This window comes from Patella vulgata, chromosome 8 (assembly GCF_932274485.2).
Source record: "Patella vulgata chromosome 8, xgPatVulg1.2, whole genome shotgun sequence".
Taxonomy (NCBI): Eukaryota; Metazoa; Mollusca; class Gastropoda; family Patellidae; genus Patella; species Patella vulgata.
Window position 1 is genome coordinate 17,240,690 of NC_065886.2, and position 65,942 is coordinate 17,306,631.

At 35.7% G+C, this 65,942-nt stretch overlaps 2 protein-coding genes and 2 long non-coding RNA genes across 4 annotated transcripts; all 4 read left to right on the forward strand.

Annotated features, from left to right (window-relative positions):
• The first annotated feature begins 4,694 nt into the window (after window positions 1-4,694).
• Window positions 4,695-7,244, forward strand: LOC130013978 (uncharacterized). The gene is made up of 4 exons (XR_008788949.1): window positions 4,695-4,929; window positions 5,171-5,303; window positions 6,236-6,440; window positions 7,131-7,244. It is a non-coding gene; the product is annotated as an uncharacterized LOC130013978 (long non-coding RNA).
• A 1,434-nt stretch (window positions 7,245-8,678) lies between these two features.
• On the forward strand, window positions 8,679-10,417 carry LOC130013976 (uncharacterized). Its single transcript, XR_008788947.1, has 4 exons — window positions 8,679-8,821; window positions 9,093-9,396; window positions 9,828-9,948; window positions 10,195-10,417. It is a non-coding gene; the product is annotated as an uncharacterized LOC130013976 (long non-coding RNA).
• Window positions 10,418-14,515: 4,098 nt separating this feature from the next.
• Window positions 14,516-19,451, forward strand: LOC130014037 (uncharacterized). The gene is made up of 10 exons (XM_056102841.1): window positions 14,516-14,616; window positions 14,748-14,898; window positions 15,117-15,400; window positions 15,840-16,040; window positions 16,220-16,358; window positions 17,271-17,308; window positions 17,550-17,691; window positions 17,925-18,145; window positions 18,480-18,644; window positions 19,431-19,451. Exons 3-10 carry the CDS (start codon window positions 15,215-15,217, stop codon window positions 19,449-19,451), a joined length of 1,113 nt encoding a protein of 370 aa, XP_055958816.1. The 5' UTR covers window positions 14,516-14,616; window positions 14,748-14,898; window positions 15,117-15,214.
• Window positions 19,093-38,421, forward strand: LOC130013975 (uncharacterized). The gene is made up of 27 exons (XM_056102642.1): window positions 19,093-19,195; window positions 19,431-19,679; window positions 21,217-21,431; window positions 21,720-21,828; window positions 21,962-22,078; window positions 22,358-22,493; window positions 22,937-23,111; window positions 23,379-23,649; window positions 23,906-24,092; window positions 24,639-24,856; window positions 25,377-25,609; window positions 25,931-26,084; window positions 26,359-26,537; window positions 26,716-26,853; window positions 27,052-27,217; window positions 27,448-27,589; window positions 27,913-28,034; window positions 28,253-28,392; window positions 28,609-28,756; window positions 31,456-31,659; window positions 32,066-32,269; window positions 32,637-33,383; window positions 33,601-33,813; window positions 34,130-34,225; window positions 34,866-35,200; window positions 36,765-36,969; window positions 37,250-38,421. Exons 2-27 carry the CDS (start codon window positions 19,625-19,627, stop codon window positions 37,525-37,527), a joined length of 5,187 nt encoding a protein of 1,728 aa, XP_055958617.1. The 5' UTR covers window positions 19,093-19,195; window positions 19,431-19,624; the 3' UTR covers window positions 37,528-38,421.
• Window positions 38,422-65,942: the final 27,521 nt, after the last annotated feature.

A 65,942-nucleotide genomic window follows, 5' to 3' on the forward strand; every position in this document is an offset into this window, starting at 1 on the left:
TAATGATAGTATTATAATGATACATTATTACAATTATCATGGTGTAAGACAGAAATATCCAATATATATTTTGTTTACAAATGATATACGTTATTGTGTTTTATCATGGTTGTTTATTCACAATATCTATGACATAATACGTGTATAATTGACATGTTATAAAGCCTGAGAAGAACTTTATAACTTTATTAGAAAAAAGGGCGGGTTCTTGATCATTTTCAGATTTGTTACTACATTTCATCCATATATTTTTCTACATTTGATTTGTAGTAGCCATATTTGTACAGAGCAAGTAGCCTACGAGGAGAGATACACTACAAAATGTGATTTTTTTAAATGGGGTTGGAGTCGATGCACAAGACATAGGTAAGCTACTGAGATGGTGATTTTATTTTAGCTTAATTAACTGTACTAAACAAATTGTTCTAGAAATAGTAATCCTTCAAGACCTAGAACTAGTTCTGCCATGGAAATGATTCGAGGGACTTCATATATGCGTGTTATCAAAATCATAATAGCTAATAGAAAAGCAGTATTGGTTGCCCATGATTGTGTAACGATAGCCAGATGTACGCGTCACCTAAATACAATCATACCCCACACTTTGAAATAAGAAACAAATTTAGGATCATGTACGGCATTACTTTATCCGAAGTTTGACTGAAGTCTGACTTGGTGTATGCACCGCTCTAACTTTAATTCATTGTATGTGTGTAATTCAATCATTGTCAAACATTAAAGTTGGTACGGTAATGTCTGTTCCGGGAGTTCCACCTATAAAGTTTAAACTCCTGGAATAAAAACACCATACCAACTTACTTGTTTGACAAAGATAGAAATACATACATACAATGAAATATGTATTTTTTAGAATACTATATAGTACTAGAAGTTTTTGCTGCACTGGTTGGAGATCTGTTGGTTCTGATCTGGCGTGTGATCATGGTAAATATATTTTATATCTGTATTATCTGTCAGTAGTAAGGGTGTGCTTTATCACACTAAGAATAGAGTTATTAGTAAAGATGAACGTAGTTATTTGCAATTGGGGGCGTTGCCATTCTTGTCTATGGTACGCATGAGCTAGATCTATTTATTAAGGACAACTCAAGTTTCGTTAGGGTTAGGGGAAGCGTTACGGCTAGAAAGGTTAGGGTTGGGATTAGCGCTAGCCCTGTTTACATCTCGTGAACTTTGACCAAACTTGAAGTTGGCCTTATCAAATAGATCTAACCGTTTGCATGGAAGGGGGGGGGGGGGCATTTAACTTCGCGATCACATGAACTCGTGACGTGTCAGCCGCTTTACATTTGATATAAGGGTGTTGATTACTGAATTACTGCAACCTTGCTGCACATGATCCAAAAACGTCCGTTCTGATTCCATTTTCTTTTCTAATTTGAAGAAATTATTTGTTGACATACATGTATGTTGGGATAATTGATAATGCTTTTGATTTGTTTCATTGGTGGTTTTTTGATTACTGAATTTCGGAAAATTTTATGTTTTAATTCGCAGATATTATTTTTCAATTTTAATTTTTTTAAGCTACTTAATTTCTAGTAATTATGTATAATTTGATTTGAAGAATAGTTTTTTTAATTCGATGGTATTGTTCTTTAGATTGTTGAAATTACGGAATTTGAAAACAATTTATATGTTAATTGGCAGATTTTTTTTAACAAGAAATTAATTGAAATCCGGCATGTTTTATTTTTTTTATTTCTTTTGATGTGGCGAAATTGTTGAAATTTAGGAGGATTTTTTTTAATTTCATGAACTATTTACAAATAATAAAAAAAACTTGTCAAACACTCGTTTACACGAAGGTCTTGGTTACAATATGTTGATGGGTGTAATGGATGATCATGCAATTGGTAGCCGGGGATTGGTGCCGAAGGTGTGTGTGCTTGGGGGGGGGGGGTATTACCTTTGACACGAAGGACATGGTTACAGTGGGGTGGGTTTATTGGCTAATCACGTAATTGTTAGGTGGTGATTGATGCGGACTTTTACGTATCGACAGATGTTATAAACGCTTCGTGCCATCTTGACACGTGAAACTGATTTTAATATCAACCTGTCCGCTATCGACACCCCTGGTTGTCCTGATGGCATTCATTAGCCATTATGTAACATCAACTTGTGGCTGGCCTGTTTTATTTAACTTCCTTTGTCTTATAAGCAAACTGTATTGAATGTTAAATCTGATATGATGCAGTAGCCAGATATGTAATGAGATCCTTGTCTGGAAGGGTTTATAAACCCAGAATACAAACGAATCAGCAGAGGAGGCTAGGCGGGGGCGTCTAGAAGTTAACTTGGGACCAGGCAGGTCTCGAGTTAAGACCGGATAGTGGCCATGTAAGTAAGTCGGGGGTTGGCACGCTGTGCCAAGCCAAGCTAGGACCATGGCTCCTTCAACACAAGCTAATTACGGAGTCTTAAGTTTTGTACATGATAAGCTGAAAGAAGAATAAAAGAAATAATTTGAAGTTAAACCAGTGTTGTCGTCAAGAACCTGATATAAAGACCCATTACTGTTACAGAAAAGGTGTTGGTGGGGGGGGGGGAATTTACACGAAGGACATGGTTACAGAGGGGGTGGGTGTATTGGCTTATCACGTAATTGGTAGGTAGGGATTGATTGGGGTATGAACGAACACGTGCGTCCAATTAATTTGACGACCTCCAATTTATTGCGCGTGATAGGCATGTATTCCGTTTATACTCCAAACATATTTTTTTCTGTTTGATAATCTGCCAATATCTTGTACACTACCCATAAACCCTAGTCTAGACACGTTAAAAATATCGAAATGTGGTCGAAATGTCACAGACGAAGAAATGAGATGTATAGGGATTAAGAGTATAACATTATCTGGAATTGCCATTGGTATTACATTATGGTCTTTCAGACATTAAACTATAATATATCACCCCGATTGGTATTACATTATGGTCTATTACACATTAAACATTGTGTATTTTATATTTTAGCTATATGTGATAACAAGATTAATCCATCAGCTTGTAATAACTATTTCCCCAGCTCCCATATAAAATATAGTGATGGGAGTATTCAAAGATATATATATGGTACATGTCCAAATCCTGAACAATGTAGCTGTCCAAAAGATGGTTTTTATTCAGCTGGCCCGACGTGTGAGAGTATGTATTCATAATTTTCCGTTTTCTTAATTGTCATTTATTGTTAATTTTTTTAGTTTTTTTTTTAATTCTTTAATATTCAATAATCACGTTGATATAAACGAGCGAGGAAAGCTTAGACATCACCTTCAATAAGCGTAATGAATTTCAACAGTGTTTGTTCCGATCAACGAACAAAATGCAATATATAATTAAATGGTCAAAATGTTGTTAATTAACTTTCAGATAGTAATTTACATATCTATAGTCTTCTCATATACGAATCCCAACAGTTACAACAGACTGCATGAAAAGTAAAATGTGATATAAACTAACAGATACTGTAAAATGTGATCCGAATTCAATAGTAATCAGGCATCTAATAATTTTGTCATTGATACAGTAGTATGATTTAGTATTTTCCTTCTATTTTTAAAGTTTGTTATTGATGGTATATTATGATTCAGTAACATATTTTCATTAAATTTTATAGTGTGCTCAGCTATTACGAACTGTGATCTGGAAACGTGTACATCATCATCAAACCAGAGGTGCTCTAGATGTGAAGGAGTTCGAGATGAAAAGCCTGGCTTTAGAGCTTATGTTGTTTCCAGTGATAAGACACGTTGTACAAGTTAGTATTTAATGTACAGGTATCAATATTGTATAATATATGACAAACAATATGTAGTGACGGGTTACGTGCTTGATAAGAGCATTCTTACCAGTTACAGAACATAATGGAATCATTTCTTCTTAATTGAGAATTTCACGTAGTTGAATAACTCTTCTTTGACGTTTGTATGTGTCGTTATATTTAGCAGAAGGCAGTGGCCTAGTCATTGAATAAATATAATTATATTCCTATTATTACAGAGGCGTGTTCTTGGCGATCTGATAGTACCCCATGTTATCCCGGAAGCTGTGCTAATGAACTTGCATCAAATTGCATATGTACGTCAGGATTTACAGGATCAAAATGCGATAAAAGTAAGTGTCGCTGCCGTTTCCATTTAAAATCAACAGAAAAACTAATGGCATAATCAAACAAACAGGTAGGTGATTTGTCGAAATCGATTTAAGAAAACAAAGTATCACAGTTCCACTAAGGTCTAGCTTGCTCCACAATTCTGTGTCTAATTTCCTGAATAAAAATATTATTCTGCTGAGTCAGCTAATGGTCCCAATAACGAATTATTCATTAGTAATTAATTCAGATGGCGTGTTACTAAGCAGTAAAACTGGTCTCTTCTCTTCACTACTAATTACGTTTGGTTCTTTTCTGCAGCATTGCATATTACGATTATACAGCAATGGTATTTACACTAGCAGCCGAAGTGGTCTCTGCACTAAGTAGATGGGACTGTTTTCAGCAGCATTGGTATTCACATTAGCAATGACGCATGTCAAATATATTCAAAGAACAGTTACTAAGTTACTTATAAATAAGACTAGTCATCAATTCCTATTGTATATGATTATTGAGTACCGTAAACGTCAATCAGTTACTAGACAATTTATCTATTTCAGTAACTGAAAAACCGTCAATTAAAGAGAATATACTAAGTCTGACAGCAGCTAATAATGGTGGTACAACTGATGCACCAGGAAATACAAATATAGGACCAGTTCAAGATACTGTGTGGACTAATATGGTTAATCCTGTTAATATTCACTTTAGATTTACTGCAGATTACCAACAAGCTGTGCCTTCTCGACAGGAGTATGTCAAGGATTTTAAAGTTGGCATTATTAGTGCGAGTTTACGTCTGGAAAGGGGTAAAGGTCGTTGTAATATTAACTCATAAATACATCTCTCGCCTCTGTTTTAATCCAACACAAAACTGTAATTTCTTATTGGTTTTGTTTCCATTAGCATTAATATTCTTATTCCTATGACTCAATGTCCTATGGACCATAATTTAGTAATGCATTTGTTAACAGCACACCTTTCGATTGAAACCAACTTTTATTTATTTAATGCCAGTCATTTGTTCTTGGAATAATTGTTCTATTTCAGATGTCAATAATATTATTTCTCATCGTTGTGGTGGAACACAGAGTCGAAGTAATCCTAACCGGGGTGTGTTTACCTGTGAACAGACATTAACAGATTTATCTCAGTTATCTCTACCATTTAATCACAAGGATGTGTAAGTTTTCGTAAATAACTAGCATGATATAACACAACACAGGAACGAACGAATTAAAATGTTTTTCGGTCTTTTTGACATAACAAGAACATAACAATGTGTATGCGCTTTACTTCCCGTGTAACTAATTATTATGCTCAAAGGGGTAGAATACAGTAAAAGTCTTAAGCGCTTGAAGTCGTGGGTAAAGTATCTATATGCAGTTCTATGTAACTGCATATAGCAGGGTAGATTGGAAATAATTCTGATAATAACTGCCAGACATATTTAAATGTGTTGAATCTTGTGAAGGCAATACAGGATAAACAGGGGTGGATCTAGGAATTTTGAAAGGGGGGGGGGCGCCGCAAAATGAGGGCACTGACCGCGGAGACGGGGCACGCCGCTGAGAGGGTTTTTCTTTTTTTTTTGGGGGGGGGGCAAGAAAATTATCCGCCATTTCCTTGCATCTGTAGCCATTCCAAGAGCTATTTGGCTGATATTTTCGTCTAAGTAAACGTTCGGAAATCGTTGAAAAAGAGCCTTAAAATCGAGCAGAAAAGCCAGTTGAACATGGGAAAAAAGACGAATCTATTCCCTAGCCACTTCACTATTCGTTTGAAAGTGGAAGCATTAATTAGACCGGACTGGTGTGTTTGAATCGATGGTTTGAGTCATTTGGGATCACTGAAACGGGTTGGGAATGGACATATTTGGGTCTGAGAAAAGGCACTTTCAGCAGTAAAAAAGGGCACTGATGAAAATTAGCCCCCCCCCCCCCCTTGAATCCACCTCTGATAAAGTTATTGTCTTCTCTATTTAAGATTACATGTATTTCCTTTTTAAAAATTCAAGGAAGGTTGGTGAATTTACACTGTTGACAGATGTTTTTATGCAGATATTAAACCCAGTACTTGATATTCTGCAGTTAAAATAAATGTTGTACATTTTAGACTCTCGTTTTCGATGTCAGTTGCCAATGGTGGATTTGTTAAGATCGAAAATAAAGAAACAAACTTGGTGGAAACTGTATACCTACAAGGATTGACTCAAACCAATACATTTTCTATAACATTTGACACTGTAGATCCATATCATTGTACACCCCAGTCAGGATGTTCTCTAGATATGCTCTCTGATGTAGACTTATCTAAACAGGTACATAATTATATACTCTAGACCAATATTATTGTAGACCTTGAATAGAATATTGTCCAGCTAAGACACATATTATTGTATATCACAATCCATTCCGTGTGAATCCATTTCATTGTAACCCCATGAAGATGTCCTTTAGACGTACTTTGTGATGTTGGGATCTCAAAGAACAATTTAAGAGAATTTGCAGCATTTGGGCATATGGCTGGGATGAGGATGGTCGGGGTGGCGGAGGCATAGAATGGATTTAGTGTATACCAGAGTCTCAATCAGGGAGTAGCGCGTGGAGAGTACTCAGAGTAGATGTTCAGTTGCCTCACTACTTACTATGTTAAGAAATACTTTCCGTTCAGGTCCATATCATTGTAAATTCCCAACGATGCATTATTTATTTCATCCACATATTATCTTACCTTATACAGCTTCAAATGCATCCTTTAGAGTAAGTGCGGAATAACCCGATTCTGAGCAATTTAGTGGAACATTTGCCACTTTATAATTTTTACTCCCAGGCTAATGCTTCATAAGTACTTCTCCGTCGATGACGTTGTTACTTCTGAAATCAATTTAGACTGTTGGGAGAAGACCATTTCTTTTATTTAAATACCATTCACGGCGATATAATATCAACTAGAATGGCATGAGAATAAAGTATTCTAATCATCTAATCATAAATCATTTATTGTCTAGCGTACTAAACGTTTTTCATGGGACGGCTGGGTGGATGTAGATGCTGGGATTAAAGAATACGAGTATGAACTTTTTGAACTTCATCGTGTTGGTAATGAACTTGGTGTCAAGGCGAGGAAGTCGGACTCGAGAACTACCTCAGTGAGTATCATTATTATACAATGTTTACAATGACAAATAATGCTTCCGGCATCAAAGTTTCAGTAAAGTAATCTTGTGACACTATCCTGGTCCCATATCCCTAGAAAACGGCCAGTAACACAATCCTTCTTCAAGACACCGAAAAGTGAACTGTGCGACTAACCTAGCAGCGGTCTCCCAAAACCCCAGTATGTGTCACTATGGTGAAACTTCTCTAATCAGGACTTTCACGTTTTGTATAAAACTTCAATGGTCAATTAACTCTGGAACACTGTGTGGTTAAAACTATGTTTATATATAAACTACAGGAAACTACAACATCTATGATAATACATTATGAGTTATTATAATATCTACAGTCTGAGTTTAACAAGCGTTGGAATCAGATCCAAAGGCTGAAACCCTACATATTGCCTCTATCCCGGCCTCGAGCCAGAGGCAGAGAATATATTCTTCTAAAAACTCTGCATGATGTCTGTATCCCGGCCTCCAAGCCGGGGAGGTTAAACGCCCCTCCAGGAACGTCGTATGTTCTCCCGAGGAACATGGAACGGTGTCTGAACCCTGGCCTCTAAACCGAGGAGGCTGTGAGTATGCCTTCTAAGAAGCCCCGATGATGTCTGAAGTACAGTTAACCGCGCTCTTTAATATATAGAAAACGTACAGATACGTTAGCTATTAGGGCCCGGCAAATACCATATTTAAGTAAGTGTTTCATTTGAGCACCCCTTTTCATGAACATTGTTCATCTAATTGGACTAATCTGTGCACGAGATGACTGGACACCAGTATCTTACGTCGGGGAATAAATTGTGGCAGAACTGTCAGTCTAAGAAAGTTGGAGAATAATGCAAAGTAGTCCCCGTTGTCACTTGTAGCTAGCGACTCCAATACATTAAACAGAGCATCATTTAGAGAACATTTTTCTTTTTTACCAACAGTGTGTATAAAAAGTAGTTGAAAGCCAGTTTGTGGGAGATAAGGAATAAAAGATGCAATAAAAGCAAAAAATGAAATTGTTGACAAAGTTAGATAAAACCTAATAACGACAACAACATAAAAACCGAAATAATTAAAATGATAGTAAATAGGACTACAAAATGAAGTGCAAATATGCAGTTCTGGAAGATAAAGATAAACGTGTATTTTTAGATTAATATGCTTGTCATCGCGAAACTTTAACATTTTATTCTTTCAGAAAAGTGTTGTTGTTACATTCCCCGATCCCGCCGTATATTCTATAATTTTATCAGCCTATGATAAAGCTGGAAATTATAAGAAGGCCAGACGATTGGTAATATTTGATGACACGTCTGCTGTAACAACGACGTCTTGGAGTGTGCTTAGAGTGACAACTGCTCTTTCCACTACCAATTACAAATGGCAGACTAATTTAAATTCTGTTACAATCAGTTGGACTAATAGATATATCAACACTGTACATCATAATGGTCGTTTTCTAGCAGCTGTTGAATCAGAACCTGGTGTAGAGTCTCAATATGATGATAATTATGGGTCTAGAACAACGCAGGCAATCAGCAATGTACAAGGTAACAGAGGTTTAATTATGGCTTGAAGGTATGACTGTAGGCAGTAAAACTTTTTTACCAGATATGATATTGATAAATCAGTCCCTCCCTTAAATGGCGAAATAAGGTGCAATCAGTTCAGTCCGAACAGTTTGGACCTTGATGACTACGTCCTATTATTATATCAAATGCATTTAAAGTTTATGAAAATGTTCAATTTTTATTGCCTATTATGTGATCTTATCCTTGACATTTGAATATTATATTAGATAATTTGGATTTAATATTTTAGGAATTGTTAGTATTAAAACCATATATAAAGTGGACCACACTGGAGGAAGTTCGATTAACCAGCCTTCTCTGAATGAATTCGTAGATCTACGACTTGATCAACAAGTGACAATAACACCGGATCTGAAAGATGGCGATACTTTACGATATTTTATCAGAGCTTATGATATTTTATCTCAATACAAGGAAGAATCGTTGACTGTCCATTTTGATAATTCTCCACCTGTTATTGAAAATCTATGGTTAACAAAAGGTGATGAGGTTAATCTAGCAGTTCATGGTTTTGAGGAACTTGATAAAATGGTGTAAGTAACAGACTAAGTACTTAAGACATATTTTACGTATGAGTCATATTGCCTTGGAATACAAACTCGTGATTTGAAATTAGGTATCACCTGGAATAGGCAGAATAGTTCCTTACATGTAGAATACCTCCATTACATTTTGTATTTTGTCATTCAGTTTATCCTGGGTCCTGTTTCTCGAAATCTTAACTAAAGATAAAATCCAATTTTAAGTAGATACTTCAATTTTGATTGGCTAAGCGCTAAAATCAACTTAATATTATCCAATCAAATTACTAAAATGTGGATTTTATCTTAGTTAAAATTTCGTGAAACAGGCCCCTGTTTCTTTTTGAAGTTGTCGGTATACATGTATTGATATTATATAATGCAGAACATTGTTACCTTATAGGATAGGTAATAGTGATAGTATAATGTCATATAATTTACAGCATAGAATGGATAGCCTATGATGATCATAGTGGAATAGAGACGGTACAATGGAAGATATTGGATCATTTAACTGAAGTAGAACATGGATCTCAGCGTATTCCACCGCAAGGCGAAACAACGGTAAGTATGCGATAATGAAGAAAAGGTTTTATATACCAATGGGGAAACTGCGTGAATATCTTCTCGCGAATTGCTTATTAAATTCTTTACTCTACATAAAAGATTAAACAATATTTTGTACTTCAAAATATTAGTTAAAAAGAGGGGAGGGGGCCGCAATCCCACAGTGCAACAGGGGAGACAACTCCTTATGCACCAGTCCTCCGTGACTACTATTAATAACTTTGTATTGATTTTATCTTTCAGAACATTAGAGAATGCCAAAGTAAATATTCTAATAATGCCAGAGGAGCCAATTGTTATTGCATTCCTACTAGCACATGTTATCATCGCCATTTTCAAATAAAACCACCTACTACTGCTACACCAGGAGAAGGCATCTTAAACAATAAAAATACTGGTACGCATGATCATGATTATCGTATCGTGGTTACTGTGATGAACCAAGCTAAATTAAAAACAACTCTAACTAAACAGGCATGTATTAGATTTTCAATATGGAGTTTTAACCACAAATATACATAATAATGTTTCACACTCTACATTCTTCTTTGCTTCATTTTGGATTTATTATTGGATGTGTTTGGATTTTTAAAAAATACTCTACAAGGTTTCACACTTTACATTCTTCCTTGCTCCATGCAAGATTTGTTTGGATTTATTATGATTACGTGATAAATAAACATTGTTACATTGATATGAATATATTATGACAACAAATTTACCTTTGTAGGGTGACTGCCTTTTTTTATTTAGAATAATTTAATTTGTTAGGGAGCATTGGCATGTTGCATTTATGAAACTAACTATATAGACCTACATCACTATATAGAGTTACATCTGGTATATATCAATTATTAATTGCGTCTTTACGTTATAATCTCGTTTAATTTCAGATAACAATTGATGCTAGTCCACCCCACCAAGGGATGGTGCATGACGGTAAATATGGAACACCGGAAGTAGACTTTCAGCCAGATTTAGAACTATTTGCACACTGGGAAGGTTTCTTTGATAGAGAGAGTGGGGTGAAATTTTATCAGTATGGTTTTTCCACGTCTTGTTTGGATGCCAATAAATTTCATCTGAATCTTGCAAATAAACAGGTAATCTAATGACATTAAACAACTGAAATCAATCTTTTTCAAAGTAATTGTATTTGTCCGTGGTAAGATTTATCCTTTTTATGGTAGAACGTTTATAAGGGCTCATCTCATACTATTATACTTTTAGGATGTCCAACAGACTACATCTACGCATGCTTCTTGGGCAGCACCGTCTGATGGTAAATATTACATCACCGTGGTAGCATATAACCGAGCCTTAGAAGTATCTGTACCAGTTTGTTCTGATGGAGTTGTTGTTGATAGAACATTACCTACCATAAGTGAAATAGATATAGAAGGGGCTAGAATTAAAGGTGGTTTAATAAAGGAAAATAATCAAGTATATTATATATCAAATACAAGACGCAAATATTTACTTAAAGACCCAGATTCAGCTTGTATGTAAGTGCAATCTTGAGTTTAAGTCATTTTCGTATATTAAAAATATAACGTTAAACACCTTGTATCCATGTATTTATCAATGGTTATCCGATTTCAATGAAACTAGAAATGTAGGTTTATCTCCCTAAGATCTCGTTTCCTTTCGATATTGGCATGTATCAGACCGTAACTTCATGGATTATGGCCCCTGATTGTACGATAAATCGCATTTTTAGCTTGTGGACCCTCGAGAGGTCACAATTTTTATCCGATTTTGCTGAAACTTAAAATGTAAGGTTATAACCCAAAGATCTCGATTCGCGCATATCAGACCGTAACTTCCTGAATTATGGCCCCTGATTGTACGAAAAATCGCGTTTTTAGCTTGTGGACACTATAGAGGTCATCATTTTTATCCGATTTAAAAAAAAACGTTTGAATATATCACCGTTACACTCTGAGGATGGTTGAGTTTGCTTTTCATGAAAATCGGGCCGAAACTATCGGACAAAATGACCGCCCCTTGTACGCAAACAGTGTAAACATCTGGTATATCAAGGTTGTGGACTCTCTAGAGTTTTGATCCGATTTTGATGAAACATGACATGTAAGTTTATAACCCAAGGATCTTGGTTCCTTGTCGATATTCGCGCATATCGGATCGTAACTTCCTGAATTATGGTCCCTGATTGTACGAAAAATCGCGTTTTTAGCTTGTGGTCCCTCTAGAGGTCACAATTATTATTCGATTTATCAAAACGTTCGAACATAATATCACCGTTACACCGTGATGTTTGTGGAGTTCGAATTTCATGAATCTCGGACTAAAACTGCCGGACAAAATGGCCGCCCCTCGTACGCAAATAGTGTATATAGCCTCTGGTATATCAAGATTGTGGACCCTCTAGAGGTCACAATTTTGATCAGATTTTGATGAAAGTTGAAATACATGTTTGTTACCCAAAGATCTTGGTTCCTTTCGATATTCGCGCGTATCGCATCGTATCTTCCTGAATTATGACCCTTGATTGTACAAAAAATCACGTTTTTAGCTTACTGTCCCTGTAGAGGTCACAATTTTAATTATCCGATTTTAAAAAAAAAACATGTGAATATATCACCATTACACACTAAGATCTTGGTTGCTTTTGATAATCGTGCATATCCGAACATAATTTCCTGTATTATGGCTCCTGATTGTTCGAAAAATCGCATTTTTAGCTCGCGGATTCTCTAGAGGTCACATTTTTTTCCGATTTTAAAAACCGTTTAAATATATCACCATTCCACCATAATGACGGTTGGATTCGAATTTAGGGAAAATCGAAATGAAACTGTCCGACAAAATAGCCGCCCTTTGTACGCAAATTGTGTAAAAGCATGCAATACGAAGGTTGTGGAGCCTCTAGAGGTCACAATTTTTATCCGATTTTGATGAAACTTTAAACATATCTTTATATCCCAAAGATCTCGGTATTTTTTGATATTTGGATTATTGCCCCTGACTGTACAAAACATTCCGTTTGTTTTTAGCTTGTTCTCTATCCATCTCTTGCAAAATGTGGTCGTATCCTGCCTGGCAGCCACTGGTGATCTGATTTTTATGAAACTTGATATACATCTTTGTAACCCAAAGATCTTGGTTCCTTTCGATATTCGCGCATATCGGATCGTAACTTCCTGAATTATGGCCCTTGATTGCACGAAAAATCTTTTTTTTAGCTTGTTCTCTATCAATCTCTTGCAAAATGTGGGCGTATCCTGCCTGGCAGCCGCTGGTTAATATGATTCATTAAAATAAATCGTTTTGTATAGTAACCGAACCCATGGATACCTTTTCAACTAATGTAAATTCTCAGCTGACAAAAAGCCTAGTCGGATAATATCTCCATATTTATATCTACAAGACATTAGAATAAGTAAACAAATTAAACTATTTTACAATACAAAATGGATAAGGACCCACTTAATATCAATAAGTATCAATGACTGTTAGTCTTCGAGTAAACAGTAGATGACTGAGATCAATTGTGTGCAGTAGAAGGTCGGATTAAATATTATCAAGCTTGGAAATAAAGACATAATAACATGTTATATTGTTTACACATGCAAGTTAAAGACAACACAAGATTCCGTTGGAATAATTAACTTGCTAGTAAAACTTTATAAATGAGGTAAAAGTAACCTACAAGTATTCACTCCAAACGAAGCCTAGCCCCGACGTATTCCTAAATTAAACGAAGAGAATGTTATTGTAATAGAATAGATCAATATATTTCAGGAGAAAAGCCAAAACGGTTGATGATACCGATCTTTTTCCCATTGAGCGGTTTTCTAATGGTACAATACATACATATCCGGCGAATATGTTTTGTGATGAAAACCCAATGACAGATGTATTTTTTTCAAAGATGTATCTTGCAATGCATTCTCATGTAAGTATATTCTGTTTCTCGTTCAGAGGTGAATTCGGAATTTGAACACCCCTCAACAGAGCATGTCATTAACCCATGAATAGTCTTCTACATAATTAATACAAATGAGGTTTAACGCCCTACTGTTCTGTTCCGAGTAGGCTAATGGAGACAGAGCGATAAACACAATAACATATAATATATAGATTTGCGAGTTTATTATGCCCTAATTAATCACTCGGCAACCCGTAGAGTTGAAGGGGCCATTGCGTTGTATAATTTTAGTCTTTATTCATGATATGGACGAATAGCAGTCGGTATAATACATTGTCTGGTAAGATAAAGCTGATTCCGGGAACCGCGTGATCATTTTCGGAATTGGGAGACATTCTGATCACATCTCTAGTAAATGAGACTACATCACAAACGCAGTAAAAAAATCGTTATCGAATTCTCTTTACCGGATTGAGTCCTATTTTCATAGGTCTTAACAATCTAAAACCAAGATAAGAACATAACAAAAAATAATTTTATTTCAGTTATATGTTAATTGGACTGCTAAGGGTAGTTTGATGAATACAGAAATTTACAATTATGAATTTGGTGTAGCATCTGCTGAAAGTTCAGTTTCTGCCCCTGACGTTTTACCATTTACGTCAACCCATCACCATTCTTGGTACCGTGGTTACCACCCACAACTAAGTGATGGAACAGAATTCTACATCAGTATTAAGGCAATTAACAAAGCTGGAAAAGAAACTGTTCAGGTTGGTGGCGCTTGTTTATGATTTTAGTACTTTAATCAAATATTGGTTTATTTTTCTGAAAAAGTTTAAAAAGTTAGAATATTTTGATAAGACTTACGTTACCCATAAAACATGTTATAATTATTTTCCAGGGATTAGGACCGATCTTAGTTCATACTATTCCCCCTACTGTTGGTGGTGAGGTACTGGTTAAATTTGAGGATGAGATATTGGAGGCCGATTGGTCAGCAGCAGTTGTATCTGATCCCGAGTCGTCGCAACTTACCTTTACAGCGGCTGTAGGTAAGTTTATGCATGAGTGCTGCCTTCGCTAAAATCCGATTTTTAAAAAAGATAATATTTTCAATTAGTAGTTAATAGTGATCGGGAATGGGGTAAAATCTGGCAACTATTCGGAATTCTACTTTGTGAATAGCAATCATAAAATTGGATTCGGATCTGAAAAACGAAAGGTTTGTTCTTTGTCATGAATATACAGAAGAAATGTATTCATTTTACAGGTAGTTCACCAGGAACCGAAGACGTGTATTCGTATTCTTCATTATCGTCTGGCGGAAGCTGCACGTTAGCTAACCCACTAACCTGTACAGCTTTTTCCATGGAGGATCTTCATTGGGATTTACATCACAACTTTACCTACTATGTATCTATAAGAGTAGAGAATATAGTAGGATTACACAGTGTGTTCACATCTAATCCATATATTCATAATACCAGAAACCCAGCCACGGGAGTTGTATTTGAAGTTATTCTACCTGATGAGGCAGTTGATTTTGGAATTAATGTAAGCTTTTTCATATATGTTTACGGCGGACTCGTTTGCAAGACGCATGTGCATCCATTTCTAAGGAACAGATAGTTTAATGCACATAATTTTGTGTTAACTGTTTTCAACAGTTGGCGGTATTGTGACAGTGTGGTAGCTTCGTTAAAATTAAATATAATATCGAATCATGTTTGGTAACTTGGACCATTACTCTTCCCATACATTGCAACCTACATAGCTAGTTAAAGAAACCGTCTAGTCTTTGGTCATACTCGATCATTTACTTTTGTAGCAGCGTGTATTCAAAATCCACTAAACTGATATTACAAAATACTATTCCGTCTTATGGTAAACATTTGCGCTGGTATTGATAACAGTACCTAACATAGGCTTTCATCTGCGGTTTTATTTCTCTATTGGAACACATTTGTTTATAATTATATAATGTTCCCTTTAGGAGTTAGAAGACAGTAATTTTCAACTATCAACCAGTAAATTAAAAGCAAGATGGTTTGGGTTTGAATCTGATGATATGGCCGAGCATGTGACTTACAGTATTGGTGTTGGCTCTCAACCACTCGTTATTGATATAAAAGATGAAAACGTTGGCAGTAAGACACAGCATACGTTTCTCGGGCTTAATTTACAGCTGCACAAGGTAGGTAGGATATTTTAATGTAACAATTGTATACAGACGCTACAAGATACACGTTTGTCAGAAAAACCTCCTTATTGCTCTAGATGCCTCATGTTAAGACCCGTTCACAAATAAAGAAATCTACATTTGTATGTATTAGTAATATATTCTGTCAATATTATTATTGTTACTATTTTTAGACTTACTTTGTAACGGTAACAGCTAGGAGTGACGCCGGAACAACAAAGGCGTCGTCTAATGGTATCACTATAGTTCAGAAAAATGTTAACCTGAATAATGAAGTTCAGATAAAAGATGGCTCTGATTGTCAGCAAAAGGGTAAATTAATAAACAGCCTTATTCATAACTATAGTGTTTACGAATAAAGATTACCTCACAACCACATTTTTAACAAATATGCATAACCTCGTAAATACTGTATTAATGATTAAAGTAGCTAAGTCTCTAACTCAATATCATCCAAAATTTTCGACATTGAAAACACGATTTATTTGTCGGGTTAAATCAACATTGATGTTGTGATCTTACTGGGAAAAAATGGCCTTCTGATATCCAATATTTAAAGACAAAATAAACATTTTACAATTGGTACACGAATCTTGTACCATAATGCGTTTCAGCGCTATTTGTAATAAGGGAATTGAAAACCGAGGCTAGGCATATTCCACAGGTCATGTCAAACGGTGACGCTATATTCTTATCTGGAGAGCATGCCCAATAAATACTATCGGCGTAGACTGGAATAACCAGACGCTAGAGATTGAAATTCGATTGAGAATACTGGCGTATTTCGCCGAACCTAACTGATTAGAAATTACAGTAAAAATAGAAACGATTTAATGTAAATCAATTTATATACATTCGTATTACATTATTGTATGCGTTGCGACCCATTTGTGTCAATTTCTAGGTCCCAAATATTAGCGACTTAGCTCCTTTAAATTCAGATTACCTCGTAGATATAAACATTTGCCATCAACTATATATCAGCTTATAAAACCAATAGTTGATGTAGGCCGGCAGCAAGGGTCACATTTATATCCCTTGTATTTGATATTAAGTACTACTGAAAATGTACAATGCATGATCATAATATGGCTATAAAGCTATTATACTCCTAATTGAAATCCGAGTTCCACAGTTGATAATTATTTCAAATAAAACATAACATTATTTTCCTATCCTTATACCATATTACTTTCTTACATTTTATAATAATATCAAACATAGAAAAACTATCATGGCTACCAAACCACCATTCACAAAAGGTAAACTATTTTCCTAATAATTAGTAAGCTAAGAATAGTACAATATTTATTTTATTAGCGTTTTAATTCTAAATTTTAAAATTATGTTCATGAAAAATACATTACATGTATTGAACTGATACTGGAGGTATTAATAGTGATACAATGTAGTTATTGGTGTTGTCAGTTTTCAAATATTTATCTATAAAACCTTCAATTAAGAACACTTTAAGAATATACGCCATTTTTCTTTCTGACACAGAATTCAAGCTCAGATTGTGAGTCGGATATTGACTATCAAATATCAACATCTTATTACATGGCACATTGGACAATATCAAATGCATATAAACATATGTATCCTGATATTAAATGGACGCTACAAATGAGACAGAAAAACACAGGTAAATGTTTGAATTACTTTGAAATAAATGAATATAATGCATTAGTGCGGTTGTTGATTATAGCATTTTGATATATTTATAATTAGAAAAAAATAGAATCTCTAGAGAAGTAGCGTCCAATTGTTTAAATTTACATAAATTGTATGGTTGATAAAAATAAAGAAGGTTACTCAGCAAACTGATATTAGAGTGTAATTATTTTTATTATTAAATTATTATTCATTGTTTAACAGAGGATATATGGTACAATGTAGAAGATAAGAATTTTCTATCAAATTCTGGTCGAATCTTCCAACCAGTAGTATTAGATTATTGTAAAACATATAGAAGTAGTGTGAGGTTCTGTTCGGGTGAAGTTTGTTCTCAACCTGTAGTCAGTAATGGTGTAACAGTGTTGAGCGAACCTGATATGCCACATATAGATATACTCCACAAACAGATGCAAAGTTCCCAGGTAAATCAAATATAAATAATATAATCCAACTAATTAAAATGATTTCTTTGTATCTGTCTAATATTTATGCATAATCAAATATTTAATTTGCAGCGCACTATAGTAATAGTTGCTGGCCGAATGCTAACAAAATCACCCAGATAACAACTTAACGTTAATATACCGTTAATAACACCTTGATGAGCACAACGACGTCATGCAACCTAACGAGGTAGCCATACAATTAACCCAGCATGAACCTAAAATCCTTCAATGAGCTACTAAATGTAACCTGATATGAAAGTTTGTTTTAATATAATACGGTTATCATTTCATTTTTTATTCCATATCCCAGTTAGATGTTAGCTTGACTTACAAGAGTAATACCGAAGATAAAGTGTGTTCTGTGGAGTCTACCATAGATCAATATATGTGGAGTATAACAGATAATAAACACAATAGTCATTTATTTACTAAATGGAGCAAAGTAAACAATGTACAGAAAATCAGTGAGACAATGGTAAGAATTTAAATTCTAAGATTGTCTGCATGCTTTTATAAATCTGTTACAGCGGTATACATTATGAAAATGCCTTAAAACGTAATCTTGATTACAGATTTTAGGCAAACCCATAGAAAGAAAGAACAAAATATGTAACTGTGTTAGGGGTGTTGTCCGTCCCCAAAGCTATCAATGCACAACAACAAAATGTATCGGTTTTTTTAGAAATAGTACGTGCACCACAAAAAAGGTTGCGTTGAAGGAAAATCATCTGTGTGGTATTTCATTTCAACAGGATATCTATGTAACTACGCGAACCTGTTTTCAAAATTGTGTCATAAAGACAAACTATTTCATGGAAAATTATTGTATTTCCTAGATTCAGTTTAGCATTAATTTAGATGGTGAAATTGATTTTAGTGAATGTAGAAGATTGGCTGTAAGAATATTTAATAAAGCTGGTTTATCAACAATAATATCGTCGGATATTAAAAACTGTTCAGCTGTAGATCCAGTATTAATTATACCGGCTATCGTTATAGATGCTATAGGACAGCCACTAAATAACGGTGAGTACTTTTTGAATGTAAATTGGAATTGAAATAAAAGCGCGCAAGCCCCCCCCCCCCCCAAAAAAAAACAACACACATACGCTCCCACACACACCCACATCCACACACACACGCACGCACACCCACACACGCACACGTAGAGAGGTTTGAAAGATCCATGGATTATGACGTCTCCATCTTTTTATGTGTAGCGTTTGAAGAATTTGAAGATGTTGTTTGTTTTGTATTTCAGATCCTAACACAAATGAACTAGGAACGTCAATTTCTCTGGATCAGAACGCAGTCTGGTCTAAACCAGATGTGGACTATACACCTTATAAAAATATTATATCGGCTGTGTGGCCCACCTTAAGACATAGAAACTATACTTGGGGTTTACTGGAAGATCAAGCCTTATCTATTGTAACACATTTTACTCGACCGAAGATGACGATAAGAGATCCTTGTTCACATCCAGATGTTATACAGTGTGGACAAACCGGTGAGGGAGTTTCGGTCATCTTCAAATGTCATATAGGCTTCATTCCATTGATTCCTTGCACTAGTTCCTTACGCCCTTCTTCAAGGCTGGCCTACCATAATGCTTTATTGTGTGGTCTACCACAGCGGCAGCTGCAGAAAATCCAATATGTTCAGAATGCTTCAGCTCGACTCATCACTGGAACAAGGCAAAGGGATCACATTAAAGCTGAACTCCGATTACAAAACTACAGAAATAATCAAATAAAAAAAAATAACACCCTAAATAATCGCCATACTTGTTTTCAAGTTGTAGAACAATCATGGACAATTGTACGGCGTACAAAAACAAGAGGCATGCCACGCCCACATCCAGTTCACGCCTTGTCAGCCACACTGTCCACATCCGGCTAGCAATATTTCAGCTGACTGATTGACGTTTTTTCACTAACAGTTTACTGAAAGTATTATTGCTACCTAATTATTATATCTGATCAGGTACATATTATTTTACTAATAAATAAGTAAACCACGGTATACTTTTCCTCTAAAAATCTACCAACACCAACCAAATCTATGTAGTTGACATAACATCAAGGGACATAACTACTTCACAAGATGGTGAATATTTTGAGGTGAAAACATATTTCTTTGATGGAGAGAACAACAGTTTTATTGCTGCTTTGGATATATTTTGGAACGGTAATACTAGACTTTATAATACTAGAAATTATTTGGTGTTTCCACGCTGTTATACAAAACATTTCAAGAAATTAGAAAAAAATTGTTTGTGTTGGTAGATTTGTTATTGTTTGGGGTAGCGTAAGGCAGTTTTTCTCATATTTTTTAGAGCAAAAGTACACCGTGGTTTACTTTTTTTGTCTAATTAGTAAAATAATATGTACGTGATCAAAACATAATAATTGTCTAGCAATAATATTTTCAGTAAACTGATAGTGAAAAAAACGTCAATCAGTCAGCTGAAATATTGCTAGCCGGATGTGGACAGTGTGGTTGACAAGGCATGAACTGGGTGTGGGCGTGGCCTGCCTCTTGTTTTTGTACGCCGTACAATCGTTCATGATTTTTCTACAACTTGAAAACAAGTATGGCGATTATTTAGGGTGTAAAATTGTTTTTTATTTGATTATTACTGTAGTTTTGTAATCGGAGTTCAGCTTTAAACCAACATTAATACCCTCCATTGGTAACACATAAATCGGCGAATCATTTTCAATATACTGTTAATGAATTTTAAAGCACTCGACATTTAAGCACCACAATGCATAAAAGATCTACTCATTCCATATGAATCCAGTAGAACCCTAATATCACAGAACAAGTCATTATTAGTAATTCCTGCTATCAAACTTGAACACACTAAACGATCTTTTCATTCTGCAGCACCTTTCTCTGGAATTGTCTACTATACAAATTCTGTGTTGATTGATGGATTGATTGATTGATCGACAAAAAGAACACTCACTTTGCAGGATACTTCATTGACGTTATCATTAAGACTTCAATTTCACCGCATTTATTTTTATTTCTTTTCACAGAAAAGGAATACATCAATGTATTAAATCCAAATATTTTAAAACATGGAAGACGGTATTATATCTGTATCCGTGCTGATGCTGCTGTCGCTGGTTATGAAAAATGGACGGAAGATTTGGAAGAAGTAAACGCTTGTAGTGATGGAGTAACTGTTGATTTGACTCCACCAAATGGTGGTCGGGTTTGGGTGGAGAACTTGAAAGATTTTAAATATCAAGTAATATTTCTATATAAATATTGTCGAATCCCGTTGTCGCGATCCCAGTATACTCGAACACATATAAGATTTGATATGTCATTCATTCCTTGTAATTCCCTGTTAGCCCGATTAATAGTGTTTCGGTATAATGGTTCGATCCTCGGACAATATGCTATATAGCTATCTGTTGTTTCTAGTATTTGATTAATCTTACCTTTTCCATTATACAATTCGTAATGTATAGAAATATATATATTTTTATTGCGTAGAGGTAGTTGTATATATATAACCAATATATTATTTCAGTCATCCGACAGTGATGTAGCTGTTTACTGGGATAGCTTTCTTGACGTAGAAGAAAATGGTGGAAAAACTGTTCATCCAAGTGGAATATCAAAATATCATTTATATATCGGTATGGTTACAGTTTTTCAAAGATGCGACAGTGATCGCTGAATCAACAAGTTAAAAGTGAACGAACATACCTTATTGTCAATCTGTAAATATGCTGTTCTTTACATTCTGTAAATTTTCTTTTACTTATAAAGGTTCTATAGAGGGAGGTGAAGATATTGTAACTAAACATAACGTTGGTTTGATTAATCATAAAATATTCCACCATCTTTCTTTACAAAATGGCCACACTTATTACGTCACTGTAGAAGGTAAGTATAAATTCAATTTTTCTGTTTACAAAAAATGTATAATTTAAATAAAAGCAAATAGAAATCATTAAATTAAATTTGTTAATCATGTATTACATTCGTGTAATTAATTGTAAATCTACACACCCCGATCGTCTATGCAAAATGAATTGATTTCTATTGCCCGCTTGGCAAAATTGCTCGTTCGTTAGTATACACCCATTTCTTTTATCCGTTGGTTCCATAAGCTGGCGCCACTATTGCTTGTTAAGTGTTAATATTGTTTTCTTTTATTTTCAGCAATTGATTTTGTAAACAGAACAAAAACCGTTTCATCAGAAGGTTTCATAATTGATAATAGTCCACCAGAAACTACATCTAAACCTATACAATTTACTAATACATATATACAGTCAAATGATGTATTGTCTGCGTGGTATGTTTATATAGAATCTAGTGTTAGTAAACAAAACACAATGGAAGCCATTAACCCCAGCGAAAGTATTTGAAAACCGGTGTTTCTGAAGGCGTGAAATAGTAAGCCTACCTCGACACGTGCACGATACCTTTTATCATTTATAGCTAAATGAATCGATGCTTTGGACTTCGATTTCAGAAGGTCGTCGCATTCGCTAAGACGGGTGGCCTGGCAAAGAACGGTCTAGTCGTTTGGGTGTAATGAAACATCTAAGTTCCTTGTAAACGTAAAAGAACAGAATGCCTCGGTTTCGATCCCATGTATAAGATCCCTTGGCAGTTGAAAGTTCACCCTCATAGCACACTGCATGTTTGTAAATAATGTATTAAAGTGTCTGTGCCATTTTATTTGATTTATTGACAATTGAAGTGCATCATCCCTTTTATATGATATATTTACAGTTGGGGCGGATCATTTAAAGACACCGAAAGCGGTATAAGTCAGTATCGGTGGGCAATAGGTACTAGACCAGGTCATGAAAACATTAGGGGATATATGATAACAGATAATGATTGTGATGAAGCGAATTTAGAACAAAAATTACAAGATGGACACGTTTATTACGTCACAGTTCAGGTATATCTCTTTAATGAATTATGGTTGATGTAACTGTAGATAAAGTGGGAACAAACCAAGAGAATGGTCATATGGTTTTCAATTTACATTGTGCTTTATTATTTATCCCTTTATTATTTCAAAGAAATTGATGCTAATCTTTTAGACGGTTTGCTATAACTGACGAAATTTCCAATAGAAAAGTTTTCAAATTCATGCTACATGCTTCTTATCTTTGTATTCTATATACCAAATTTAAAATAACTCTTGTCTATTGTGATGTTTCAGGCCATTAATGGTGCAGGGTTATCTACTACATTAATATCTCATCCAGTGACAGTAGACACAACTCCTCCTACCACAGGACATGTCATCGATATTCTTAATACAAACTATACCGGAGATGACGTAGATTATATAACTAACGAATCACCACTTTCTGTTAGATGGCAAGGATTTCATGATCCCCATTCATCAATGCAATACTATACTGTTAAAGTTGGTACCTGTGATGATTGTGATGACATAATTCCAGAAATCAAAACAGGAATATCTACACGTAAGGAAAATATTATTACAAACTACAATCTGTCATAGAACTATTAATAAATATTCCCAAGAAGAGGTAGTTAAGTTTTATTGTAAAAATAAGGTCTAGTTTCGTTAAAATAAATTTGGTAGGTGTTCTAATAAATTTTAACAACCGATACATATTTCAGATAGTAGTTAAGTTTTATTGTAAAAATATAAGCTATTCTCTTTAAAATAAATTAGGTATATGTCCTTATAAATGTTAAAACCGATACATATTTCAGATTTTACCTTTCCACCGTCCAAATTGACTCCTGGAACAAAATATATCACCACGGTAACAGGGTGCAATATGGCGGACATGTGTACGTCGGCCATTTCTGATGGTGTAATAATTGACGTGACACCACCGGACGTGGGAAGAGTTTTAGATGGAACGAAAGATTTAGATGTAGAATTCCAAGCAACCAGGTAATTGAAACAGGATTATCAAGTCTGTTTAGTTTTCCGTTTTCAGAGCAAACTATAAAATAGACATGAGGATCCACGAATATGATTGGATCACGGTTATCGAGTCTCCTCAGCTGTGGGACCGCTGCAGTAGATATTGTCTTAGAAGGCATTTAACAATAACCCATTTTTATACGCCCACATGGAGATGTAGTCGTATATTGCCATCTCGCCCGTCCGTCCGTTCACAATTTCTTCTGAACACTCTACAGACTACCTTTAATCATCTGATTGTTTTAAAATTGATATTATATGTATACATTATTGATATGAAGAATCCTATTTAATTTGAATAATTTCCGGTAATGCAACCCTTGTCGACCGGGCGATTTAGCTGGCAACCTATCTTAATTAGATGATTGACATTCATAAAGCGGTTCTCGGCAGCTAGTATAGGGTTATATAAGAGTGTTGCAATTATTATCGTCCAGAATCAGATTCTACTACTGAATAAGTTAACATAATGTGTTATGTGCAACTTTTTAAGGATTATCATCCTGGTTTCAGAAACTTTGTTGGTGCCAAATGGCATGGGTTTAAAGATGCACAATCTGGTATAGCGAGATATGAATGGAGAGTAGGAACAACCATTGGAGGCGAAGAGTTACTTAGCCCTCAAATTTTACCAGTGGTCGAACTGACCTTTCAATCTAATTTACCTGATAATAAACTATTGCCTACTGATACTAGAATTTATATTACTGTTAGATGTTACAATAAAGCAGGTATGACTCAAATTATTTTAATGACCCTAATGATACTTACAAAAACAATAATATAAGTTATATCGTATTTGAACAAGCATTGCTGTTGTGGGCCCAATGTATAAATTCGCAATATGCTATAACCGGTTTTAGGGACGTCTCGGTTGATGTATAAGTAGTAAAAGGGGTCCTACACGACATATTCTCCCTTTCTAAAATTGGTTAGAGTTATCACCCCTTTGTGGGCAAGAATATAGAAACATGGGGGCCATGTCCTTTAGACATGGCTTCATTATAGACGAATCGACATCTTTCTTTTGTAAAAGGGGTCCTTCACGAACTATTCCCCCTTTCTAAAATTGGTTAGAGTTATCACTCCTTTGTGGGCAAGAATATAGAAACATGGGGGCCATGTCCTTTAGACGAATCGACATCTTTCTTTTGTAAAATTGTATAGGATTTATATTATATTTATATCATCATCGTTTGTATTATTTGTGCATTTCACAGCCACCACCGTACCTAGATTTTATATTATTAGGTTTATATAGCGAAGTTACATCAAATGGTTTTAAAATCGATACAACATTACCAATAGTGGTACAAAGGGCAGTTCCTGTCTCAACGTTTAGTTCTATTTTACCTTCAACTACCATATCAAAATCTAGTATTAAAATTGAATGGAAGTTTACTGATGATGAATCAGATATAGAAAGACAATACATTTCTATTTCACCTCATTTATTGGGAGATTTCAATTCTTCAGCTATGGAGGTACGTCCTAACATTAATTTTAAACATGTTTTGTTTTTCGGATATGGAGGTAAGTCCTTACATTAATTTTAAACATACTTTGTTTTTTAAAAAAATGAAACAGAAAATAGCATGCCTATAATGAATTCAGTAATTAAAAGAAAAATAAAGTGGCAATACGAGGATGTCCAACTGACAGTGCCGGGGTAAAATTGTATAGTTGGATATATTACTATTTTAAAAATGCAGTCGTATTACGGGTTTGACTAATGAACGGTGAAAATTAATTGTATAGTTGGAATACTTTTAATTTTAGAGACTATATTACTGTTTTTGTTTCAGATTCCTAGTGTGGTAACAGAGTTTACGTTTTCTGGTCTAGTTCTACACGACGGTAGTAAATATAAAGTTAAAGTGATTGGTTGTAATTTAGCTGGTTTGTGTCAGTCGAGTGTTACAGATGATATAACAATTGATTCTACATCACCTACCAGAGGTACGTGTATTCTTTCTGTGGATGGTTTTGGTTATGATTATGGTTGCATTATATCTGAACAACGTGCGTGATATCTGATTACTAATTCTCGATCTAAATAAATTTAAATGCACTAGAAATCTGACAATTTTAATTTATTATTATTTATTATTATTATTATTTGTTTTCCACTCGAAAATGAATAAGTAATCTGATAATTATAAAGAATTAAAGTTTTACCAGCATACAAACTGCGCATCTTCTCCAATGAAATATTTTGTGAATGTTATTTCAGGTATGTTTGCTATTGATACTGACCACGCCGCTAACTTAAACAGAGATAGGAATAACTGGAACCACTGGTCTACTACGTCTATTAAGTTAGCATGGTTGGGATTTGCCGATCTGCATACTGGTATAACCGAGTATAAAGTCAGTGTAGGAACAAAACCTTTCTTTACTGATCTCAACCAGGTAAGTATCTCTGATTACGGTAATATTTCGTATTCTTGAGAATAATACAATTTTGGAGTAAATTTGCTGCATTCAAACACCCCAATAAAATGCATGGCTTCGATCCTCAATTAAGCTTAGGTAATATGACATATTTTCTTTACTTCACGAAATTCTTTCTGATAAAATATTTTAACAGGGCGATCGACAAACCACGTTTCAACATGTGGCTGGAGATAATTTTAATGACGAAGGAATGGTACAATCAGTTACAATAACTACCAAGACACTACATATGGGCAATTCTGTTTTCATATCTGTATGGGCTGTTAACGGGGTAATTATTTGCTATTTAATCATTTTCTAGTATATCATATGTACTACAGTAGAACATGAGAAATTACACATCTAAATCGGGTGTATCAGGCTTTGGCAAAATTGACACTTCAGCATCCGTGTCTATTAACCACGAATATGTTTTAATTCTAATTGTGTTATTGTGTTACATATCATCTCACTTTTATTTTTGACATAGGTTGGATTAAAAAGTCAGCCTGCTCATTCTGAGTTTGAACTTGTAGAAGGAGGAATGTTAGATTTAGTCAGGCGATGTCAACCGTATAATTGTCTTGGACATTGTGTTTGTGCTGCACAAGACAAAACATGTTCAGATGCTGAAAACTGTAGTGACATCTCAACAGGTATATATCTATCAACTTTATTAAAATTATTTATATTATTTAATTAATTCTTTGTGAACTTTTCTGCTATGTTTACCGTCACATTCGCCACAGTAATGGCTAACTGTGTTTAGTCTACCTTAAATAATTTCAGATCTAATATGCCACACTATTCCTGATTTTTCTATGTTTTTGTATATGTTATGCTATCCGCCATGTGATTAATTTCTTATTTATAATCATCCTTGCAGGGAATCCAAATAACATTATCCAAGTTACTGACATGAATAATTTGATGTCATCTGATGCTGCACAGACTTACTACACATCGTCTAATAATTTTCTAGCTGCCAGATGGAGCATAATAAACCTACAAGGTATCTCTCCTATAAGGTAAATTAAACTTAGATAAATTAAATATCTTTAATAAACCAACAATATCTCTCATCTATAAGGTAAATTAAACCCCTTTAAAAAAAAACAATGTCTCTCGTCTATAAGGTAAACTAAACCTATTTAATAACCCGATGATGATGGATGTTTAAGACTAAAGTGCGTGTAAAAAAGGCGTGTGGTTGTGGCAAAAATATCATACAATTTTGCCGCAGGCCCACTAGATCTTGAGGCCCTAAGCTTCAGCCTGCCAAGACCATTTTGGTTCATTATTAACTACATAGCAATTACCAGGAATTCAAACTCAGCATATGATATTGTAGATATGAATGCAGTGCCGGACATTCCGGTGAAAATTCCCCCAGTGGAATATATGATACTGATACAGAAAGAACATGGTTTGATGTTGGTGAAAATACCGAAACTATAATTACTGTACCTACAGGTATACCCTTCAAAATTGTTATTCATTTCTTTCAAGAAACAATCAGTAATAATTTATATTTATGTATCAATACATTCAACTATAAACATCGAAACATACGTATAAAGCTCTATAAACAAAAATCTTCTTGCTTGTAAATGTGTGTCACAGGGATATCCTTTAGGTCCCCTTGTTTTTCTAGTACATGTAATTTCGCAATACTATTTTATGTATTCCAGCTAAAGTTTTAGATAAGTCTATAACATATAGTGTATTTGTGAGGGTATGGTATAATACAAATCAATATGCGGTATTTAAGTCTCCTGGTATTACACCACTGACGTCTGCTCCGAGTGTCAGTCACGTAGCGGGAGCTGCTGTAAGTAGATAGAAATAAGTTAAAGACACCAAACTATTTAATTATATCGACTAATGTTTTCCCGTTTTGATTAACCTATAAGTAGATAGAAATAAGTTAAAAACACCAAACTATTTAATTATATCGACTAATGTTTTCCCGTTTTGATTAATCTATTTTAAATAGAACTATTTATTTGATTTTGTGATATAACATATTTCTCTATTTTTTATCCAGATAAAAGAATTAGAAACTATATCAAGTGTTAACGATATAGATTACCAAACATCCAGCAATCAGATTATTGTTGGTTGGAAGAATAAATTTAGAGGAGGAATTCATGGATTCGATTATTTTAAGCCTTACATAAGCACATATCCGCAAGGTGGGTTTTAATACTAACATTATTACATTGAATAACATTTTCTAACCAGAATGCTTAACAGAAACATTTATAGGACATTTTTTAATCGGCCCCGCCCAATCTCATTATCTAGTATAGTAAGTCTTAAAGATCTATACTCTTCAAAAAAGTAGGGGATATTCAGAAACAATACAAAACTGCGGAAATGCACTGCTGTTTTTATTAGAGGTAACCAGTGTATGTTAATAACAGGCCGATAGCCTACACATGAACATAAACAGTTCATATGGGCAGCTTACCTGACAGCCCCATTTCACTCGCAAAGAGATACACCGTCAAAAGTGAATATAGACGTTTTTGATTTTTGTCTTAATAATGAGTAATTGCTCCACCAATCCTCAGACATTCAGCAATTCGTCGTGGCATGATCCTAATCAACCGTCCAATCACGATTTGGGACAATCTGTCCCACTCCTCTGGCAGTGCCACGGCCAATTCTTGCAGTGTTGTCGGTTGTCGTCTCCCGATCAAATTAAACGTGATGTACTAAACAGTAAATCTTATGCAAGAACCCATAGGAAAGCAAACATGGATAGATAAACCAGCACGCGGTAGTTTTTATCAACCCTTTGACAATGAACCCCTCCCACGTGTATCGCGCTATTGCGTGTCGCATGTGCAGCTCAGTGGTTCTGTTGGGGCGATAAGTTCTTCATCTGTGAACATACTCTCAAAGCATGTCAAGTGTCTATGACTATTTATCAATCATATCACGGCCTGCATAGGTATTTGCATTTCAATATCCCCTATTTTTAAGAGTATATTATATAACAGTTAAATCTTGCTATTGCAAATCTTTCCGGGGGCCTTAAATGCATTTATTCACATGAAAAGCCTGTATTCAACCACCTAGATAATCTGAATATGATGATTTGAAGTACGATAATCGAGACATTGTTTATTATCGTAACAATGGCAGCAATAAAATTCGAGACCACTCTATTCTTAGCAAAACCGCAAACACTGATAACTTACCCCAGAATAGAGAATTTTGACTGAAATTTTCAATATAATCGCCTTTTCATTATCTATACTATTCAAAAAAAGTAGGGGATATTTGATTTTTAAGTGTTATTAAAGTCACCTAATGAAACTGACGAAGAAACAAATGACAAAATGAAATGAAGTTCACATTCATCGATTTATTCCAAATGATCGTTAGACTAAGTAAGGCACAGACTGACCATTATAAGGGTAAAATGATACCCGGGGTCAAACAGCAAAGTTACCACAGCATCACAACCAAGTCAGTAACGGGTAAATCCTCCTCTGTTTGCCAAACAAGCATTGATCCGACGTGGCATACTCCTAATGAGACGTCTAAGGTCATTTTGGTCCAGATTGTCCCATTCCTGTTGCAACGCAGCAGCAAGTTCTTGGACATTGGCAGGACGTTGTTGACGTTGACGTAACCTCTGTCCAAGCATGTCCCAGACATGCTCGATGGGGGAGAGGTCGGGACTCAGTGCTGGCCAAGGTAATGTGGTGATGTTCTGTTGTTGGAGGTAACCTGTAACGATCCTGGCCCTGTGACATCTTGCGTTGTCATCCTGGAAGATGAAACGGCGGCCATGACGTCGTGCGAACGGCACAACATGGACTGCCAAGATGTTGTCCCGGTAGTACTGGCCTGTAACACGCCCTGCAACAACATGTAAAGCCGTTCTTCCAGCAACAGTGATGCCTCCCCACACCATAACAGAACCACCCCCAAATCGATCATGTCTGATGACGTTAACGTCTTGGAAGCGCTCGTTTCGACGACGCCACACCCTCCTACGTCTGTCCAAAAAATCAACAGTGAACCTTGACTCATCTGAAAACATCACATTGCTCCAGCGTCGATTATCCCAGTGTTGACGATCCCTACACCAACGACGTCTTGCCTGAATGTGATGATCTCTCAAACAAGGGATCACGCGAGGACGTCGGGCGCGAAGGTGACCCCTATGCAGTCGATTCCGAATCGTCTGGCCACTCACTCTCACACCAGTGTCTGTTTGAAGACGAGCGCTGATCTGATTTGCTGTGATGACACGATTTCTCAAGGCCAAGGTACGGATAAATCGATCTTGGGCTTGAGTTGTCGCCCTTGGTCGACCTGAGCGTGGTCTGTCCTGTACAGATTGTGTATCACGGTATCTGGACCATAGCCTGCTTATGACAGACTGAGAAACATTCATCGTCCGCGCCACAACCGCCTGTGTTGTGCCGATCTGTAGCATGCCAAGGGCACGTAACCTTTCATTTTGGGTAAGCCGACGCATATCAAAATTTGTTTTCTGGTCACTAAAACAATTAAACTGATGTTTCCACCCTGGAATTCAATGCCACAATGACTGTAACATTCAAAGTCAGAGTCGTGCAAATCTTGGGTTGGACCCCCATGATGATCCCAAGCATCACCTGCATTCCATGCGGTAGCTATTGGTGCGTTTGGGCGTCACATGTAACTGGAAATGTTTCTTCTGTTAGGTTCTATAGTGACTTTTTTCGTAGTCATTTGCATATTTTAGTATTATGCCCCCAAAATCAAATATCCCCTACTTTTTTTGAATAGTATATTTTGAAACCATTATAGCGAGTACTGTTAGCTCTTTATCTTTATCATCTTTAATAATGTAATCAATAGCGGTCTTGGTTTTTTCTCTGAAATATAGGCCACAACGTTCATCAGTCATCTACAAGAGTACCTGGAAATACTAGTATCTATACAGCTACTAATCTAAATCTACAAGAGAATAGAGAATATTATAGTACTGTACTAGCTTATAATAAAGCAGGATTATTGAGCTGGGCCAATAGTGATGGAATATTAATAGACAATACAACTCCCACTTCCGGTATTATACATGATGGTAATGGTAAGTGATCTATTGAAATTATTGAATATAGGGTACCCCCCCCCCCCCCAATTACTTGAACTAATTCTGTGTACGATCATTCTCCAAAGTGTCAGTTATTTTTGTCGCTTTGCATAAAAGTCGTGATCTTTCCAAGTAGAAGAATTACAATTTGTGAGTTCTGTTGTTTTTGTTTTGGTTTTTTTTTCGTTTTTTTTTTTTTGGGGGGGGGGGGTGGAGGTGCGTGTGTGTGTGTGTGTGCGTGTGTGTGTGTGGGGGGGGGGGCACATTATACTTATTTAGCCGATTTTAATTTTTTAAAATCTGGTACGTATTTTCATGATATTTCGCAAAGAAATTTCCAGCTTTTTATAAACAACCATGATAAATTGGCGGATATGGTCTCTTATTAATTCAAATTTTACAGATATCTATGATAAAGATTACCAATACTCTACAACAGTTATATCCTTATCATGGTATGGTTTTACTGATAGTGGTACTGGTATAGTGAAATATTACTGGTGTATTGGTACTGATATTAGTACTACAGATTGTAATATACACGACTGGAAGAATGTAGGATTAAATACTAGAGTGTCTGTAAACCTAACCTCACCTTTAAATCATGGTAGGCATTCTAAAGTTTCCATATTAATTGAATAAAATCTCAATTTCCACCAGATATAGATTGAAATGATTAAATAAAAATCCTTTCATTATCGTGACATTATATATACTACAGTAGGGATATATCACTCGTCATATTTTCGTCTTGCCTAGACACGCGCGATACTGGTCCTCTATTGTAGTATAGTGGACAAGATATCTCTTTAACTGTCTGAGGAAAGAGTCTGCTCAAATATAATATACCTCAAGGCCACCCCATAACGCCTCACGCCATCTCTTGCAAAATAAATGGGTTTCTGAATTTTATGTTTCCAAATGTGATCTATTGTCACTATAACAAATACGACATTTCTATTTTATTTTTATAGGTATGAAAATTTATAATAAAGTGTATGCTGTAGATGGGAGTGGGTTAAAATCTGATGTAGCAGTGTCTGATGGTACTACAATTGATACCACGCCCCCAGTACCGGTTGATATAGATTATATTGGAGAAAATCTCATCGCCAATCCATCATTTGAAGAAGGCGTGACAGAATCAAATAAGGAATGTGATGACCAACCACCAGCTCCTTGGTATATTGACTCCACCTCGTGTATTAAAATCATCCAACCACCACCTTCCGTTTCAAAAGAGGGTGGAGCCTATATTAAAGTGAAAGGCCATATTCAACAAACAGTTTTTGATTTAAACACCCAAAGTTCTTACCATGTTATAGTACATGTTGGATATCCACATGATGTTAGCATTGAGCATCACAACGTGGAAGGTTTCGTGCAATTCGGACAAGAAACTCACACTTTCAGCCTTGACCCAGAACGATGCCAGGGGATATGTGACATCGACCAACAGCCATTAATATTATGGAATAAATTTACTTATGTATTCCATCCAAGAGAAGCAAGAGAAGTAATAAGAATTGGTACAAGTAAATTACATATGATATTAGCTGTAGATGATGTATATGTACAACAAGTTAATTATATAGATATAACACGTGATTCTAATCATTTAATACATCATACAGTGTTTAGACCTTATTGGTCATCTCTTCATCTTACCTGGCATTTTAAAGATGATCAAAGTCCTATTACAGATTATCAATGGGCACTAGGTGAGTTTAGTTTGAATACGTGTACTACTATATGTAAATATATCAGTGACTATAATTAAGTAATACAATAGTGTTTAAATCATGTAGGTATTTAGTTATAGCAATAGATTTCCTGTTTTCATAGATTTTATTTAGAAACCAACTTGATTTTAGTATCAAATAATATATTGGAAAATTTGGCAACAGTTTTCAACCAAAACAATCATATTAATTTCAGGAACCGTGAAAGATGGAAACCAGATTCGGGCATTCACAAGTGTTGGCAGAAATCAGCAAGCTACAGCATCTGGTCTAAATTTAGCCCATAATACATTACTTTACTTGACGGTGATGTCAACCAATGGCGCCGGACTAACAACTGTCAGCCAATCAGAGAGTATTGTTGTCGATATGACTCCGCCAATAATATCAGAGATAAACGATGGTATAGGTAAGAAATTAAATGTTTATTGTGAGGTACTTTAATGGAAAAATATTATTGCCCACCACAATGAAAAATCAGCTATTTAAATAAAATTGAAAGAAGCCTATGTTATTATCAGAATGGTTATCAACACCAAGTTCAGGGTTAAAACTTGGTTATTACATGACAGTTTTTTACTGTTTACTAAGCCAGTCACAGTTAACATTGATCAAAACCACATAACCTTTGTCATCAGAACTCTGAAGGACGAATTCGCATCAACTCGAGTGTTTCTTGTTTGTCTTTCTCTTTTGTTGATTTAAATATGTTTTGATCATTTTAGAGGATGATGTAAATTTCCAGCTAACCAAACTCATATCAGTTAACTGGAAAGTAGGAGATCTAGAATCAGGAGTAGAATATTGTCAATGGGCTATAGGTAATACCTCAGTATTTTTAACGTTGTAATAACGTAATTTGTTAATCGGTTATAGACAAGATTCCCCCGTAGCCCACTGTATGGGCGAATGCCCGTCTTTATTAGCCCACCCAATGTAGAACAGTAGGACGTTAAATTCAATTTCATTTTGCATTACAACATATAACAAATACCGTATCTCTATGTATGTAACATAAGTTGACGGTTGACTGTAATTATTGTTAATTTCTACAACATACAATCTACTATTTGTATCAACAAGAGAACATGTAGGCAGGGGAGGATCCAGGCATTTTTGCAGCAGGGAGTTTGCCAGCTTCCTGAGACAATGTATCTCCCCCCACCCCCACCTCATGGTCTCTATCATCATTTGGGCGTATATACATATACATTCAGCTTTTTAAACAGAGAAATTCAACACCTCGTTTGACGTCAATTTTTATTATGAATTAATACAATGACATTGTGATTCAATTTCATGGATGCAAAGCATTAATTGTGATATCACATAATGTTTATATCATTATCTCGTGCTTTAAGTGCCCATCCTGTCCCACATCTGACGATAAAGGATAAAGCACACGGCTTCTGGTAGGTTATTTAATTATTCACACGTTGATTCATTTGTTTTACATACTAGGTTCAACGCACGGCGGTGTTGATATACAGCCATTTACTCCTGTACCAGATAAACAATCATTTGCTCAAGTAGAACTCAGTGTTGATCAAATACAGAACTCTAAACTAGTTTATTCTACTGTAAGATGTTATAATAAAGCTGGGTTACCAACTACAGCTACTACTGATGGCGTTCTGGTTATAATCAAAATGGCTGCCAAAGCGGACGGTCAGATCGCTATTCATCAAGATGGAGTATCTGCATATACGGTGAAGGGTGATTGTTATCCATTGACTAATAGTTTACGATTAAAATGGGATTTAGAAAATACCAGAATTGGTACCAAGTCTATACAGGTATTCAATTTTTAAGAAAATGAGAAATTCCAGACAAATGGACTTTTAATCTTATCTGTGTACATTTGAACGCCAAGAATTAGCAGTGTCTTTTTTCATAATAAAACGAGTTAGTGTTTCGGTTTAGAATAATAATAATAATAATAATAATAATAAAACCTTTATTTAATGAGGCAACGTATTTAGTTTGCAAAAAAAAACTAATCTTCCATAGGTCCCTCCTAAACTACAAAGACATATATACATGTAATATCAGGATAAATTTAAAATCATTAGAAATGCAATAGCATTTTAAAGTGGGAAGTTTGATAAGTCACTCCCAAACTACAAAACATATACATTATACAAGTAGAATATAGGAAGAACACTATAATTACACACAAAATAAAATAGAATGCAGTTGCAAGTTAAAAATAATAAGTATGTCATCAGTTGAATATTATGGTTCCTTCAGTGTGCAAAATAAATGAGTTTTCAGTTTAATCTTAAAATTTTCAACATTTTTACACATCTTTATATCAAAAGGCAGATTGTTCCATAAAAGACATGCAGAATAATGAAAAGTACGTTTCATGGATTCCGTTTTGCATTTTTGAAGAAAAAGAGATTTACTGGTCTGTGAACGGAGTAAGATATCCGTTTTGGAAACAAGAGATTTTTCAATAAAATGGAAATTTAGATAAAGTGGAGTATTAAATGTAATAATTTTGAATGATAAGACAATTTTATTGTAAAGAATCCTCTGTGTAAGGGTAAGCCAACCGAGTTTAGTAAATAAAGAGGTGGACGGAGTTTCAATCGGTGCATCAAGAATAGCTCTTGCTGCCCTCTTTTGTAATTTTAAAAGAATGTCTAATCTACTTTTGGTAGCATTTCCCCAAATAATAGAGCAATAATCAAATATTGGTAGTATGTAACTGTTATAAAACAAAATTCTTGTCTCGTAAGATAAATGATCTTTTATCTTATTTAGGAGAAATATTTTTGATGCAAGTTTTTTAGACATATCTGCTATCTGTGCTTCCCAATTAAGGTCTTGGTCAATTTGAATTCCAAGTAATTTTGCGGTAGTAACCGTCTCAAATTTCTCACCATGGAGTGATAAAGTTAGGTTTTTTTGATTTCTTTTGTGTTTTGTTGAAATCACCCTGACTGAAAAACTGATCAGCAGTGAATATTAGCCAGGCTGCTACATCGATGCTGCTTAATGAGCCCCACAGATTAACTTTTTTTGTTCTGCAAATGAAATTGTTGAACATCTGTTTTAAGCATTAGAAAAATAAATAAAGGTTTTGAAAAATATGTCATATTTAGTGTAAATGTCTTATGTAAACAATGCACGCACCATTGAGCCAATGATTGACGCCGTGTGATGTGACGTCAGGTGTTAAAAGCAGTCATCTTTTACAGAGTTATTAGAAGACTTTCGTAATCATCTGTGAAACAGACTGCCTGACTGGCAGGAAACCTTTTAAAATAAACTTAAACCAAATATGAGACATGTCATCTTTACACGGCTTATATTGGTTGTTACAAGTATTAGATTTATGTATTCTATTACCAGGTATCGGTGTATGGTCCAGGTTATAATTTAGATAAAGAAGTTCGAGTTACAGAGATTAGTTATAACCAGGCTAAATTAAGAAGTTTATCACTACAACCTAACTCTAACTATAATGTTAGTGTTTCTACTATTAATGTATTAGGAAGACAAGACAATTCTTTATCAGCAGTAATAGCATCTGTAGCACAACCTCCTATTTTACAAGGTTTGTATGAGTCATTCTGCCAATAGAAAAATTTCAAATCTGATCTATGATGTGTAAAATTATCCACGGCTTACAAAAATTCTTTACTTTTTTATTGGATTATGTCAGAAATTGGATTTCGTTTGAGCATCTTTAATTTCGTTTATGAAGTGGAGTTCGAAAAAACTTTAGTGCAACTATTCAGCTGTAAATTTGCAACGATAGCGCATTTAACCGGATGTTTTGGCCCTGTTTTTAGAAATATGCACATTTTCTTAATATTATTTGACTGATATTTCAGCGGATTCAAAATTACTAATTGCAAGATCATTTGATGGTAAATCAATGAAAATGTCATGGAGAGATTTATTTACGTCCACGTGGAAGAACCTGTATTATGAAGTCAGTTTAGGAACTTCGCCGGGAGGAGCGGACGTTATACAATGGCAAGAGACAAAAGTTGCTTCCCTTACCATCGAGATGCCTGATATATCGAAGTTACCAAGAATATATTTAACAATAACAGCTGTGGACCCCTGCGGTCTTTTCCTACATTATAATCATACTATTGTATTTTAACATACTGAAATTATTAATTCCAAATATCTTTGTAGATTTTACAATATTACCTATACAAATATCATCCTGTTGCCAATCTTTATAATTTGTTCCGACATTTTAGTTATATAATAGATATATAAATATTAAACCCCGCGGTGTTTCCCGCCATTATACTTAATACAGCAAGAATATTCAATGTTGGATATAGTAGATCTTTATAATTCTTTCCTATATTATAATTATAGTGGCTGCTGTAAGTAGTATTCCTATATTATGATTAGATATATTACAGTGCAGGTTAGTATTTCCTATCTAATTAGGGGCGGTCTAGAATAGTTCTGCGGTTGTCCACCGGGTTTTAAGCGTTTTATGTCGCTTCTTGGGGTACTTGTTATAAATTTCCATTTGACGTAATTAGAAAATACAGTTGCATCGGAGATGTTCGAGTTCGGCCGTATGTAAAATTTAAGACAAAGCTTCTATTCCATCGCTGATTGTATCAATTCATAGCGATTTGTTTACACATTGTAAGTATTCAAGGATTTTCTATAATTTATCGCGTGTAAGGTTTTTTTTTTGGAATTTGATAGAATAAATTGCATCTTATTTTTTTCCTCAGAAATAATATATTGATAATCACGGGACAAAAATGTAAGTATCTATTTAAAAGGTATATATTTACTGCATTCCTGACCTATTTTGAAATTTCTTCCTTGTTCTTTCAGTTTAGCTTGTTTAACAGAGCGTTTGCACTGGGCATAACCCTCATCCACGTGCTGTATTATTTGGCCTAATTATGTTGGATTGTTGCTCAAAATAAACTGAAACCTATCCTCTTTTATTTGTGTCAAACATGTCATGTGGTTGTATGTGCTGATTTATTTTATTGGATGTATAAAAAGCTTAAGCCAGTGTTGTGTTTTGGTCCACATAGTAAACTAAGATTCAATCTTTAGAAACATAAATTGAATTGTGTAAATATTACCAATCATTAATAACACATCAGGTGAATCAAATTCAATATTTTATTTTGGCCAAATCTAAAGAAGATTAGCCCCTCATAACATCTATGTAGGTTAATAAAATTTGCCTGGCTCGCTAACCTGGAGGTCGGGTGTTCGATCCCTGCATTGGCCGAGAAAGTTCATCTGGATTTTCCGACGTGGTTTCCCTTGTCAGTGGTGCAGGACGGAGGGCCTCACAAGGACAGCTGTCTAGTCCTTGTGATGAGACGAAAAACCGAGGTCCCGTGTATACATTGGAATGCACGTAAAAGATCCCTTGGCAGTTGGAATTCGATATAAGAGTAGGCGATAGTGCCGGTGCCCGGGCAAAATTTCCCTCATAGCACACTGTATGGCGTATGCCCGTCTTCATTAGCCCAATATAGGAGCAGAACAGTGGGACGTTAAACCCCATTTCATTTCATTTCATTTATACAATTTGCCCGTTAGCCAAGGCTGTCAAGTATTGCTATAAATCTAACCGCCTCCAAATATTATACATTTCTCTACCATATACCTAAAGGTTTTCATTAGAGTGGTACTCCTGTTCCTCTTTTGGATCCACCGCTGGCTATATGACGTAATTATAACGTCGGCTTCCACCGGGTGATCAATAACGATATAAAGCATCAAATATGTGAAATGGTTAGAACTCAACTTATCAATATGAATAATTTTTGGACCTGACAGTGTCCGGTTTTAAACTGAAAATTTAATGTGGTATGTTTATACTACGTCATCGTGAGAATACAACTAAAGTAGTAGGATTGGTTGCTCTGGAGAGGCGCTAGACACTGTTTTACATTGTTTTTATAAGTTTTAAATCTTAATCCATTAGTCCATTTCGATAAGTTTTGATTCCCGTGGAATTGATGAAACAAATAATAATCGATTCACGAAAAATGTCGCACAAATCATTGTCTTAATCCATTATTTAATCAGAAAAAATTAGGAGTCGTATAACGGTATTTAGTTTGAAACTTAATATCGTGACATTTTGGCGTTGATTTTTAAATTGTATGATCATGATTTCCATATGGCGGCCACTTTGCCAACGAAAATACTATGCATATATGGACATAACTACTATATACTCATTATATATCATTACCTGGCTAACACTTTAATTTTAGTCTATAAAAGGAGCCCATCTTCAAGTTACAATTATTTAGGATGTTTAATCGAAAGCGAAAACAAGGTGTTCATAATCATGACACTTACTATGCAAGTTTTAAGATGCATTATGTTAGAGATAAATCTGACTATAATGCGTCTTTTTTTCGCTTCAAATGATATATAAACTATTACTTATGCATTTATTAGCATAACAAATCTATGTTAAACTCTAGGACATCGGGTGGCAGAGATTTAGAAGGATTAAAATACGAATGTCCTGTCCCGTTGCTACGATAATAAACGATCCGCGCTACATCTTCCAACACCGATAATTTCGCAAAGAATAAAGTAATTTCAATGAACTTTTTAATATATTCATTTTTCATTATCTTTTTTCAAAACCACTATAGCAAGAATGGCCATCTCTTTATGTAAATCTTGGCGAGCATGTAAAAGGTGCCTTGGCAGTTGGAATTCGATATAAGAGTAGGCCGTAGCGCCGCTGTCGTAACCAAATGTTTCTCATTGCACACTGTATTCGTCCAGTCGGAATTTAACCCCCATTAGATTTCATTTCATTTTATGTAAATCTTACATAATGCATCTTTAAGTAAATGTCATGTTATTTGATACACAGAGAACCAACCCTTTCCTAGAAAACTGATTTAATAGCATGGGCGTTGCTATTTATGAAATCATATTGCATTCGACAGTCAGTTAAACTGAATACAAATTTTGTGCTTAGTCTATTCAGATTATATCATAGAACGACATCTATCTTTATTTATTTCTTCTGAACTCACTGGAATACGATTTATTAATTGAAGGCTACAATGAACCGAAGTAAATAATGGCAAATGTTTTAAAAGGATTATTTGCGGGTTCACTTTTATGTTTTTATTTTAATGAAATTCATGCCAGGTAAGTATTTCATGACTTTATTTCAGAATATTTATAAAATTATATTAATTTATCTTATTATTTCATTCGTGGAATTAATTGAGAAATATTAATTTTATAGTAATGCACTTGTAAGTTCAATTGTTTGGCATTCATTAATCCAAAATCCAATTGTCGACCAGTTGTAGGCAATGACCCGATGATCTAAACAGACAAGGTGCGATGAACCCAGTGGGTACCCTCCCATTTCGACTACGCCCCATTTCGACTACAGCTTTATAACAACAGGTTATACGTTTGGTGGTTTTATTATCCTTACTTATATACCCTATCTATAGCTAAAATAGATTCTTCCAAAAACACATCCCATTTCGGCTACAGCGTACAACAGATTATACAGTCTAGATTCTTCCATAAAAACATATAAGATTTATTGACATAATTGGAAACAATATGTCAATAAATAGATCGTTCGCACTTCTTAATATTTCCAATTATGTCAATAAATCTATAGAGGTTTGGATGACTGCTGAATGGAAACCTTCTAGGTTGTTTTATTCCTGGGTCCAGCAATTTCAAGGTGGTTCCATAAACAAACAGGAAACTAGTATTGGTAACGTTATCATTAAATTGATAGGCGTTGGTGATGTTTGGAGTTTCCTTTATTATCGACATCCAGGTTTCCTGTTCCAAATGGGCTTGTAATAATGCTAAACCTACTACTCTGCTAATCTAAGTCCTAACTTTTTTCATCTTCTTTGTATTGTACTGCAAGTCCTAAAGCTTGAACTTTACGCCACATACACCGCGAAAAATAAAACAAAACATCCTTCACATCCACATCAAATTCTACAGTAGCAGCTTGGATTGCAGGTAGTTCAAAATCTGTTTGAATGGTGGCTGGTGTTAAAGGTTGATTTAACAAGTCTTCTACACAAGACTTCAATTTCACAAACAGGCGGCAGTAGTTTGTCTTCACCGATCAGGTAGTAACGCAAACGCAAGTGGATACATCACATTTCCACCTCTAGCATGAATAACGCACAGATGGTTCCATAACAAGGAGAATGCTGAAAAGGTACCATCCGTATATAAAACGTCGGTGTTCTGCAGCAGCGTAAGTTGAGCATCTATCTAAAATACCACCATCCTGTCATCTTTACCATTTTCAAATAATAAAAATAGTTTTTCGTCATTCGTCAGTGACCATGGGCAGTCTAGTAATGTCGTAATATGGTCTCTGCGACCATATTGTCGCTATAGCTGATTATTGGTTTCACATATTTTAGAGAAGTCATATCTCACGCACGCAAATTGAATGAGTGATAGGTTTATGTATAAAAACAATGACAATTTGATAAAAAAAAACACTGGTTATGTAAAACTAGATTGTCAAAATGTCAATCAAATTCTCTCTTGTTCATGAAATGTGTTTGATGGACCAAATCGGGTAATGTTCTCCACTCGATCTTCGGGGTATGGGGGATATTTATTATATCTTTGGGAAATTGGCACCAAGGTCAGTCTATAACGTAAAGCAATTAGGGTGTAAGCAGATGTAAAGGGTGTTGGGCGAAATTCATTACAGCCCACTCATAAATGAAAATACAGTATGTTCTGATTGTCGTGTTTATAAAATATAGACTGATGTCCTAGTGAATGAAACTGAAGTCGTTTGCTTGGGACATAGTTCTAAATAATGTTTACGTACCACTAATGTTTTATACATTCAATGGCGCAGGATAACAATTATTTTTGTTTTGGCTGACACAAAAAAAGACAAATACTAATGTATTAATATTGCTAGAATTTTTGTTCTTATAATTAATACTAGCATTATATTGTATTAATTAATATATCTGACAAGTTAGTAGATTCACATATTTGTACGTAAATCAAGTTAGCGAATGAGTGACAGATGGTTACATAAAAAAGGGTTATAATGTGGTAAACATTCAATTCTAGGTTGATAACAGATATCTCATGGGAAGTTTCTCCAGAAAATTTCCATTACCATATAAGGGTGGGTCAATTAACCAATCTCTCTAATTATTTACATCATATTTGACCAATTAGATAATTGAAGGTCCAAAACCCAAGCTACAAAACTATCATATTTGTGAGCAATCTCCAGACAGCAGACAGGTTCTGGAAGGGAAAAGATGTAGCAGTTTCTATATCAGCAGACTCGCCCAGTGAGCCTGGCTGGTTAGTGTTTGAGAATGACTTTAGTATTGTAATCTATACTATGCTTGTATCCATGTATCAGGCTATGATATATAAAATGTAAAAACGAACTGTTGCATTGTTATTCCTGGAAAGACAAACAGTAAGAAGTAAATACACAACGTGAAGGGGAAGAAAGACGACAGGTGAAAATACTAGCCGGTCACAAGGCTACTAAAATATGTAATTTGTTAATTTGTTTACAGACCAGATAATAGTAAGATAAGATTAAAATACAATAAATGTTAAAATGCAACAGTATAGAGAATAAAATATAGTCATATTTTGATAGACCGGGTTATAAACAATGGAATATCATTAGTTAGGTATGTATATTATCAGGTTCACATGACCTGTAGTAAAACTGAAATTAAAGTGGGGTACTTTAAAAATATTTTTGGGTATAACTAATGAATAATGATCAGGAAACGGAATAGGGAATAAAATAAGGAATTAATGTTGTCTCCGGATCAAAGTGGGAAGATAGCAGAGCTAAGGACAGAGTTGCCATGTTTCTGCTTTGATTCGTTAATATGTGTGTTTTTGTGTCGTTCATATATGTGGTCACCCTGCACGTTTCAAGTCAGTAGCTTGAAGCGTATATATGGTATTAGTGTCAGTGGCTTGTGGCACGAAGTAACAGTATATTGTCGCATACATAATATATTATGTCAACGCTTGGGCGACATAATATATTGTGTTGACGCTCCAAGCGTGTTAGCATATTAGACCTGTAGACTCAGTGGAATGTACGCGTCATCAGAGCGGATCCAGGGGTTGGACCATGGGGACCGGTCCACCCCCTTAACAATAGAAAGTGTCCCTGTAAATAAAAGAGGGCATCCTTATCAGAAAAAGGGCACCTGTGATGTCAGAATTTCAAAAAAGGGCACTTTTCTTTCGGATTAGGGTTAGGGTTAGGGTTAGGGTTAGGACACAGAAAAGAGAGAAAAAACAGAAAAGAAAAAAACAATCGAAACTTACCGATTCCATGATGGAAAATACCGCCAAAATATGTCTCCAAAGCATTCATTGGTTATCAAAGCGCCAATTAAATCTATCGTTGCAAGTTCATGCCTAGTCACCTCCATCCTAGTTCCAAGCGTTGACATAATATATTATATCGCCCAAGCGTTGACATAATATATTATGTATGCGACAATATACTGTTACTTCGTGCCACAGGCCACTGACACTAATACCATATATACGCTTCAAGCTACTGACTTGAAACGTATCGCCTGATGTGGTTAGCTAATTAAAGCTAACATAGTTAGTTTTGAGACTCTTAGTCCAAGTTTCAAAATTGTGGTTTTAGTCGAGTAAGACTAAATTGGGTAATTTAGCTTTTGAATAAAAGGTCACATAACTGTGACGGGGAAATATAAAATAATGTAATTGTTTGGCGGAATTCTAAAACAGAAACGGAAATTATAAAATTATAAAATTATTGTAAGGTCAAGAGGTCAAAGTTAGTTTGGAGATTTATAATTAAAGAGACACATCAAAGTTTATTAATAATTAAATGAAGTTTGATTTTAATTATATGTAAGAGTTAATAATAGGAATTAGGCATAGTTAGTTCTTGGTCTGATGGAAATGACATGTTTGAGTGACGGATAAAATTTGTATTTTGTCTCAAACCAATGATACTTAGAAGACAGTTTCAACTTGACACTATGGTAGCTGAAACAGACCAACAGAAATCCAAGAAGAGGAAATGGTTTACCAATTTACCAAATTGAGATTGCCAGTGACAGAATTTAAAGTGAAACCTGAACTTTATAAATTAGAAGTCATGTGTTTTGAAATTAGGACACATGAAGATTGTGTTTTCCGTGTTTAGGCTTACTGAATTTTCATAGGACTTTGCAATGAAATGACTTAATAGATTGAAAGAGTGTATTAAGGACATTAAGGCCCGCCCAGTAGCACATTACATAGCAATAAGTGAGTTGAGAACCGAATGGGGACTGATAGGTGGCTGAAAATTGACCAAAAATGGCCTGAAAAATGGCAAAATTGGCCAAAAATCACCCAGAGGCTGTTTCTCGAAAACGGTGAAATTTTCAAATCGGCCCTTCGTGCTGTTAAGTAGTCAGGGGGAGTCCATAAAATCCCCCGAACATGAACTCGATCTACCGAGCCCCCACCCCGCCCATCTTCCCGATTCGGCACGATTTGCATGGTTTTCTCATGGAATCACTCTTAAGAGTCTCCTACCTCTTCATTTCGCATAAATCTTAGAGAGGGGGAGGTGAGAATTATATACGCCGATTTTCGAGATTTCTGCTACATTTATGAATACTTATATAACTCTACCTAATACCGATCAAAAAGTCTTTAACAGAGTGACAAATGTATTAATATTGCTAGAACTTTTGCTCTTGTAATTAATGATAGCATTTTATTGTATTAATTAATATCTCTGGCAAGTTAGTAGATTCACATATTTGTACTTAAATCAAGTTAGCGAATGAGTGACAGATGGTTACATAAAAAAGAGTTATAATGTGGTAAACATTCAATTCTAGGTTGATAACAGATATCTCATGGAAAGTTTCTCCAGTAAATTTCCATTGCCATATAAGGGTGGGTTTCGACGTCATTTGGCTCAATTAACCAATCTCTCTAATTATTTACATCATATTTGACCAATTAGATAATTGAAGGTCCAAAACCCTAGCTACAAAACTATCATATTTGTAAGCAATCGCCAGACAGCAGACAGGTTCTGGAAGGGAAAAGATGTAGCAGTTTCTATCAGCATGTATCCATGTATCAGGCTATGATACATAAAATGTAAAAACGAACTGTTGCATTGTTATTCCTGGAAAGACAAACGTCTTAAGAAAACAGTAAATGCACAACGTGAGGGGGAAGAAAAACGACAGGTGAAAATACTAGACGATCACACGGCTACTAAAATATGTAGTAAGAAAAGATGTGGCGACCGGTTTGAGAAGTTCCGTTCACCACGTCTGACGAAAGACTCATGGTGCTACATAAAATTGTAAATGATTAGTTCAAAAGGTTAGATTAAGATTACTAGTAATAGATGTTTATAATAATAATAATAATAACATGGGTAATGTTTATACAAAACAGAATACAAACTTGGAAATTTGATAGTTAAGTTTATGAGGTCAACGTTACTTTACAGACATATGATGAAGAATAATAATAATTAATAATAATATGATTAAGATATACTAATGACCGATTGATATTAAAACAAAGTTTTAAATTAATAATAGTTAGTTCTTGATCTGATGGCAATAACATGTTTTGATCTGACGGATGAAATGCCCGCCCAACCAATCATCACAGAAGAGTGATATGAATTCTTAGAAATCAGAAGAGTTGTGACTAACGAGAAAGTCTGCTTCGGACAAAGGGAAGGTTTTATTGTGAGACTTATGGTAGTTGAAACAGATCAATAGAAATCCAAGACGAGGAAATGGTTTACCATGTACCAAATTGAGAATTCCTGAGACAGAATTTAAGTCCAGTGTTATAATGTTTAGAAATTGGGAATACTTATATAAGTATATGGTTTAGCAAATGGGAAGTTTTTAAGGAGTCTCGTACCTGATAATTTCGCATAAATCTTAAAGAGGGGAGGCGTTGTAGTAATATTGGGTAATTTATGCAGAGTAATTACATTAGGTGAATGAATATAACTGCACCAGAGGACATGATTTATGATTTGATAAATACATATGTTAACTATCTTCTCCATTGTCAAATATTAACTTTGGTTTGAGATTATTTGAAAACGCAATTAAATTGTCCATGAAATATTGTGAAAATAACAAGAATTTGGGATCTAGGACAAATTCTTATGGTCCAGATCACTTATGACGGGGAAAATTACCATTACGTCATTAGGCTTAGTAACAAATCATCATAATCAACAACGTAATAGAGAGAGAGAGAGAGAGAGAGAGAGAGAGAGAGAGATCATGTAGACCCATAGAGAATAATTGATAGCAGAAGTCCAGGTATAGAAAATGCCAGACCTGTGCGGCGTTAGATCGACAAACATTGAGTGAGAGAGAGAGAGAGAGAGAGTGGAAGAGAGAGAGAGATCATGTAGATCCGTTGAGAGATGTCGTTAAGGCTGAAGAGACCAAAGAGACACCATCTGGATTCAGAATGTCCCGCTAGGTCGTAGGAGACAATATGATGTGGGTAGCCCGACTGTAAACTAGTTCTGCTAAATGGTGGGGTTGAGAGAGTAGAGAATGACTTTTATTGTAATCTATGCTTGTAACCTATGAATCGAGTGCTTGATAATAAAATGTTAAAACGAACTATTGCATTTTATATGTATCTATGTATATCCTAGAACACGAAGGTCTATTTTATGTGATTTTTTTAAAATAAAGACTGGAATTTAATCATGATTTTTGATGAGTTTTTCTCGGAATTTTCATATTTTTCCTGTCTGTCTCTCTGCATGCTGGTTGATCTACCTGCTAAATTTAGGGAGTGAACCTTGCAAATCTGTAAAGAATGTGATTATATGGCAAAGGGGTATTAACTTTCTAAAGTCGAAGATTTTCATAAGATTTGACATTATGTTTTTTTTCAATAGCTCAGCGAATGATGTATAGACTGTGTACAGGCTCTAAACCTTCTCGTAATTGTGATGAATGAAGCACTAATGTGTCAACATACTGTTCACAAAAAATTGCTTTGATCCATTTAGTAAGTCGTTTTATAGAATGATTTGATTACAGTGCCTCGTACTGACATTTAGTTTGGTATTTTATTATTTATCATTGTGGGTTTTTTTTCATGTTTTAAGATTTTAAGTATCTTATAAATTTGCAATGTAAATGATGTGCTATTTAAGAGTCTATTATTGATATAATGTCTTCCCGAGAATACGCTACAGTCCGTCACACATAAAATCACACAGAACAAAAACTCGTTTCACTATCAATCTAAGCTATGACACGGCCGACATCAACAAGATATAATTAAATAATATGAAAATAATATGGTATTATATACATTATATGTGAAGATTCGCCTTGAATTGTCTTTAAGAAAAATCGCTAGCCTGGAGGTCGGGTGTTCGATCCCAGCATTGGCCGAGAAACTTCATCCAGATTTTCCGGCGTGGTTCCCCCTTGTCAGTGATGCAGGGCGGAGGGCTGACAAGGACAGCTGTCTAGTCGTTCGGATGGTCCGAAAAAGCGAGGTCCCGTGTATACATTGGAATGCACGTAAAAGATCCCTTGACAGTTGGAATTCGATATAAGAGTAGGCCGTAGTGCCGCTGTCCGGGCAAAAGTTCCCTCATAGCACACTGTATGGCGTACGCCCGTCTTCATTAGCCCAGTTCGGAGCAGAAGAACAGTAGGACGTTAAACCCCATTTCATTTTCTTTAAGAAAAAAATAACATTTTACTTCACAATGGCGGTTTCAAACCGTTTACCATTTGTTTTATTAGAAAGGATTTAGTAGGGGAGTTCTGTGATAAACCAGGCTTGTTTTATTAGAAAGAATTTAGTAAAAATTATTGATAGTTTTCTGTGTAAAACTTGTTTCATTGGAAAGAATTTCGTTTAAATTGTTGGTCGTTTATTATGTAAAAACATCTTTCAATAGAAAGGATTTAGTTTACATTATCGATAGTTTACCATGTAAAACAGGTTTCACTAGAAAGGGTTTAATTTATCGATCGTTCACTCTGTAAGACTGGTTTTAGATTTAGTATAGATATTACATAAACGTTGTCTATATTATTTCACGAAAATACATGACGTTGTTTTCACAATTATTTTCTATTTGATGCAACAAAGTTTCAAAAGTAAAAAAGTAAGTAAGAAACATTTACATAATACATGAAGTGTCATATATTCACGACCGCTGATATTTGTTAAATTATGTCACGCCCGACGAAGAAATAAAACATTTATAAAAGCACACAAATTCTTTGCGAAGATGTTCCTATGGGTTAACACGTCTTAGTAAACAAAGACCTATTTTGGGTTGAGATTACATCCGCTTCAAACCGCCAGGTGTTCTAGTTAAAATGTCAGGCCTTGCACTATTCTAAATAGTAATCCAGCAACTTGATATCCCCAAAACAGTTCTGGGAAGAGACTCCGACAACTTGGCATCCCGTATAGTCTATATTTCTGAAACCATCGGCAATACTCTAGGCCGTTTGAATAAAGCCCAGTTGGACACACTTGCGAGATACAGTCTATGAGTTAAAACATTCAGCGATCTGACACCCCGAGAATTGCTCTAGAAATAGATTATTTACACCGGATGTGATGCGGATTGTATCTCTTTCCAAAATAGTTCAAGAGACAGGGATCAGATAAGCCAAAGCAGTCTCAAGCGAGTCGTTACCTTGGTGTATTAGCTAAAGTGGTGCCAAAGGGGGTTATAAACATTATCGATTCCCAGAACCCCCCTTCAACAGAACATTCAGTCATTCAGAAAAAAAGGAAATATTATGCTAATTTTTATTCAGTGTGTAATGTATGGTTACCTATCCTTATCATTCAGGAATTTAACAAAATGTCTTTAAAAACCTAAATAAAACTAAATGAAAAACAAAGTCAAAATCAAAAGTAAAATAGAAAGCAAAGTAAAACTAAGAGCAAAAGTAAAAGCAAAAGCAAAGGTTAAATCAAAAGGAAAAAAAATCAAAAAAGTAAAAGTTAAATCAAAAGTAAAAGTTCAATCAAAAGTAATACCAAAATGTAAATTAAAATCAAAACACAAATGAAAACTAAAATCATTTTTTTAAAAAAGGAATTTGAAATGTAAACCGAAAGTAAAAGTGAAACGGAAAATAAAAATATTTGTCAGCCTATCGCTATCATTCAACTTTTTTTTATTCAAAAGTAAAATGAATATTTTTGGTCAGCCTAATGCTATCATTCATGTCACGTGATTAAACGGTCTTGACCCAAATCGGTAACCATCGGCTATTTCACACCGCTTCGACTCGCCCGATGTTCTTCCTGCTCTAAGATTTGAGAACCCCAGATTTGTCCGTTAGCAGAATAAACCAAACTTTTCACTTCACCAGCCACGAGCGACCATGCACCACCACCTTTTGAATCGAGAAAGTACTGCACGAGCGTGTATCAATCCTGATGTTGTCCGGACCGAGTAAGTTTCCCCGTGTTGAGTCAAATTAGGCCACAGGTTCCATTCCTTGTTCCTTCAAGTTTCAGCCTTGCGACCATTCTACCCCCAGAACTCGTAAACTCTCAGGTTGCCCGAAGCCACCATCGCGCTGTGGAACGAGAAGAGGAGGAGGGATGGCCGGGAAGGAATTCCTCGGGACTGTCGAGGCGTGAATTTGCGGCAGAACCGCGCCCACGATTTTTTCACGCCTCACATTACACTGTGGATCCAGGTGAAAGTTGTTGGATTTAGCATCCCTGGCCATGAGTGGACGCTAAAAGATGAACTGGGTAGGACAGAAAGCCCTTGGAGGCGAAAAAATGGAGCCGAAATTTACTTTTGCACGGTGGTATATCCTAGAGACGACAGCGAAACACTAGTGTAGGAGGTAGTTAAGTGAGGCGAGACCTGGTACGGTCCTCGGTGGGGCAGTGAACTTTGGCAGAGAATTGGTTGGGCGAGTTTCTTGAGACGAACGATTCGCGGTGAAAGGTTGCCGGTCTCCCCTTGCTCGGTGTGTACACGGCGATTTTCTGAGAGCAAGAGAGTGTGTTTCGTGAAGCTCCAGACTACCCTATTCGTCACCGTCGTCGCGGCGCTTGCTCGAGGGGAAGGATGGAGCCCGAGACCGTATCCCCGCTCTGTCCTCTCACGACGTGTTTTTCTTCTCTCTTCGTCTCGGAGAATCATTTTGCCCGATCTCTCGTCCAGTCACCGCGCACTTTCGTACGATGCAATAAACGATGGAGACGGTGGAGCTAGGCTGACCCGGGGACAACTCGGCGCCTGGTCATAGCTCACGGACGTCTTCCTTAATGAAGACGTAGATGGGTGGGGCCAAAACGATCAAATACCGTCGTAGTACCGACGGCAAAATCTGTCGACCGGGCCGCGAACGAGGCTCGAGAACAGCGGTTATGGACACGTCCGTGGCGGCCTCGAGCAACCCGACGGTTTACGGGTTCCGTGGGTTGTATGTTGGCAAGGCTGAAACTTAGAGGAATCGACGTAAGGGCATTACGAGGAGTGGAGCCTGCGGCTTAATTTGACTCAACACAGGGCAATTCCAGACAGCGTCAGGATTTTAAGGCACACATGTTAATTTTAGTATGTATACAAATGTCGAATTAAGAACACTGAACAAAGAGCTGTTTGTTCTTCATAACGGCCCGTCATTTTAATCCAATGTTATTAACATATTAATCTGTGTATTAATCATAATCAATTTAAAGTTGTCTGAAATACCAATTTTTACTTTAGAATGGCTTTGCTGATATTTAGTCTTTATCAAACTTTGATCAAACAAACTGAACTTCCAATACATTATACATGATATTATTTACAGGTTGATTAATTAACATTAAAACATAAATCAGTTCTCGGCTAAGTTTTGTTTTTACAGGTATATATTCTCTCGTTATACATTTTATATCGTATCATTTGTTTGAGAAAGACTAGCGAAGCCTTGTTGAAATATTCCTCAGTAATATGGAGTAAAGGTATTCCACAGGATTGTGACCTGTGTAAAAGTTAGATCAAACAGTTAATTTTGAACAGCAAGTAGGGGATTCTAATTAGATAATGTTACAACTGATCAGAAAAATAATTAAAGCCGGTGGTCTTCATTTGTTTTTGTTTTTTGGGGGTTTTTTTTGGTTTTTAAAGAATGTCTAAATTTTAACGGTTTAATCCCTGCTAAACTACGTTGAAATTGATTGCATAGAATGATTTTTAAATTAAATGATATCAGCGTGTTATCCTGGTCTGGGTTTAATCGGATTGAACGGGGCGCTTCAGAAGAATTTACGTGGTGCCGCCATGTATACATCGTCTGCAGAGGGTGGAGAGTGAAAAAAAAATCATTACCTTCTTTGTACATACCATGTTTGGATTGATATACTTTTTAAGAGATCGAACCGTCACTATATTGTAATTATGACGGGAATTTTAAAATATCAATGATTCTGTCAATTATACAAAAATTTCAAAGATCACATTTCTTTTTCAAAATCTTTTAAAATGATAATATCGTTGCAACTACCCTTTTTTTCTAGGAAATACAAACATCCACTTCCCATGACAGGTTGGCTATAATAAGTCCCCATATTCCACGCACTGTAACCATAGGTATATTTTTGCCAATGTTACAGTGGTAAACGATCGTCACGATTATCGAGACACATTTTGGCATTTTATTAACGTAATTAAACCTACTTTTGTCACGTGTACCTGCCATCTACAATTTTTTTAGTAATTACAATTTACAATTGCTTGCAAGCGGATCAAGTTCAATATCGGGTTAAAAAGTTAAAATCCTTGCATGTGTCAGTTCTATTTCTAAGCCCATTTCTAAATCCAATTTAATATAGACCGGCATAGTAGTGCTATACATATTCACCCAGTTGTGTCACACTTTGTACATGTCAAATAAGTTCACCAATGAATTTAATCATTTATTGCAATTAGCTTTTACTAAAACGAAATACCTATTCGATCTTTTATAAACCCATGAAACAGATTTACTCATCAAATTTCCTTAGATTGTCTAACCTTGAGAGATCACACTCTAAACAACGCGTAGGTTCATGAAATCTAACTATTTGCGAACGCTATTGTATTTGATTCACTTATGCGGGTATTAAACTATTTGTGTATATTTTGCATGGAGTAGACAACATGCTCTAATAATTTAATGTAAAGGTTTATATCTGTCTGTTAAGATACGACCAATAATACTTTCATTCTAAGTATCCGATGTCTATGCAACGGATGAAAATTTTGACTAAATTTTGAAAAACAAATTACACTTTAGATTATTCGAAATTAAAGGGCGTATAATGTAGCGGTATGCGTCGCTGGTTAGATGTAGAAAGCCCACGTGCCAAAAACTCCTCACAACGAATGTGTGACGCATACTCTCTCCTGCTACACATTATTTTAGTCTTGTGGTTGTCTAGTATTGTCTCTGGTTATATTTTTTATACGCCCACATTTTCATGTGGACGTATATTGTCGTCGTCCCTGTCCGTCCGGACGTCCGTCCGCCCGTCCGTCCGTCAACAATTGTTTGTGGACACTCTACAGGTCACAATTCTTATCCGATTTTGACGAAACTTGAAATATAGGTTTATCTCCAAAAGATCTCGGCTGCTTTTGATATTGGCATGCATCGGATCGAAACTTCATGGATTATGGCCCCTGTTTGTACGAAAAATCACGTTTTTAGTTTGTGGACCCTATAGAGGTCACAATTTTTATCCGATTTTGTTGAAACTTGAAATGTAAATTTATAACCCAAAGATCTCGATTCCTGTGGATATTCGCGCATATCGGACCGATTTTGTTGAAACTTGAAATGGAAGTTTATAACCCAAAGATATCGGTTCCTTTCGATATTCACGCATATCGGACCGTAACTTCCTGAATTATGGCCCCTGATTGTACGAAAAATCGCGTTTTTAGCTTGTGGACCCTATAGAGGTCATAATTTTTATCCGATTATAAAAACCATATTATCATATCACCGTTACACCCTAAGGACGGCTGAGTTCAAATTTCGTGAAAATCGGCCCAAAATTGACAGAGAAAATGGCCGCCGTTCGTTCTCAAATAACGTAAAAATATGGTATATCAAGGTTGTGGACCCTATAGAGGTCACAATTTTTATCCGATTTTGTTGAAACTTGAAATGGAAGTTTATAACCCAAAGGTATCGGCTCCTTTCGATATTCCTCTGTTGATTTCGACCACCGTTTTACATAGCTTTATGTAAATGTCAAAATGAAAATATGGAGCAATACATCATTAATATATTCTGTCATGTAATATTCAACAAGTATAACACTTAACAATGATACATTATTACAATTACCACGGTGTAAGACAGAGATCTATATTGGATCGAATTTTTATTTTGTCTACAAAGGAATACGTAATATTCAACAAGTTTTACACTTAACGCGATAATTGCATATTTTCTAAGAAAGTTAAAGCATACTTATTTCAATATCTATTACTTAATAGGTTGTCAAATCACTACTATACAATCATAGGAATAATTCTAGAACTTAAAATTCATTCACATAAAAATTTGAAATAATTTCTCCTGGGCGAAGTTATTTGAAAATTGTATCATTTCTTGTCACTGGAAAGCTAAGTCTACACAATGAAAGCGGGTATTGTCTCGATTGTCAAGGTCCGTTGTTAATGTTGCCTTGATAATAATACCGTAAAAAGAAAATTATATATTTGCCAATTTCTCAACTGACACAAGCGAATTATCGGAATTAAGATTATTCTTTAACAAGGTAGAAATGTGTGTATAGATGCCATGGAAAGCAGTTTTGCTTGTAACTGCATCATATTCACTTATATTCTTTTAAATGATAAATTATAAATACTAATGTTCTCCTGAATAAAATACTGTTTAAACTATTTTAACATATGACTTTGAAAAAATTCAATTATCACTTTAACAATGATACAATATTACAAACATCATGGTGTAAGAGATCTATATCCGTATTACAATTACGAATGGTGTAGCACTATGCAGTTCGGCAACTAAAATCAAATATGCAGTGCTATGAGTCGCTGTTTAAGTGTGGAAAGGTTACATAGGTTACAAGCATAAATTACTTTTAACGTCACTCTCTCTCTACCTCTCGACCCCAACCAACTTGCTAGGGCGCGTCTATCGTCCTCTCTTAAAATTTGTCAGGTGTCTAAATGATGTCTGTTTCCCAGCCTCTCAATCGAGGAGAATATTAATGATGTCTAGAGAAACTTAATCGCACTCGTTCTTATAACATGAAATGGGGTTTAACTTCATACTGTTCTGCTCCGAACTGGGCTAATGAAGTCGAGCATACGCCATACAGTGTACTATGAGGGAAATTTTGCCCAGACAGCGGCACTACGGCCTACTCTTATATCGAATTCCAACTGTCAAGAAATCTTTTACGTACGCCAATGTGAACACAAGACCACGGGTTTTCATCCCATCCAAACGAATAGACAGTTGTCCTTGTCGGGCCCTCCGTCCTGCTAGCGAGCCAACGTCTTACCAACTTAGCCACCGTGACTCCCCGCTCGATCTTATAAAGAGGATATGTGCATAAGTCATGGACTGAACCCCGGGAAAGATGCCAGTAAACTACCCAAGAGCGCTAGTTATATATTTGCTTGAAGATTAATGTCTTTAGCTGTGACAAAAATGAAATGAAATGAAATGGAGTTTAACGTCCTACTGTTCTGCTCCTAACCTTTATCTGTGACTTAAAAGTGTTTCGGATCTTTTGATGTCTATGGGAAGTATGTTCCATAAAACTACAACACATCGCAGAAAAGCACGATCTCCATACTTGGTTCTTTATTTTGATGGCACTGCCAACTGTAGATGATCGGCTATCTTAAAGCTCGCGATGGTTGATAAAAGGAGAACAGATCTTGAAAGTAAACTGGGTCGAGATTGTGGATTGCTTTTAAAACAAAAGTTAATAACTTGAAATTTATTCGAGCACGAATTGTAAGCCAATGTAAGCTCTTAATATGTAATATGTTCACGGATATTTGTGTGAGTTATAAGTGTGGCGGCAGTGTTCTGTACACGATGTAGGTGATCAAGCTTTTGAGATTTACACCGTAAAGGAGACTATTTCAGTAGTTCAATCTAGGTGTGACAAATGCCTAAATCAAACGTTTCGTGTAGACCGTATCGATATATTTCCTAATATCGATATATTTCCTAATATCGATATATTTCCTAATATCGATATATTTCCTAATATATTTCTTCATTGAGTTTCATGATATGACTGGTCATCCAGCACTTAATATCTTCAATACATTTTGAAAGTGAATTGAAAACATTTGGGTTGTTTGCGTTCAGTGGACGGAACCCCAAATGCAGTTGGGTTTCGTCTGTGTAAAGGTGGAAAGGAACGCCATATGATCTAGCTATATCTCCTACAGGCAGAGTGTATATTGTAAACAGTATGGGACCCAGGGCCAATCCTTGTGGAACTCCAAAACCCAATTCAGACTTTGATGACCCAACACCATCGATCACCACCGATTGGAAACGGCCAGAGAGATAGGATTTCATCCATACGAGGGCATCATCAGTTATTCCTATCCGCCTTTCTAGAGTATGCAACAGGAAGTCATGATCGATTGTATCGAAGGCAGCTGATAAGACTAATAAAACCAATATGGCTGCCTCGTCAGAATCAAGATTCTGGCGAATGTCATTCTGGACACATAGTAATGCAGACTCGGTATCATATCGTTATTTGTAGGCAGATTGTATCTGATTGACCAGCTGCTCAGACGCTACCCTGGATTTAAAGCCAGTGTACTAATATGGGCACTTGATTTTTGTCCACGTATCTTAAAAAATGGGATTACAATATTTGGATTACCAGACTATGATTTCGGCAATACTATATACCGGAAAACAACCGGAAAACAACATTTTATACTGAATACCGGAAAACACCGGAAAAACACTAAATACCGGAAAACACACTAAATACCGGAAAACACCCTAAATAGGTAACCCGGAGCCTGGTCCTCTTTGTGCGGTTTTGAACCAAGTGAGCGCCGATGAAGGAAGGTCAAAGTCATTACGATGTTCGTTTTACAAATAGCCCCCCACCCCCCAAAAATAATTCCGATTTTTTTTTCTCCCAAATTTTTTTGACGAAAAAAAATTTCTGTCACAAAACAAAAATTTCGAATTTTTCCGAAAAATTGGTTTTACAAAAAACATTCCGTAGAAAATAATTTTACAGAGAAAATTACTGGAAAAAAAATGGATTTTGTTTTGAGAGAAATTAGGGAGAAGAAATTGTTAAGAAAAATCTGAAAAGAAATTTTTCTTTGACCGTAGGCGATCGCTCGCTTGTATGTTAATGAACTTATTTCATCAGCGCTCACCTGGTCCAAAACCACACACGAGGACCAAACTCCGGGTTACTAAATAGCTACCGGAAAACTTAGAAGAGTAAACTGTGCCCGAGATTTTTTTAGAGAGCGCGCCGCGCCGCTCCGGGAGGGATCAGTGTGGGACGGGGGTGGAATTTCCAGTCACGTGATGAACATAGATCTCCCGTTCCTTAACCCATATTATTTCCACAGTCATTGTCATTAATCACAAATTACGGGATGATATACGAAAATGCAGGTTTACTTTGAAATAGTGCAAATGATACTTTTCCATCTACAATCTTCAGATCAAAGGATGCAAGTTCTTACACAGTGCAGCATAATTTGTGCAACAGAAGACATCTCGAATATCGATTGTCTGAAAAAACATTTTCTCCGGGACATTTTGTTCCGAATACGCATTCGGTGTAAGTCTTCAGCCACCAGGAAGTGGTTAACATAGTAATGTTTTATTACGATAGTAGTACATAAAACAAATTGGTTGCCTGAGGTTTCTTGGGGGGAAAGTAGCCTCATCGGCTAGAGTCCTCTATTTCACAAACAAAAACAACAATTGCTTCCTTGAAAATTTATCGATCAACCCTTTTCACAGACGTCCAGCTTACCACTTCCCGTCAATGCAGTAAGATAGAATATGTAGTTTTCTCATGGACAATTGGGCGAAAGTTGGGGTTTTCTCAAGGAAAACTGATCAACAAGTTGGGGAAAAAAGCTCGAAAAGTAATCCAGAAACAAATCCTGTGTGCGGCCCTCGGAATATGATGGAATATGTTGAATATTATTATGGTTCAAGTGATTATATTTGACCCTGGAATGTAAGTAAGCTCAGCAACAAGTAGATTGTTAGCCATTCCAATGAGATGGATAGCTCTTGGAAAGGATAGACACCTTTCAGATTACAGCCTGTCCGAGAATTGCGTGGCATCCATTTCGTTTGGTGATTAGGACACATAGCGGTTAAACTCGAACTATTCAGAGATTTATTAACTCGCTTTTGATGATACTTGCTGTTTTATGATGCGATTGTTTGTTTCCTAGGCAGGAGTTGACCTAGTCGGGCCTTCCACTAATTCGTACCACCCTGATGCCAGCGTTACTGGTAAGGATAAGGAGACCGGCGCAACCGGCATATAATGGGGCCCTCCGAGGGCAGTGTTTAATCTACTGAAATACTGAAACACTGAAATCTACTGAAATTTATTGAAAACTAAAATTCAAATACAAAATAAAATATGGTCAATGATGGAGGTAGACCGATTGCGTCTTTTAAAACATTCAAAACATAATAGGCATCAACAAAATTTTGGAGGAAAAAAATGGGAATTTTTTTTGTTTTTTTTTTGGGGGGGGGGGGTATTTGTAAAACGAACATCGTAATGACCTTGACTTTCCTTCATCGGCGCTCACTTGATCCAAAACCGCACACAGAGGACCAGGCTCCGAGTTACCTATTTAGGGTGTTTTCCGGTATTTAGGATGTTTTCCGGTATTTAGGATGTTTCCGGTATTTAGTGTTTTTCCGGTGTTTTCCGGTATTCAGTATAAAATGGTGTTTTCCGGTTGTTTTCCGGTTGTTTTCCGGTATTTTCTGATTGTTTTCCGGTGTTTTCCGGTGTTTTCCGGTATATAGTATGGCCCCTATCATTTCATTATCCGATGGTACTATACAAAGTAAACTAATTCATTATTTAAAAAAAAGAGTATATCTCATTAGCTTGGTTCTCGTTGTCACTTGTACCAACTAACGACTTATTTACATTAACCAGGGCATCATTTAGAGAACCCAAATAACCTATACAGTATATAGGCCGTATAGTATTATAATGATAGTATTATAATGATAGTATTATAATGATACATTATTACAATTATCATGGTGTAAGACAGAAATATCCAATATATATTTTGTTTACAAATGATATACGTTATTGTGTTTTATCATGGTTGTTTATTCACAATATCTATGACATAATACGTGTATAATTGACATGTTATAAAGCCTGAGAAGAACTTTATAACTTTATTAGAAAAAAGGGCGGGTTCTTGATCATTTTCAGATTTGTTACTACATTTCATCCATATATTTTTCTACATTTGATTTGTAGTAGCCATATTTGTACAGAGCAAGTAGCCTACGAGGAGAGATACACTACAAAATGTGATTATTTTAAATGGGGTTGGAGTCGATGCACAAGACATAGGTAAGCTACTGAGATGGTGATTTTATTTTAGCTTAATTAACTGTACTAAACAAATTGTTCTAGAAATAGTAATCCTTCAAGACCTAGAACTAGTTCTGCCATGGAAATGATTCGAGGGACTTCATATATGCGTGTTATCAAAATCATAATAGCTAATAGAAAAGCAGTATCGGTTGCCCATGATTGTGTAACGATAGCCAGATGTACGCGTCACCTAAATACAATCATACCCCACACTTTGAAATAAGAAACAAATTTAGGATCATGTACGGCATTACTTTATCCGAAGTTTGACTGAAGTCTGACTTGGTGTATGCACCGCTCTAACTTTAATTCATTGTATGTATGTAATTCAATCATTGTCAAACATTAAAGTTGGTACGGTAATGTCTGTTCCGGGAGTTCCACCTATAAAGTTTAAACTCCTGGAATAAAAACACCATACCAACTTACTTGTTTGACAAAGATAGAAATACATACATACAATGAAATATGTATTTTTTAGAATACTATATAGTACTAGAAGTTTTTGCTGCACTGGTTGGAGATCTGTTGGTTCTGATCTGGCGTGTGATCATGGTAAATATATTTTATATCTGTATTATCTGTCAGTAGTAAGGGTGTGCTTTATCACACTAAGAATAGAGTTATTAGTAAAGATGAACGTAGTTATTTGCAATTGGGGGCGTTGCCATTCTTGTCTATGGTACGCATGAGCTAGATCTATTTATTAAGGACAACTCAAGTTTCGTTAGGGTTAGGGGAAGCGTTACGGCTAGAAAGGTTAGGGTTGGGATTAGCGCTAGCCCTGTTTACATCTCGTGAACTTTGACCAAACTTGAAGTTGGCCTTATCAAATAGATCTAACCGTTCGCATGGAAGGGGGGGGGGGCATTTAACTTCGCGATCACATGAACTCGTGACGTGTCAGCCGCTTTACATTTGATATAAGGGTGTTGATTACTGAATTACTGCAACCTTGCTGCACATGATCCAAAAACGTCCGTTCTGATTCCATTTTCTTTTCTAATTTGAAGAAATTATTTGTTGACATACATGTATGTTGGGATAATTGATAATGCTTTTGATTTGTTTCATTGGTGGTTTTTTGATTACTGAATTTTGGAAAATTTTATGTTTTAATTCGCAGATATTATTTTTCAATTTTAATTTTTTTAAGCTACTTAATTTCTAGTAATTATGTATAATTTGATTTGAAGAATAGTTTTTTTAATTCGATGGTATTGTTCTTTAGATTGTTGAAATTACGGAATTTGAAAACAATTTATATGTTAATTTGCAGATTTTTTTTAACAAGAAATTAATTGAAATCCGGCATGTTTTATTTTTTTTATTTCTTTTGATGTGGCGAAATTGTTGAAATTTAGGAGGATTTTTTTTAATTTCATGAACTATTTACAAATAATAAAAAAAACTTGTCAAACACTCGTTTACACGAAGGTCTTGGTTACAATATGTTGATGGGTGTTATGGATGATCATGCAATTGGTAGCCGGGGATTGGTGCCGAAGGTGTGTGTGCTTGGGGGGGGGGGGGGGGGGTATTACCTTTGACACGAAGGACATGGTTACAGTGGGGTGGGTTTATTGGCTAATCACGTAATTGTTAGGTGGTGATTGATGCGGACTTTTACGTATCGACAGATGTTATAAACGCTTCGTGCCATCTTGACACGTGAAACTGATTTTAATATCAACCTGTCCGCTATCGACACCCCTGGTTGTCCTGATGGCATTCATTAGCCATTATGTAACATCAACTTGTGGCTGGCCTGTTTTATTTAACTTCCTTTGTCTTATAAGCAAACTGTATTGAATGTTAAATCTGATATGATGCAGTAGCCAGATATGTAATGAGATCCTTGTCTGGAAGGGTTTATAAACCCAGAATACAAACGAATCAGCAGAGGAGGCTAGGCGGGGGCGTCTAGAAGTGATTGATGCGGACTTTTACGTATCGACAGATGTTATAAACGCTTCGTGCCATCTTGACACGTGAAACTGATTTTAATATCAACCTGTCCGCTATCGACACCCCTGGTTGTCCTGATGGCATTCATTAGCCATTATGTAACATCAACTTGTGGCTGGCCTGTTTTATTTAACTTCCTTTGTCTTATAAGCAAACTGTATTGAATGTTAAATCTGATATGATGCAGTAGCCAGATATGTAATGAGATCCTTGTCTGGAAGGGTTTATAAACCCAGAATACAAACGAATCAGCAGAGGAGGCTAGGCGGGGGCGTCTAGAAGTTAACTTGGGACCAGGCAGGTCTCGAGTTAAGACCGGATAGTGGCCATGTAAGTAAGTCGGGGGTTGGCACGCTGTGCCAAGCCAAGCTAGGACCATGGCTCCTTCAACACAAGCTAATTACGGAGTCTTAAGTTTTGTACATGATAAGCTGAAAGAAGAATAAAAGAAATAATTTGAAGTTAAACCAGTGTTGTCGTCAAGAACCTGATATAAAGACCCATTACTGTTACAGAAAAGGTGTTGGTGGGGGAGGGGGGGAATTTACACGAAGGACATGGTTACAGAGGGGGTGGGTGTATTGGCTTATCACGTAATTGGTAGGTAGGGATTGATTGGGGTATGAACGAACACGTGCGTCCAATTAATTTGACGACCTCCAATTTATTGCGCGTGATAGGCATGTATTCCGTTTATACTCCAAACATATTTTTTTCTGTTTGATAATCTGCCAATATCTTGTACACTACCCATAAACCCTAGTCTAGACACGTTAAAAATATCGAAATGTGGTCGAAATGTCACAGACGAAGAAATGAGATGTATAGGGATTAAGAGTATAACATTATCTGGAATTGCCATTGGTATTACATTATGGTCTTTCAGACATTAAACTATAATATATCACCCCGATTGGTATTACATTATGGTCTATTACACATTAAACATTGTGTATTTTATATTTTAGCTATATGTGATAACAAGATTAATCCATCAGCTTGTAATAACTATTTCCCCAGCTCCCATATAAAATATAGTGATGGGAGTATTCAAAGATATATATATGGTACATGTCCAAATCCTGAACAATGTAGCTGTCCAAAAGATGGTTTTTATTCAGCTGGCCCGACGTGTGAGAGTATGTATTCATAATTTTCCGTTTTCTTAATTGTCATTTATTGTTAATTTTTTGAGTTTTTTTTTAATTCTTTAATATTCAATAATCACGTTGATATAAACGAGCGAGGAAAGCTTAGACATCACCTTCAATAAGCGTAATGAATTTCAACAGTGTTTGTTTCGATCAACGAACAAAATGCAATATATAATTAAATGGTCAAAATGTTGTTAATTAACTTTCAGATAGTAATTTACATATCTATAGTCTTCTCATATACGAATCCCAACAGTTACAACAGACTGCATGAAAAGTAAAATGTGATATAAACTAACAGATACTGTAAAATGTGATCCGAATTCAATAGTAATCAGGCATCTAATAATTTTGTCATTGATACAGTAGTATGATTTAGTATTTTCCTTCTATTTTTAAAGTTTGTTATTGATGGTATAGTATGATTCAGTAACATATTTTCATTAAATTTTATAGTGTGCTCAGCTATTACGAACTGTGATCTGGAAACGTGTACATCATCATCAAACCAGAGGTGCTCTAGATGTGAAGGAGTTCGAGATGAAAAGCCTGGCTTTAGAGCTTATGTTATTTCCAGTGATAAGACACGTTGTACAAGTTAGTATTTAATGTACAGGTATCAATATTGTATAATATATGACAAACAATATGTAGTGACGGGTTACGTGCTTGATAAGAGCATTCTTACCAGTTCCAGAACATAATGGAATCATTTCTTCTTAATTGAGAATTTCACGTAGTTGAATAACTCTTCTTTGACGTTTGTATGTGTCGTTATATTTAGCAGAAGGCAGTGGCCTAGTCATTGAATAAATATAATTATATTCCTATTATTACAGAGGCGTGTTCTTGGCGATCTGATAGTACCCCATGTTATCCCGGAAGCTGTGCTAATGAACTTGCATCAAATTGCATATGTACGTCAGGATTTACAGGATCAAAATGCGATAAAAGTAAGTGTCGCTGCCGTTTCCATTTAAAATCAACAGAAAAACTAATGGCATAATCAAACAAACAGGTAGGTGATTTGTCGAAATCGATTTAAGAAAACAAAGTATCACAGTTCCACTAAGGTCTAGCTTGCTCCACAATTCTGTGTCTAATTTCCTGAATAAAAATATTATTCTGCTGAGTCAGCTAATGGTCCCAAGAACGAATTATTCATTAGTAATTAATTCAGATGGCGTGTTACTAAGCAGTAAAACTGGTCTCTTCTCTTCACTACTAATTACGTTTGGTTCTTTTCTGCAGCATTGCATATTACGATTATACAGCAATGGTATTTACACTAGCAGCTGAAGTGGTCTCTGCACTAAGTAGATGGGACTGTTTTCAGCAGCATTGGTATTCACATTAGCAATGACGCATGTCAAATATATTCAAAGAACAGTTACTAAGTTACTTATAAATAAGACTAGTCATCAATTCCTATTGTATATGATCATTGAGTACCGTAAACGTCAATCAGTTACTAGACAATTTATCTATTTCAGTAACTGAAAAACCGTCAATTAAAGAGAATATACTAAGTCTGACAGCAGCTAATAATGGTGGTACAACTGATGCACCAGGAAATACAAATATAGGACCAGTTCAAGATACTGTGTGGACTAATATGGTTAATCCTGTTAATATTCACTTTAGATTTACTGCAGATTACCAACCAGTTGTGCCTTCTCGACAGGAGTATGTCAAGGATTTTAAAGTTGGCATTATTAGTGCGAGTTTACGTCTGGAAAGGGGTAAAGGTCGTTGTAATATTAACTCATAAATACATCTCTCGCCTCTGTTTTAATCCAACACAAAACTATAATTTCTTATTGGTTTTGTTTCCATTAGCATTAATATTCTTATTCCTATGACTCAATGTCCTATGGACCATAATTTAGTAATGCATTTGTTAACAGCACACCTTTCGATTGAAACCAACTTTTATTTATTTAATGCCAGTCATTTGTTCTTGGAATAATTGTTCTATTTCAGATGTCAATAATATTATTTCTCATCGTTGTGGTGGAACACAGAGTCGAAGTAATCCTAACCGGGGTGTGTTTACCTGTGAACATACATTAACAGATTTATCTCAGTTATCTCTACCATTTAATCACAAGGATGTGTAAGTTTTCGTAAATAACTAGCATGATATAACACAACACAGGAACGAACGAATTAAAATGTTTTTCGGTCTTTTTGACATAACAAGAACATAACAATGTGTATGCGCTTTACTTCCCGTGTAACTAATTATTATGCTCAAAGGGGTAGAATACAGTAAAAGTCTTAAGCGCTTGAAGTCGTGGGTAAAGTACCTACCTATATGCAGTTCTATGTAACTGCATATAGCAGGGTAGATTGGAAATAATTCTGATAATAACTGCCAGACATATTTAAATGTGTTGAATCTTGTGAAGGCAATACAGGATAAACAGGGGTGGATCTAGGAATTTTGAAAGGGGGGGCGCCGCAAAATGAGGGCACTGACCGCGGAGACGGGGCACGCCGCTGAGAGGGTTTTTCTTTTTTTTTGGGGGGGGGGGCAAGAAAATTATCCGCCATTTCCTTGCATCTGTAGCCATTCCAAGAGCTATTTGGCTGATATTTTCGTCTAAGTAAACGTTCGGAAATCGTTGAAAAAGAGCCTTAAAATCGAGCAGAAAAGCCAGTTGAACATGCGACTCGAAAATTGTCAAGGCGAGCGAGGCATTATGATGGGAAAAAAGACGAATCTATTCCCTAGCCACTTCACTATTTAAGCCTTGTAACTTGTACTTTGTACTGTCCACACATGAAACAATGCTACACCAAGTTGCACTCATGCGCGTCGCCAATTCCACAAGATGTCTGTCTATAGTCACTCTATAGGATTAGGGCACCGTCAGCTAAACAACAAGAATTCGTTTGAAAGTGGAAGCATTAATTAGACCGGACTGGTGTGTTTGAATCGATGGTTTGAGTCATTTGGGATCACTGAAACGGGTTGGGAATGGACATATTTGGGTCTGAGAAAAGGCACTTTCAGCAGTAAAAAAGGGCACTGATGAAAATTAGGGCCCCCCCCCCCCTTGAATCCACCTCTGATAAAGTTATTGTCTTCTCTATTTAAGATTACATGTATTTCCTTTTTAAAAATTCAAGGAAGGTTGGTGAATTTACACTGTTGACAGATGTTTTTATGCAGATATTAAACCCAGTACTTGATATTCTGCAGTTAAAATAAATGTTGTACATTTTAGACTCTCGTTTTCGATGTCAGTTGCCAATGGTGGATTTGTTAAGATCGAAAATAAAGAAACAAACTTGGTGGAAACTGTATACCTACAAGGATTGACTCAAACCAATACATTTTCTATAACATTTGACAGTGTAGATCCATATCATTGTACACCCCAGTCAGGATTTTCTCTAGATATGCTCTCTGATGTAGACTTATCTAAACAGGTACATATATACTCTAGACCAATATTATTGTAGACCTTGAATAGAATATTGTCCAGCTAAGACACATATTATTGTATATCACAATCCATTCCGTGTGAATCCATTTCATTGTAACCCCATGAAGATGTCCTTTAGACGTACTTTGTGATGTTGGGATCTCAAAGAACAATTTAAGAGAATTTGCAGCATTTGGGCATATGGCTGGGATGAGGATGGTCGGGGTGGCGGAGGCATAGAATGGATTTAGTGTATACCAGAGTCTCAATCAGGGAGTAGCGCGTGGAGAGTA

What these genes read in the sequence shown, in the direction of transcription:
- LOC130014037 (XM_056102841.1), top strand. Translation starts at nt 15,215, where the DNA reads ATGGAGGATCTTCATTGGGATTTACATCACAACTTTACCTACTATGTA. An exon ending in TTAATTTACAGCTGCACAAG is followed by an intron (nt 16,041 to 16,219) that starts GTAGGTAGGATA and finishes TACTATTTTTAG; the next exon opens with ACTTACTTTGTAACGGTAAC. An exon ending in AACAGATGCAAAGTTCCCAG is followed by an intron (nt 18,146 to 18,479) that starts GTAAATCAAATA and finishes TCCATATCCCAG; the next exon opens with TTAGATGTTAGCTTGACTTA.
- LOC130013975 (XM_056102642.1), top strand. Translation starts at nt 19,625, where the DNA reads ATGACGATAAGAGATCCTTGTTCACATCCAGATGTTATACAGTGTGGA. An exon ending in AAAATATCATTTATATATCG is followed by an intron (nt 21,829 to 21,961) that starts GTATGGTTACAG and finishes TTACTTATAAAG; the next exon opens with GTTCTATAGAGGGAGGTGAA. An exon ending in TTGGTACCAAGTCTATACAG is followed by an intron (nt 35,201 to 36,764) that starts GTATTCAATTTT and finishes TTCTATTACCAG; the next exon opens with GTATCGGTGTATGGTCCAGG.